Raw genomic sequence first — 72,089 nt, forward strand, 5'->3', positions numbered from 1 at the left:
AAGTCCTACTACAGCGAAGGTTTGGCTCATGAATATTAATTACTTACGTGACGTTCGCCCAATAGTGATGGCCTCCTGAATATTAATTAGCCAACTTGACGCGACACTCAAAGAGGGTTACCCAAGCAACGTAAGTATGCTCTAATTAATATTCATAAGATGTATCTTCACCATAGTAGGTTTCGTAATCTCGTCGATTTGATTTTAGGTGTGTATGAAGGATGTAAACGTCTTGCCCATTAGCCCCCGCAGAGCCAATCAGGTGTGATCTAAGGATTGTCGAGCCAATGGGTGGTCAGTAAGGGGCGGGACTTACTCTCTTGCCCTCACACAGTAGGAAATGAAGGGTTTAACTCAGCCTGTAGTTTGCGACATGTGCGTGTTACAAAGTTACACAACAGTTTATAAGGTATATGTCTCGGACTGATTGCAGGTTATGTGTGGGGTACCAGTGTCCGGCTAAACTGCAGGGAGGACAGCGATCGATATGGAGCCGATACAGAAAGAGGCGAAGAGCAACCCGTCCGCAACGGCTAATCTCTTCTCACAGATATTTTTCTGGTAAGTAAGTTTTATGCCTCTGTACAGGAGAAAGAGAGAGGGGTAACAGTTATATGACCAGCTTATCGGCTATTTGGTGTGTTTCCCCTCTGAAATTGTTAGACTTTGTCAAAAAAATTAAGCTTTGCGGTTTTTGTTTCCTTCTGTGTACATTGACAAGTACGTTATCAGTTCAAACTTATTTATTTAGAGGTTTTTATGTGGCTTTCCATCAGTTGTGTCTGATCCAGTGCTTTGTTACACGGGAAAAGCTGGTCCTGTTCACCACCCACTTCTTTTCCTTCCGAAAAGTTACTACAGAAAATATTACACTGGAGATTTACAGTAATTTTTCTCGGTATTTACTCTAATAGCTTTCATGTGCTGGCATTGCCATGTGGGTTGATGACAAAAGAGGGTCTGGCATGACCGTTATTCTCTTTGTGCTGATTTTATACAAAAGATTTTTTTTTTTTTTTACAAAAAAGAATTGCTCTTTATGTAATCATATTTTAATTTAATATTTATTTAAATTATTTATTGACACTTTTTAAAAGAATTAAGCTTAATCGTTATTTGTAATACATTTTTAAGGCTATTTTTAAGTCAAGCCTTTCAAAGGAAGGATTTTTTAGGGGATTACTTAAAGTAAAAATCTCTGATATATATTTTGAAAATTTAATTACATTATTTTTTGTCACAGAACAGAAATTACCTTTTGGTTACAACTCACTGACTTGACACACACAAAATAAATAAATAAATATAACAAAAAATTGTCCCTGATTTATATGCTAAACAAGCTTCTTTCCCAGGAATTTCTTTTTTCTACAGTTACATCACATACGGTAGGCATTTTTGACATTAATCAGAAAATATTCAAAATTGGTTTTAATTCAGAAAAAAAAACGTTTAACACAGAATTAATTTTATTATCTGTCACATATGAATTTTTTTCTATTATTTTATGATGGTATTCCATATTATTTTATATTATTAGTTCAGATTATAGACCTATATGCAAATCCAGCCATTTGGCCTTAATGTCAGAGGAAATTTTTTTTCCATTTTTTATTTTTTACATTTTTTTTTGTTGTTGTTGTTATTGTCATTTTGTTGTCATAATTTAAATTAATATTAAGTTTAATTATTTGTTGACATTTTTTCTAGTTAGTTTAAGTTTTCATAAAGAGAAATTATCTGACTTTTTTGAAAAATTGAATGACATTATTTTCTTGTCGCAAAACAAAAATGACCCTTTTGCTTTTTGGTTACACCACACTGACTTTGATTTGATGGGTAAAAACTGTAGAAAATTATATAAATTATATATTAATATTAATAAATATGGTTAAACAATAAATATTTTAATAATAAAATATTACAAAATAAAAAAAAATGTCCCTGTTTTCTATACCAAACAAGCACTTTTTCCAGGAATTTCTGTCCTTTAATGGGATTTTTTTTCTTACAATCCCTGAACCGTAATTCTTGACATTAATCAGAGAACTGGTTTAAATTTAGAAATTAAAAAAGCATGTTTAACACAATTTATTTTATTATCCTTCACATATTAATGTCTTTCTTATTATTTATTATTTATTATTATGTTATTCCATATTATTTTATATGTAGTGCTGGGCAACGATTAATTACAAAAAGTTTTTGTTTATATAATATATGTGTGTACTGTGTATATTTATTATGCATATATATGTAAATGCACATACATACAGTATATATTTATGTTTATATAATTTATATATATATAAATATTAAATATATAAACATAACATTTTTCAATTTTTTTTTGTACATAAAACTTTTTATCATGATTAATTGTCGTTGCTCAGCACTAATTATTAGTTCATATTATAGACCCATATGCAAATCCAGCCATTTAGCTTTAATGTCAAAACGGTTTTTAGCTTTTGTTTTCCAACTCTTGACTCTAAGGACCACTCTGTGCATCTTTGATAGAGGAGAGCATCTGTTACTGTCATTTTAAAGAGATTGCCTACCTATGTATGGATGTTTGTTTGTTTAGTTTAATTACTGCTTTAACTGTCATGAAGCCTGTGGTTTGTACGCTTTAGGTGGCTGTCATCGCACATCAATAATTCAGCATCCTTTGGCACCCACAATTAAAGCGTTCTATTGACCAAATCCTCTTTTCTCTTCTCGTTTGACATCAGCTGGCTGAATCCTCTTTTTCGTATCGGATCCAAGAGGAGACTTGAAGAAGATGACATGTATAATGTGCTTCCGGAGGATCGGTCCAAGAGACTCGGAGAGGAGCTGCAGAGGTGAGTGAGCCGCTGGGAATAAGCCGACTAAACAACAGGGTCTTCTCAAACAAACCCTCAGGGTGTTTATTGTGAAATATGAGAATGCAGGCCAGTGCAGTTCCCAGTAGATGATGGGAAGGTGACGGTTCACACCAGTTCGTGCTGCATTATGCAATGTTGAGTGAGTGTAATTAGGCTGGTTAAAGCAGGTTTAGTATCCCTAGAGAGAGTTGTGGTTGGACACATGGGACCCGAGACCGTTGATCCTGGTGGTGTGGATTAAAATCAGCCCCGGTAACCCAGGAAACTATGTTTAAAATCCACAAGGGGTGTCTCATGAGCTGCCACAGCTTTGCCTTACAACAGATTCACACAGAAAGACTGTCCTTGTGGGAAAAATATACTGTAAATTGGCTCAGATTACTTAGAAAAGCAGTAGAACATCTGTTCTTCAGTCATGTGAACTGATAATCATCCATGTTTGTAGCACAAAAGGTGTGGGACAAGTAAGTAGGGATGCACCAAATGTTTGGCAACCAAAATGTTTCGGCCGAAAATAGCAAAAAAAAAAAAGCTCTTTTGGTTTTCGGAGGAATAAGCAAGAAGGCCGAACAATGACATGACGCGATCAAATAGAGGCGAGCATTAATGCAGCAAACATGTCTTCAGTGTGGATGCATTTAAAACTGTCTGAGAAAGATCATTACAAGCACAGACAACGAGAGACTGTTTAGTATCGCATCGCATGTCTTCCATGAGAAGAGAAAGAGCTGGTTGTTGCTGGTTACTGTATGATGACTGAAATCACCAAATGGCCTTAAACCATTAGTCAATAAACTACAGAGCGTTATGTTGTCTAATACACACACATTTATTCTGAAAGCTCTGCTCTGTAGCCAGGGTTCAAAGTCCAAAGCATGAGGAAAATCTGCCTGATGAGAATCATTCACAAATCTGCTGCTGTCAGCAAAAAGTAGTACTGAGTACCAAATTAAATGTCAACATTCATAAATGTTAGTATCATGATTTTACTGTTGTTCTGTAAAATAAAATAAAAAAGAAACACAAACATAATAACAATCATTGTAACAGCTATATTAATACATTTATTACAACATTCTCCTTTGCTCAGCAAGGCTGCATTTATTTGTACAATAAAAACACATGCCTGATTCAAGAAGGGGGTAAAAATGGCCAAAGAATATTATTTTACTAACTTATTAATTTGTTGGTAGGCTATAATGTCTACTAGAATGTAAAAAATGTTCAGTGTTAAATAAATATTTAAAAAAAATTGTTTTGTAATTGATTTTTCTTTCTTTGAAAAGCAAGACAAAACTGTAAAAAGCAAATATTGGCTATTTAATTTATGCAATGGTGAAAAAAATTAGCAAGATACACGGGGGGGAAAAACATAAAAAAAAAAAAAAACCTGTTTGGTAATCGGTTTAATTTTGTTCAGCTTCGCCCAAGAATTTTCATTTCAGTGCATCTCTACAAGTTAGAAATCAAAATTTGATATTTAGGGTTTGGGTAATCTGTGGAGTCAGAACAAAAGGGCAGATAATTTGGAAGCTTGTGCTGTTGCTATTACAGGAGCAAAAGTTTTGGCAGAGGGTACAGACAGCAGGGCGTGAGGGAGTGTGAGGTTAACGGTCCGTCTGGTTTTCCTGCTCACTTTCATTTTGTAGTGTACAGGAAGCTACCCTGATCCTAAAGCAATGGACTAAGCATTATGTAAAGAAACTCTATTGAAGTTAAACTAAAAAGTAGTTACAAGCAGCTAATTTAAAGTAATATACTCTGTGTGTATCTGGCACAAAAACTAAGAAATGCAAAACTAGAAACCACCATGTATACTACCAGTCAAAAGTTTTTGAACAGTACGCTTTTTAATGTTTTTTAAAGAAATTTCTTCTGCTCACCAAGCCTGCATTATTTGGTCCAAAGTAAAGCAAAAACATTACAATTTTGAAATATGTTTACCATTTAAAATAACTGTTTTCTATTTGAATATATTTTAAAATGTCATTTATTCCTGTGATCAAAGCAAATTATTTTGCATCATTACTCCAGTCTTCAGTGTCACATGATCTTTCAAAAATCATTCTCATATGCTGATTTGCTGTTCAAGAAACATTTATTATTATTAATCATATTTAAAACAGTTGAGTCATTTTTTTCACGATTCTTTGATGAATAGAAAGATCCAAAGATCATAATTTATCTAAAATAAAAAGCTTTTGTAACATTACACACTATTTCATTCAAAAGCTTGGAGACTTTTTTTTTTTTTGGGGGGGGGGGGGAAAGAAATTAATACTTTTATTTAGCAAGGATGCTTTAGATTGATCAAAAGTGATTGTAAAGACATTTGTATTATTGTTACAAAAGATTTCTGTTTCAGATAAATGCTGTTCTTCTGAATGTTCTATTCATCAAAGAAACCCAGAAAAAAATTTTACTCAGCTGTTTAATATGTAGTGATAATAATAAAAACCAACTGAGCAGAAAATCAGACTATTAAAATGATTTCTGAAGGATCATGTGACTAGAGTAATGATGCTAAAAATTCAGTTTTGAAATCACAGGAATAAACTACTTTTTAAAATCTATTCAAAAAGAAAACAGCTATTTAAATAGTAAAAATGTTAAATATTTGTACTATTTTTGTTGTACTTTGGTTTGGATCAAATAAATGCAGGCTTGGTGAGCAGAGGAGACTTCTTTAAAAAACATTAAAAAGTGCACTGTTCAAAAACGGTACGGTACGAACTGGTAGTATATATATGTGTTTATATATATATATATATATATATATATATATATGTGTGTGTGTGTGTGTGTATGTATGTCCGATGTAAAAATAATAATGTCCAACAGCATTTGACTAAATATTATATTATTTTTTTTAAATAATTTATATTATTTATTCTATACATTTTATTTTAATTTATATATTACTGCAAAAAGGTGAAATGGCCCTAAGTTAACTAAGTTAAAAATTTTTTAGCTATATTTGTCTATAGCTGCAATTTTCTAAAAAGCCTTTCTAAAAACTTGCCAATTATTTAAATTTATTTATTGTTAATAAATTATTATTTATTTATTTACCCCACTAGGTATTATGTAATAAAGCATTAAATAAACAAAGAAAAGCCTCCACAAAAGGGTCATTTCCTCACATTTCCACACTTTGTTAAGCAACTTGCACTGCGTTCATTGTGTACATTTTTATCAGTCCATGTATTCCCTGGGAATCAAACCCATTGAATTGTCCTTTTTTGCAATCCAGTAAATTCCCAATTACTTCACAAGTGTCCAGTTTTATCTTATCAACTCTTTTTCTAATTGAATATCCTATTCCGCTCATTTTTCTAAAATATAATAGGTTGCGTAAAATGGGAATACTTTAGTTTTCATGAATATTTGTTACTATGTAATCCAAGATTTTATAGTTGTTATTTGTTCTTATAGTCTTGATTTATTTTTTTTTATTTATTTTTTTATTTTTTTTGTAAATAAAGCACATTGTAACAAATTTTCCAAGATTAGCTTATCATGTTAGGATAGGCTTTTTTCTTCTTCACCTTGAGGTTTTATTACATAGGAACAGATAAGCAGATAAATCATTCCCTGACCCCTCGCACACCGGAGAAAACCAATGATAATCAGCAGTCTCCTACAAAGTTTTTATCTACAGCCATGAAAGCATGAAAGTGAGCAACACTGAGCACAATCCTGTCATTCATTAAAAAGCACCTCCACACAGCGTTTCTCCAGCCTCTAATCATGCACTTTAAAATGGATCAGTGCTGGTTCATTTAGCACAGAGCTCTGGGATATGACACTAATTAGTGAAGCTTTTATTGCGATCAGCAGCATGGAGCGCAGTGGGGCCGAGGCGTAAACACAAATGTTCCGCCTTGAAGTAAACTGTTATTTGCAGATGTAGAATTTACTGCCGGACGTAACTGCTGGAAAACGTCAACTGAAGAGGCTCAGCAGCTGTTTTGTAGGAGCGCTTTAGTAGTTATCCTCATTTAGCTAAAATGCTTTCGCTTCTGCTCAGGATTGTGCCTTGAATGCTTTTCATGTGGCCTCTATGGTCTACATACATATGTGACCCTGGACCACAAATTCAGTCATAAAGGTCATGATTTATACATCTAAAAGCTGAATAAATAAGCTTTCCATTGATGTATGGTTTGTTAGGATAGGACAATATTTGGTCGAGATACAACTATTAGTAAATTTACAAAGTGTCTTCATGGAACATGATCTTTACTATATCCTAATGATTTTTGGCATAAAAGAAAAATTGAGCATTTTGACCCATACAATGTATTTTTGGCTACTGCTACAAATATACCCGTGCTACTTAAAGGAGTAGTTTACTTTCAGAACAAATATTAACAGATAATGTACTCACCCCCTTGTCATCTAAAATGTTCATGTCTTTCTTTCTTCAGTTGTAAAAAAATTGTTTTTTGATGCAAACATTTCAGGATTTTTCTTCATATAACAGACTTATATGCGAGTTTGAATTTCCAAAATGCAGTTTAAATGCAGCTTCAAAGGACCCATCGAAGGAAGAAGCGTCTTATCTAGCGAAACGATGGTTATTGTCCAAAAACATTTACAATTTATATACTTTTTAATCTCTAAATAGAATACAGACAGAGCTAGACAAGACGAGCATTTGAGGTTAAAAAGTATATAAATTGTAAAAAAAAAATTAGAAAATAACCAATTGTTTTTCTAGATAAGACCCTTCATTCCTCGGTTGTTATCGTTTAGAGCCATTTGAAGCTGCATTTTGGAAGTTCAAACTCGCGGGCACCATAGAAGTTCATTATATGGAGAGAAATCCTGAAATGTTTTCCTCAAAAAACATGATTTCCTTACGACTTATGATCTCGGATTATCTGTTAATTTTTGTTCTGAAAGTGAACTACTCCTTTAAGACTGGTTTTATGGTCCAGGGTCACATACGTTCTTACCTATTCACCGGTTGGCCCTTGTCATCCAGGACTGGACTTAATTTGATCTGCATTTTTCATCCTATTAAGCTTAGTGATAAATAATGAAGCTCTATTCATCAAAAAAGACACAATGTCTTCACAGTGAAAGTTTTTGTAGACTAAGGGTTAACAAGTTTGTCTGTCTATTGAAGTCATCATACCATTATGTTTTTAAGTGAGATGACACAATGTGGGTAATAAAGGAGAATTATAATTGCTTTATGATATCCTGTTTCTCTCTATGTCAGCATTCCCAATTTATTAAACCTTACTCATCTTTTTCTGTTTCCCACACTCTTAGCCACTGGAACCATGAAGTGGAAAAAGCAACCAAAGAACTCAGGACACCCAAACTTACCAAAGCCATTATCAGGTGCTACTGGAGATCATATGCAGTACTAGGAGTATTCACACTTATAGAGGTACGTTCTCTATGTTTTCGTACGTTCAGTATGTTTTGTATGTGGTACACAAAGTGAAGTCAGTGGAACTCCTTTCTAGTTAACAGTCTAGTGTGAATTCACACTTTGTTTAGTTTAAACTTTAGACTGAAACCACTAGCAGCTGAATGACTAAGCACATTTTGTACATTTTGTTGATGATTCACAGCCTTAATGTGAATCATCTGAAGTGTTGGCTAAACAAAAGCATCACACAGCACTCAGTTTTAAGTGTGCTTATTAAAGATTTAATAAGGATTTAGTTAAAATACATCCAACAAAATCCAAGAGAACGAGTGGTCAGATATCCGCTGTCGCAGGGGTCTAGAAGCCAATTAGAAGCTTGTGTGAAAACTAATAGTTCACCTAAATATAAAAAAAATCCCATCATAACCTGTTATCCTCCTTTATTTTCATTAGATTGTCTGATGGAAAAGGGCTGCCAGGACATTCTGCAAAATGTCTTCTTTTGTGTTTTACAGAATTTTGTTTTATTAAGCAATGCACATGGGCATGTGTTATGCACTGGTGGATGTATATGGTTCACCTGACCTTACAGGGTACTTACACACGAAAGCACCAAGTAATATAAAGTAACTACTTGAACTTAATGTGGGTTAACGTTAGGTTTATGGTTAGGTTTATAGTTAAATTCAGGGTTAGTGCCTAGTTATTTTAGAAAGTCCATACTGTTGGAAAACAGGAGACAGTATTTCATCATTTTAGTTGATAAAACTATTCTCAGATACACGGTTAAACTCAAAGGTTTGACTTCACAACAACCAGCCAAAATAAATGCTTGGATTAGCCTGAATATTTTATGACAATTATGTCACTATTTTACAGTAGAATGCACTTCTCAAAGTAATAATAATAGTAATACAGTTTATTAAAACATTATTCTCGCTACCAGTCAAAAGTTTTTGAACAGTAAGATTTTAATGTTTTTAAAGAAGTCTCTTCTGCTCACCAAGCCTGCATTTATTTGATCCAAAGTACAGAAAAAAACATTAAACAAATGTGATTTTTTTTTTTTACTATTTAAAATAACTGTTTTCTATTTGAATGTTTAAAAATGTAATTTATTCCTTTGATTTCAAAGCTTTACTCCAGTCACATGGTCCTTCAGAAATCACTCTAATATTCTGATTTGCTGCTCAAAAAAACAGCTGAGTATAATTTAATTTTTTTTCAGGTTTCTATGATGAATAGACAGTTCAGAAGAACAGCATTTATCTGAAATAGAAATATTTCATAGCATTATAAATGTCATCACTTTTAATCAATTTAAAGCATCCTTGCTAAATAAAAGTATTAACTTGTATGTACTCAACTTTTTTAAATTTTGATAATAATAATAATAATAATAATAATAATAATAGTAAATGTTACTTGAACAGCAAGTCAGCATATTAGAATGATTTCGGAAGGATCCTGTGACACTGAAGACTGGAGTAATGATGCTGAAAATGTAGTTCTGATCACAGGAATGAAATACATTTTACAATATATTCAAACAGAAAGCAGTTATTTTAAAAAGTAAAACTATTTCACAATATTACTGCATTTGCCATATTTTGGATCAAATAGCCTAAATGCAGGCTTGGTGAGCAGAAGCTATTTTAAAAACTTTTTTAAAATCTTTTGAATAGTATAGAATTTCACACAATGTTTGATCAATTCAACACTTTGTTTGCCAAAAAAGAAAAGGAATTCTTCACATTTCAAATATTCGAATAGGATTTTAGGGTTTAATAAGCATTTCATTAAGATTTTATGCATTAATTTAATAGCCATAATTTTTAGTAATTAACAAATTATATTAAAGACAGTTTACCCAAAAATGAAAATTCAGTCAGCAATTCTCACCCTCCACTTCCCAAACTATGAGTTTCTTTCTTCTCTTGAGCACAAAAGAAGACATTTTCAAAATGTAATCAAACAATTTGTTGGTAGCCATTGACTTTCATAGTATTTTTTTCCATAATAAAGGGATAGTTCACCCAAAAATGAAAATGTGATGTTTATCTGCTTACCCCCAGGGCATCCAAGATGTAGGTGACTTTGGCCATGTCCACACTAAATACGTTTTCGTTTGAAAACGCATCTTTTTCTCTCCGTTTTGGCCTTCCGTCCACACTGAGACAGGAAAACGTAGCTTTTTGAAAACGCTCTCCAAAGTGGATAAATTTGAAAATGCTGTTTTCGCGTTGTAGTTTGGACTGTGAAAACGGAGGCTTTTGAAAACGATGGTACATATTTAGTCATGTGACGCATATTGTCCCAATAGATATCTATATTTACACCAGTAATTGTGCCTGTGCTATTCACTGTCACACTGCTGCTAAAGAGATTTACCTTGTACACTCTTCAAATTACAGTCCTAAAATTATGACAGAAAATTTACTCAAAACCTGCAAAACCTGACCTGCAAAACATGACGACAGCTACTTTTCCGATAAAATATGAATGTGCGCAACATAGACGCGTCAGTGAATGATGAGATATTTCCGTAAATGATCCCGCCAGAAGAAATGTGTGAAAGCTTATTACGTCTGTATAATTTTGGAGGCTTTACGCATGCGCAGTAAGGCGAATTTGACTTTTTCCTACATTTCAGTGTGGATGAGAAACTTTTGGAAAACACTTGGAAATGCTAGTGTGGACAGAGAGCGTTTTAAAGGAACACTCCACTTTTTTTGGAAATAGGCTCATTCTCCAACTCCCCCCGAATTAATAAGTTGAGTTTTACCGTTTTGAAATCCATTCAGCCGTTCTCCTGTTCTGGCGATATCACTTTTAGCATAGCTTAGCATAGATCATTGAATCCTATTAGACCAATAGCATCACGTTCAAAAATGACCAACGAGTTTCGATATTTGTCCTATTTAAAACTTGACTCTTCTGTAGTTATATCGTGTACTAAGACCGGTGGAAATGCAAAGCTTCAATTTTCTAGGCTGTTAAGATTAGGAACTACACTCCCATTCCGGCGTAATAGTCAAGGAAGTTTGCTGCCGTAATAAGGCTGAAGCAGGAGCAGTAATACCACGCAGCACATGTGCAAATGCTAAACTAGCTGGGAACTCATTTCTGATAATACTCCGCCTGCTTCGGCCATATTACAACAGCAAACTTCCTTGACTATTACGCCGGAATGGAAGTGTAGTTCCTAATCTTATCAGCCTAGAAACTCGCAGCTTTGCATTTTCACCGGTCTTAGTACGATATAACTACAGAAGAGTCAAGTTTTAAATACAACAAATATGGAAACTCGTTGGTCATTTTTGAACACGATGCTATTGGTCTAATAGGATTCAATGATCTATGCTAAGCTATGCTAAAAGTGATATCGCCAGAACAGGAGAACGGCTGAATGGATTTCAAAACGGTAAAACTCAACTTATTAACTCGGGGGGAGTTGGAGAATGAGCCTATTTCCAAAAAAAGTGGAGTGTTCCTTTAAAACGAAAACTCCGTTTTCAAATGTATCCGGATTAATGTAGACGTAGCCCTTGTTTCAGCAGAACACAAACAAAGATTTTTAACTCAAACCATTGCAGTCCGTCAATCAAATATTGGCCGTCAATGGGACCCGCGGCTTTGAGAATCAAAAAACATACACAGACAAAACCAAATGAAACCCAGTGGCTCGTGACGATACATTGGGGTCTTAACACGAAATGGTCTGTGCAAGGAACTGAACAGTGTTTAACTCATTTTTTTTACTTCTGATCCACCACAATGTCCAACTGTCCTGAGCGCGTTCACAACTGCAGGCGTGTGACGAAGAGCAAGCAACTCAGAAGTTGTCGGTGAAAAGTCAACACTGCCAGATGAGTTTGCACAAACAAACTTAATATTTTAGTTTTTAATCGGTTGCAACAATCAGGATAAGCACAAGTAATTACCACTTTGAGTAGCTGTCGTACCCACGATCTCTGTGTAAACAATGAGTGACATATGTTCACTATGCCAGAGCATGTAGACGTGTCACGCGCTGGCTGTTGTGAACACGCTAAGGACAGTTGGACATTGCGATACATTGAGATACAAAATTATATAAATACTGTTCAGCTTCTTGCACAGACCCATTGTTTGGTGTCTTAAAACCTCAATGTATCCGTCACGAGTCGCCGGGTTTAATTTGGTTTTGCCTGTGTATGTTTTTTTGACTCTCAAAGCCGTGGGTCCCATTGACTGCCATTATATGATGACAGACTGCAACTTGTTTGTGTTCTGAAGAAAGAAAGTCACCTACATCTTGAATGTCCTGGGGGTAAGCAGATAAACATCACATTTTCATTTTAGGGTGAACTGTCCCTTTAATATGTTAATAAATTACTACATTATTTATGTTATCAATTCAATTGGTTAGACATCATTTTTGGTGATCATAGTTTAATTATTGTTAATTAAATTTTTGTTAGAAAACAAAAATAAAACTGAATCTGGTGTTCTTCTTACTTGCATGTAGAACAGGATTGTAAAAAAATGTTACCACAATGTCCTCATATAATAAAGACAAGGATGTGGATGTTGTTAGGAATGTGAACATCTAATCCATGCAGCCACATATTATTCTTACATGCACAAATGATCAATAATTCAACATGGTTGTTATCTGATGTTTCTTTTTCCCCATTATAGGAAGTGATAAAGGTGATTCAACCAGTGTTTTTGGGAAAACTCATTCAGTATTTCGAGAGCTATGATCCTGATAACTCAGCGTTGTACGAAGCTTATGGATATGCAGCAGGAGTCTCTTTCTCAACACTGGGTCTGGCGTTACTCCACCACCTCTACTTTTACCACGTCCAAAGATCTGGAATGAAAATCCGCATTGCAATGTGTCACATGATCTACAGGAAGGTTAGATCTTCTTAAAAAACAAATAAACCTGCATTTCCAGAAAGGAAAAAGTTCTGAGGGGGTTCTGAGTTACAGTTGTTTTAAATAACAAAATTGCTATATTTGTATAACATGATGTGTACATGGAAATAAAAGTATGATCCAGTGATCAAGTGTACTACAGCTTTCCTGTTTCTGTAGATAAATGGGCCGAGGGTAATTCCTTATCACCGTATCTCCCACAAACCGTTTGATTTGTTTCATCTTTTAGGCGCTGTGCCTTAGTGCCTCAGCTATGGGCCAGACTACCACCGGGCAGATTGTAAACCTTTTGTCGAATGACGTCAACAAGTTCGATGAGGTAGGAAATTTCCATAACTTCTTTGTCTTCCTCTTAAGTGTTATAGTCACCGGTTGTCCATTTCCTGTTTTTGAAGCAGGTTACTCACAGGTTTTTTTGGGGGGGGGAATTAAACATGGCACTCGTTTGGTCAGGGAATTGTTTTATATAATTCATTTTCCAGTTAAAACAGCCAAAGGCAGCACGAGTGATTTACCGTAAAGGGCTTGTGTTACTGGGTAACAGATTGGCCAGTGTTCAGAGTACCAGGAGAGGTCGCAGCCTTTGCGGTCTGATTTCGGGTTATTGAGAAATCAAAATGATTAGTTAAACATTTTAAACTGTTTTTATGTGATGTGGTGTTGTGGCTTCTGACATACAATATAACTTGCCCATTAATCAGCCCAGTGGAGTTTCCAGCAGTTGAGTTATCATAAATTAAGTTATGGCTAGTTATGTAAAGTGTTGGCTTTGTGCCTTCAAACATCACTTTACAGATTTAAAGCAGCTCAGAAAACACGAGACATACTTTTAAACTATGTTGAACAGTCTGAGCAGTTATTCTCTGAATTTGTGGGAAGAATGTCATTGTTCTGCATCTATCCTTTGAGGCGTTTCTCCTGCATTTACCAGCAGACATCAGAGGGGTTTCCTGAAGAATTACAGGAAGTTCAGTTTTTTTTCAGAGTTATCTGAAATTAGAACTTTTAGAAGTTTAAGCTCCTTTCTTGTACATTCTAAAAATAATCTCTTGGGTTGTTTGTAATATAATACTACAAAAGCAGTACACCGTGTCCTAAGTACTACAGTAAATTAATGTCTCAGGAACTACAACATGCTGCGTCATGGTTTTGTTCTGCTATGTAAGGGCTTATTAAATGAATGCTGATATTGCAAATATTGATTTTATGTAAAACTGTGAATTTTATATAATCAGAATTTCAAAGCTCATACTATATACACTACCAGTCAAAAGTTTTTTTGTTTTGTTTTTTAAATAAATCTCTTCTGCTCACCAGGCCTGCATTTATTTAATCAGCAAAAATTTAATCAAGTACAGCAAAAACAGTAAAATTGTGAAATATTTTTACTGTTTAAAATAACTGTGTTCTATTTGAAAATATTTTAAAATGTAATTTATTCCTGTGATTTCAAAGCTGAATTTTTGGCATTATTACTCCAGTCACATGATCCTTCAGAAATTATTCTAATATCTTGATTTGCTGCTCAAAAAACACTTTTTTTCCCAGCATTTTTTTAGGTTACTTTGATGATTAGAAAGTTTAGAAGAATAGCATTTATCTGAAATAGAAATCTTTTGTAACATTATAAATGTCTTTGTCATCATTTTTGATCAATTTAAAGCACCCTTGCTAAATAAAAGTTTTTAGAAAGTATTAAAAGCTTTCCAAAAGCTTTTTTATTTCAGATAAATGCTGATCTTTAGATCTTTCTATTAATCAAATCATCCTGAAAAAAAAAAACTTAACCGTTTTAAATATTGATAATAATAAAAAATGTTTCTTGAACAGTAAATCAGCATATGATAATGATTTCTGAAGGATCATGTGACATGTCTGTTGTTTTGTTCATATCTCTTTTCCCAGGTCACAATTTTTCTGCACTTCCTGTGGGTGGGGCCTCTGCAAGCCGCTGCTGTGATTGGTCTTCTTTGGCAAGAAATCGGACCATCATGCCTTGCGGGAATGGCCGTTTTAGTCTTTCTTATGCCACTTCAGACCATGTTTGGAAAACTGTTTTCAAAGTACAGGTAAATCTCAGGATTACTCTGACAGGGAATATTTCAAATTGGATCAGGGAATCATGAGAAGGTGAAAAGCTTAATCACAGTCACAAGATGCTCTTCATGTCATGGTGAATATTGTCAAATAGACTTAAAACAGCTTAGAAAACATCTGTGAAATTATCATCTCTTAAAAACCCTTTTGCTCGTTATATTTTAATGAGCTGTGATCATTTTAATTAGTTGTTTTTAAATAAATTGCACATACACCGATTTACGTAATGTAGAATTTATTTATTATAGCTGAAGAGAACAGTTCAAGAGCATGTTCAAGTTTGCATGCTGAAGATGGTGTATTTTTTCTTTTATAGTAGTTACTCTGTCCATAATGAGATGTTAATAATCTCCAAACAAGTACTTTATAAGAATTTCTCGTGGTGATCATCAGTCTTACCATAGTGCTCACAATAAAACACAATAAATCATAGTCACATGTTTAATCTCATGCTCTTTCCATCTGGCTTTATGCACTCTTTCTGTGCAAAGTCTGAGATCAGGTTTCAGCGGAGGTTCACAGCAAACCTAATTATGATTTATCAATTGTCACATGATTTTGTCAAATGATTTTTAAAAATGCATACAAAAAAGCCATGCTACTTTTTTAAAGGAAAAATAATATATGCATTTTAAATTCAAATACCTGAGTCACAGAAGGTGAAATAACATTCTACAATTTCTTCATTTTTGGGCTGACTTTAAAACAGAAATGTTAAAAGGAGGTCAATTTATTTAGCATATTTCCTTAAAATTAGTGCAATTTTGTGTACAACTTGTTTTTGTTTTTTCTTAACAAAGAATACAACATCCCTAGTCCTGCTGTAATTGCCATTACATCGAGCATTTATACAATGCTTTTTTTTCTCCATGAAATGTTTTTTTTTTCCAAAAAAATGTTTATTTAATTGAATTGAAAAATTACAGTGTTAACAGAACAGACAAGTGACAGTTTGCTGATATAATTTGAGAGCTTTATTAGTCATTGTCTAATAATTTAATTCAGAATTTCTAATTATAATAATTTATAAGTTAAGTGTCTACTAAATAAATTGTGTTAGCAAGTCTAAAGCTTCTCCAACTTTTTATGTATGTATGCATTTGTTTATTTTAAGGAAGAGAATGTTAATACCAAGACATGTTACAGTATATTTTGCAGGATGGCTTTAATGTTTTATAATACAGCTCAAAAATGTTCTCTCTCTCTGTGTTTTCTCACAGGAGTAAGACCGCAGCTTTCACTGACAGTAGGATACGCACTATGAATGAGGTGGTGTCTGGTATACGTATAATTAAGATGTATGCCTGGGAGAAGCCATTTGCAGCGCTGGTTAATGATGTACGAAGGTAAATGATATAGACTCATTTAGTTTACACTGATGTAGCTCTGACATAGGTCAGCAGAAATCTTTAATGAAGCTAGCATATTGCCAATGGTTTTATGGCCATTGCCCATTTCTTTTAACCTTAATTCTTGAGTTGATTTAATTTTTGAGATCTGTAAATGTAAGTCAATAAAGAGAGTGATAGAACTGTCACTCCCTATTTTGAACATAGACATGAAAATGCACTATCCAAAGTGAATTTTTTATAATTCATGAACAAAAACATTTTATGTGATTTTCATGTACAATTTCCATGGTAATGCAATGTCTGATTTTAAAATGGCTTTCAAAAGATGAATTTTGCAATTTTAAGTTTTCAATTGATGTATAATTTCTTATGATTTCTAAAGCATGATAGGGCAACAAAGAAAGTCTTTTTGTGAAAAAGATATAAACCCCTGTTATGATGTAGATTTTTGTTGAGGTGCACTCTTGTCTTAATTAATCTATTACTTTTCCTACATAATTTGTAACACAAAACAGTGGTAAAACATCTATTTAGGAGTCTTAGACCTTCCCAACAATATATAGTTTGTCATGATTAGATTAGGATTTATTTGTAATACAGCGAAGTAAACTTAGGTGTCCCGTATACTGGACGGTCACAGTTAAAACTGTACGTGTTATTACTCATCTGTAAATGTTTTAAATGGTTTAACTAATTGCTCACAGTGTTGTTTTTGACAACCATCTTAGATTTAGTCTTAGTCTTAGTCTTTTGGACTAAAATGCTTCTTAGTTTTAGTCAAATTTTAGTCACTTCTATATGTGATAGTTTTAGTCGACGAAAAGTCAAAAAGGTTTTAGTCTAGTTTTAGTCAAAAAAAGGGGGAAAAAGTAGTCTTTTAACAAATTAATGTAGGTCAGTAAGTATTTTGCTGTTGGGTAGTGTCACTTATAAGTTCTGAAAATAGCAGATCTATAGTTCAACACAATGTGAGCTTCCGGATCGACTATTTTCACCAATAATTACAATAATGAAGGAATGTTTTAGAACATAAAAGACAAACAAGGATGGAATGCTAAAACGGCTTGCCATACTAGTATAGCAAAGAGTATTTAATGCTAAAACGGCTTGCCATAGCGTCAGATACTTTTTAAGTTTTAATTGGCATGCACAATAAGCAGAAATGTCATGCATTTTAAACGTCTGACGGACCACCCACTAACATTTTCGTCTATTCTCGTCTCGTCAACGAAAGCTCACACACGTCTCGTCATGTTTTAGTCATCAACGAGCCATTTTTGTCTCGTTATCGTCATGAAAAAAAGTGGCGTCAACGAAATGATTTCGTCATCGTTGACGAAAACAACACTGATTGCTCAGTGAGAGTTTTCCAAAACTGCAGGACTGGAAGAAAACATTCCAGGATTTTCTCCATATAGTGGGCTTCAGTGGTGGCCAATGGGTTGAATGTCACAATTGCAGTTTCAATGCAGCTTCAAAGGGCTCTACACGATTCCAGCCAAGGAATAAGGGTCATATCTAGCAAAATCTGTCATTTTCTTTAAAAAAAACAACACTAATGCTCATCTTGCACTAGCTCTGCGATGTATGTCAATGACTTGTACATCTACATTACATAATCATGCTGGAAAAGTCAAGCATGGTTAGTTCTTTGTCAGTGTACTCCGATTCAAAAAGGTAGGGCGAAAAGCTAATTTTCTCCTGAACTTCAAAATTGCCTGGTATCGCTGTTGTATCTTTGTTTAGGGCGATTAACTTTCTTTGCACGTTTGCTTTGTAAGCACTGGGTCGGTACTACCGCCTACATCACACGTGCATGATTACGTAATGCGTGAGGTCAAGCTAGTGCCAGATGGGCATTTGTGGTTAAAAAGTATATACATTTTTATTTTTATTAGAAAATGTCTAATGATTGTGCTAGATAAGACCCTTATTCCTAGGCTGGGATCATGTAGAGCCCTTTGAAACTGCAGTGGACCTTCAATCCGTTGGCTCCCTTTGAAGGCCACTATGGAGAAAAATCAAAAACCTTCATTTCTTTTCAGCTGAAGAAAGAAAGACATGAACATCTTGGATGACATTTTTATTCTGGAAGTGAACTAATCCTTTAAATTTGTTTAGCACAATTTGAAACCATGAAATCTCAGTTTTACCCTTGCTGTGCTACAAACAATGCCGCTTTTAATCTTATCTGTGGTTCCTCTTAATGTCTGTTTAACTGTGAAAAGACAGAATGAACTTTATTGTGAAAAGGAACCTTGTAAAGTACTATGCAAGGCCATTCATCTCTAAGACATAATAATCTTTATGATTCTTGGGCATAAATAGCTAATATCTCTTTTTGTTGTTGTTGTTGTTGTTGTTGTTGTTGTTGTTGTTGTTGTAGAAAGGAGATCTCAAAAATCATGAGCAGCTCTTACCTCCGTGGACTGAACATGGCCTCATTCTTTACAGCGAATAAAATCATCCTGTTTGTGACGTTCACTGTTTACGTTCTGGTGGGCAACAAAATCTCTGCCAGTCGTGTTTTTGTGACCGTGTCGCTGTACAGTGCCGTCCGCCTCACCGTTACTCTGTTCTTCCCTGCTGCTATCGAGAAAGTGTCTGAGGCTGCCATCAGCATTCGGAGGATCAAGGTACAACCGCCAACATTAGTCACGCTATATGTGACGATATCCGAATTTTTGGACAACCAGCTTAAGCTGGGTTTACATTATACACAACCCAAAGTAAACATACTGACCCAGAAAACTTAGGCTAAAAAGGAAGTAAAAATTGTACAGTTTGCAATGATTGTTGATCAAATGTTAAAGGAGTAGTTCACTTTCAGAACAAAAATGTACAGATAATGTGCTCACCCGTTTGTCATCCAAGATGTTCATGTCTTTCTTTCTTCAGTCTTTAAGAAATGGTGTTTTTTTTTTTTTTTTTTTTTTTTGAGTACAACATTTCAGGATTTCTCTCCATATAATGGACTTCTATGGTGCCCCCGAGTTTGAACTTTCAAAATGCAGCTTCAAAGGGCTCTAAATGATCACAGCCGAGGTAAAAAGGGTCTTATCTAGCAAAATGATCGGTTATTTTCTAAAAACATTTACAGCTTATATTTTTAATCTCAAATGCTCGTCTTGCCAAGCTAGACAAGACGAGCGTTTGAGGTTAAAAAGTATATAAATTGTAATTTTTTTTTTTAGAGAATTACCCCATCATTTTGCTAGATAAAACCCTTCTTTCCTTGGCTGTGATCGTTTAGAGCCCTTTGAAGCTGCATTTTGAAAGTTCAAACTCGGGGGCACCATAGAAGTCCATTATAAGGAGAGAAATCCTGAAATGTTGTACTCAAAAAACAATTTCCTTACGACTGAAGAAAGAAAGACATGAACATCTTGGATGACAAGGGGGTGAGTACATTATCTGTACATTTTTGTTCTGAAAGTGAACTACTCCTTTAATACAAGCATTTGCTTGCTCAAAGTCTCAAAAGACATTCAATTTCAGCTTGACTCCACTGGGTTGAGCCATCATTGCTTTTTCAATTGAAATACCTTGCTGTTCAAAAGTTTCCGATCAGTAGGATTTTTATAAAAAGTTTTTAAAAAAAGTATTTTCTACTCATCAAGGCTGTGTTTATTTGATTAAAAAAAATACAGGAAAAAAATTAATATTGTGAAATATTATTTTAATTTACAATAGTGGTTTTCGATTTATTCCTGTGATGCAAAGTTTAATTTTCAGCGTCAGTACTCCAGCATTCAATCACAGTTTATTATCAATGATGGAACAGTTTATTATTTAAATTTGCTTAATATTTTTTTTTAAAAATGGAACCTGTGATATATATTTTTTTAGGATTATTTGATGATAGAATGTTAAAAAGAATAAACAGCATTTATTTAAAATAGAAATCTTCTGTAACAATATACACTAATGTTTAAAGTTTGGGTTCAGTTATTTTTTTCTTTCTTTTTTTGTTTGAAAGAAATTAACACTTTTATTCAGCAAGGGTGTGTTAAATTGATAAAAAAGTTATAGTAAAGATTAAATTTGTTAGAAAAGATTTCTATTTTGAATAAATGCTGTTTTTTTGTTTTACTTTTTATTCATCATCATTCATCAAGAATCCTGAAAAAAGTATCACAGGTTTCAAAAAAATATTAGCCAGCACAACTTTTGCCAACCTTGATAATAAATCTGCATATTAGAATGATTTCTGAAGGATCATGTGACACATCAGTAATGGCTGATGAAAATTCAGCTTTCCATCACAGACATAAATTATATTTTAAAGTATATTCGAATAGAAAAAATATTACTTTAAATTGCAATAATATTTCAAATTATTACTTTTTTCTTTATTTTTGATTTAATAAGTGGAATTTAAATAAGTGGAACAATAAGTGATGATCATAAGAGACTTCTTTAAAAGAACATTACCGATCCTAAACTTTTGATCGGCAGTGTATGATTCTTATTGACAGGGAATATGTCCAATTTTCTTAAATGGCAGACACAAATGCATGTATATGATTCATATCAGATTTATTTCCACATAGGAATGAGGTCTAAACCAAACTGAGAATCCATGGACTTTTTTTCTGTTTACTCGTTCATGGGTCATATCCGATCTGTGCCACATGGGAGGAAAAAAATAGGAATTGGGTCACTTGAACTGTAATATGAATGCTGCTGTAAAAACTGGCTTGAAATCAATCTTTGTGAAGTTAAATTGTTACCACATATTGGAAAACCTGAAGTTGTCATATCCAGGTCTGGGAAAGTCACAGAAATTATTCAAGTCTTGAGAAAAATAACTAGTGCATACTGCATGGAATACAATATCCCATGAGGCAATGTGGTTAACATTTATTTTATGATATGATATATTATTTGATCAGACTGCCAGAATATAAACAATTTTTACATACAATTTCCAAAATACAGCAAATATTGTGAAACTATTTAAAATAACTGTTTTCTATTTGAGTATATTTTAAAATGTAATTTATTCCTGTGATGCAAAGCTGAATTTCAGTTTTCAACACTATAAAAATAATAAATATTTTTTGAGCAGCAAATCAGAATATTAGAATGATTTCTGAAGGATCATGTGACTGGAGTAATGATGCTAAAAATTCAGCTTTGAAATCACAGGAATAAATTACATTTTAAAATATATTCAAATAGAAAGCAGTTATTTCAAATAGTAAAAATATTTCACAATATTACTGCTTTTGCTGTACTTTAGATCAAATAAAGGCAGGCTTGGTGAGCAGAACAGACTTCTTTAAAAACAATAAATATATTACTGTTTGTTTACATTTATAATATTTATTTATTTATTCCAAAATGCATAATTGTGCAACAAATAAGGCGAAAGAAGAAAAAGAAGACAGAAAAATGTATGTCATATAAAATAAATGTATTAAATAAAACTTCCATACAAATAAACAAAATGAAAGCTGACTTGCCAAGACTAATATCTTCTAAATCTCTGGCTCTTCTGGTTGTGCTTGAGTGTTGCAGGTGTCATTTTCAGGGTTAATTTTAGATCTTCTCAAAGTTCCCACTGACACAGCTAATGTTACACAAGTCATGAACCTGCAGATTTTGTAATCATGGAGTGTCTGTCTAGAGGAGGGAGCCTTTATATACAAAGCAGATGATAAATGTTTCCAATTTGACCTCACACTGAACCCACTTCTTATTTGTGTTAACCAAAGAAACTCCAAAATAGTGCGACTACACCGTCAGAGTGTTATTACAGCAGCTTTATGTGCGTGATGGTCTTGTGTTCATGCATCATAAGTGTCTGTGGTCTTTCTCTCGTGCAGAAGTTCCTCTTGCTCGATGAGCTTGTGAAATCCCACGTTCCACTTACTCAGGAGGATAAGAAAGAGGCGTCTGTGGAGATACAGGATCTCATATGCTACTGGGACAAGGTGAGTTCAATGTGAAAATGCCCTTGAAAATACACACTCCTTCCCCTGAGTTATAATTTCGAAAATGCAGAACTACAAGCTGCTATAGGGCCCATCAAGCAGCGGAAGTTCTTGAAATTCTCTTAGTGAAACAGGGAAGTGTAGTCTGGATGTCCGGTTTCCATCCCAAAAGCATGTTAGCTCAGGCATAGTGTTTTTTTTTTTTCATCTACTTATTTTGGTGTTTACCTCAGTATAACTAGATAAAAAAAAAAGTTTGTCAAGATAAACTTTGAAGTTGGCTTGAGAAAGCTTTGAAAAAGTTTTTAAAGTTTTGAAAAGTTTAAACCGTTTAAAAAAAGTTTACGAAGTTTAAAAACTTTTAAGTTTGAGGGTTTTCAATCTGAAATAGAAGTTTAAAGTAGTTTTAAAAGCTTAATGTTTGATAGATAGATAGATAGATAGATAGTTGGCTACGGCCAACAAGGCGGGTTATTTGCACTTAGTGTAAATAGACACTCTTTTTTTTTCATGTTGAGATTATTATATATTCTCTCCTCTCTACAGATTCTAGATGCGCCAACATTACAAAATGTGTCTTTCACTGTGAAGCCGGGTCAACTTCTAGCTGTTATTGGTCCAGTGGGGGCTGGAAAGGTCAGTCACAATATTTCCATTCTCTGATTTCAGTTTTTCCAGGTTTGCTTTTTTCAAATAGATGTGATCATGGCAGCCATGAGTGTTATTATGTACTAATCTTCTCCTCTGTCCTGCAGTCTTCTCTCCTCAGCACTGTTCTGGGAGAGCTTCCAGCAGAAAAGGGTGTGGTAAAGGTCAAAGGTGAGCTGACATATGCCTCACAGCAGCCTTGGGTTTTTCCAGGGACCATTCGGAGCAACATACTGTTCGGAAAAGAGCTGCAGCCCCAGCGATATGAGAGCGTCCTCAGAGCCTGTGCTCTCAAAAGGGTGAGAAGCATATTAGTTAAAAGGATAGTTCACCCAACAATGAAAATTCTATCATTAATTGCTCACCTTCATGTTGTTACAAATACTTAAGACCTTCATTCATCCTCTGAACACAAATTATTTTTAATGAAATCCAAGAGCTGCTTAGACAGCAATGCAACTGACAAATTCAAGACCAAATTCAAGATTGTTAAATTAGTCCATTTGACATCAGTGGTTCAACCATAATGTTATGGAGTAAAATAAGTAAAGTAAAAAATAAAATGAGTAAATAATGGCAGAATTTTTATTGTTGGGCAAACTAACCCTTTAATTCATCCATCAAACTCCTGACTTTCTAAACATTTCCATCTACTTGTAAAGCAGATTTTTTTTTTTTTTTTTTTTGTAATTAGGTTGTCAAATTAATTAATTACATGCTCTGATTACTTAATTTAAATAATAACAAATTAAGTTCATACTTTTACACTATTGCTTAGAGTAACAGTAAACAGTAATATTACAATTTAAAATTGTAAAATATTTTAAGATGTAATTTATTCCTGGGGTGACAAAGCTGAATTTTCGGCATCATTACTCCAGTCTTCAGCAGTGTTGGGGGTAACGCATTACAAGTAACACAAGTTACGTAATAATATTACTTTTTCCAAGTAACTAGTAAAGTAACGCATTACTTTTTAATTGACAAGAAAATATCTGAGTTACTTTTTTCCCCCATTTATTGATTAAAAGCTCTCCTGTCCCCATGTTGAGAGGCATTGTGAGTAATATGTTACTTTAGTTCTAGAATAAATGTGAACATGCAAAAAATTATCTTACTAACTAAAAAATCATACAGTGTTCCTAAAAATGAATAAAAACTATGAAATTCAACGTAAAACTGCCATAATTAAATATGTTAAATAATACAAATATCCTTTATGTATTTAATCAATTTTTATTAACCGATGTCTTTGCTGCCGACCTTCGATGATCCAACTAATAAGCAAAAATTACTCAAGATAATCTAATATTAGTTTTTCTTTTTTTATTGCTGAAAAGTTGACATTTTTCTTCTGCGGTCTACTGTACAGACGTGAATTTACTTTTCTCTAAGCCTGAGGCTTTTGGTGTGAAAAGGCTTTTACATTTGCCAAAAATATAACTTTTTATATTATAAACAAACAAGCAAAAGTAACGTAACATATTACTTTCCATAAAAAGTAACTAAGTAATGTAATTAGTTACTTTTTAGGAAATAACTCAATATTGTAATGCATTACTTTTAAAAGTAACTTTCCCCAACACTGGTCTTCAGTGTCACATGATCCTTCAGAAATCATTCTAGTATGCTGATTTGGTGCTTAATAAACGTTTTTTGCTTATAAATCTCTTATCACTAGTGCTGCTTAGTACTTTTGTGGAAACTGTGATCTTTTTCAACATTCTTTGATAAATATAAAGTAAAAAAAACGGCATTTATTAGAAAAACAAATCTTTTGTAACATAATAAATGCTTTTACTGTCACTTTTGATCAAATTAGTATTTGGTTTTTGCTTTACTGGACATTATAAATCTTTAAAAGCTATAATACATTAACTGGACATCTTCACCATCATCGAGGTCAAGTTATTGTAAGCTGCAGTATACTAATACAGTAATTCTTTCTGTGTTGTATAGGACATGGAGCTGCTTCCTGACGGGGATTTGACTGTGATTGGAGACAGAGGAGCAACTCTCAGTGGAGGACAGAAAGCTAGAGTCAACCTGGCCAGGTATCCCAAACTGTTAACTATGGATGCACAGAATATTCGGCAACCAAAATTTTTTGGTTGAAAATAGCAAAAAAAGCTCTTTAGGTGTTCGCGAAAAGTAAAAGGCCAAATTAATTATACCGAACAATGACGTTACACGATCCAATAGAGGCGTGCACTAATGCAGCAAACATGTCGGCAGTGTGGAAGCATTTAAAACTGTCCGAGAAAGACGCAAAAATCATTACAAGCACCGCCAGCACGAGACAGTTTAGTATCGCATCGCATGTCTTCCATGAGAAGAGAAAGGGCTGGTTGTTGCTGGTTACTGTATGATGACTGAAATCACGAAATGGCCTTAAACCATTAGTCAGTAAACTACAGAATGTTATGTTGTCTAATACACAAATTGTATTTGTTCTGACAGCTCTGCACAAACTCCTTAGCCAGGGTTCAAAGTTCAAAGCGTGAGGAAAATCTGCGCTGAAAAAAGCGTAATGAGAATCATTCATAAATCTGCTGCTGTCAGCATTAAGTAGTGCTGAGGTCTTCTTGCGGGTTTCCGCCAAAATAAGTCAGCATGCATAAATGTTAGTATTGTTATTTTACTGTTGTTCTGTAAAATAAAATAAAAAAGTAAGAGAAAAATAATGATAACAATCATTACAACAGCTCTATTAATACATTTATTATAACATTCTCCCTTGCTCAGCAAGGCTGTATTTATTTGTACATTAAAAACACATTCCTGATTCAAGAAGTGGGTCTTAAAAATGCACAAACAATATTATTTTACTAACTTATTAATTTTAAGTTAAATTATGCTTTGTTGGTAGGTTATAATTTCTACTAGAATGTTAAAAATGTTCAGTGTTAAGTAAATATTTTAAAATCGTTGTTTTGTAATTGATTTTTTTTTTTTTTTTTTTTTTGAAAATCAAAACAAAAATGCAAAAAGCATGAATTAAAGGCTATTTAATTCATGCAATGGTACAAAAAAATTGGCAAAATACAAAAACTGTGTTCGGTAATCTGCCTTTGGCCCAGTGTTTCATTTTATTCGGTCAAGAATTTTTTTTCACCTTTATCATACAAATTCGGAAATGTAATAAAACCCTTTTTCATATTTTAACGGATACATTATTCTAAACAAAAAAGAGATCTATATAATGTATTTAAAGCATAATATGTGACCCTGGACCTCAAAACCAGTTCTAAGTAACACGGGTATATTTGTTGCAATAGCCAAAAATACATTGTATGGGTCAAAATGATCAATTTTTCTTTTATGCCCAAAAGATTATGTTACATGAAGACATTTTGTAAATTTCCTACCGTAAATATATCACAGCGTAATTTTTGATTAGTAATATGCATTGCGAAGAACTTCACTTGGACAACTTTAAAGGCGATTTTCTCAATATTTTGATTTTTTTTTTTTTTTTTTGCACCCTCAGATTCCAGATTTTTAAATAGTTATATCTCGGCCAAATATCGTCCTATTCTAACAAATCATACATCAATGGAACGCTTTTATTTCAGATATCAGATGATGTATAAATCTCAGTTTCAAAAAACTCTTTTGTGGTCCAGGGTCAAATATATCAAAAGGAAAAACAGACTATTTCTTAAAGTTAACTAGCATATATTTGCATTATGTAAGAGCTATTTTGCTATTTTATGTGTTTTAGGGCTGTATATCAGGATGCTGATATTTATCTGTTGGATGATCCATTGAGTGCAGTGGATGCAGAAGTGAGCAGACACCTGTTTGAACAGTAAGTTCTTCAACATTCCTGCTAGGCTTTACTTTTGCTCTTCATGATGTTCTTTTCATTCACTGAATGCTTTTAGCTTTCAGAGACCCATCTCCAAAATGAATAGAATAAATCATGAATACAAATTTATTTAGCAATGAAGCATTAAAAAGTGCCATTTAATTTTCAAAAGATTTCTGTTTGAAATAAATGCACACCTTTTTTAACATTAGTAATAAGCAATTTTTCTTGTGCATCAAATCAGCATATAAGAATGATTTCTAAATGATCATGTGACACTGAAGACTGGAGTAGTGATGCTGAAATTTCAGATTTGATCACAGGAATAAATTAATTTTAAATTCTATTCAAATAGAAACCAGTTATTTGATATTGTAAAAATATTTAACAATATTACTGTTTTTGCTGCGTGATTTTTGAGCAAATAAATGCAGACTTCTTTCAAAAACATTAAAAAATCTTCTCAGCCCCAAACTTTTGAACCAAGAGCGTAGTTGTTTTCACTGGTTCTTTTCAGTAAGTATTAACAGCACTGGTTGTCCTTGCAGGTGTATTTGTGGGATTCTGAAGGACAAACCCAGGATCTTGGTTACGCACCAGCTGCAGTACCTGAAGGCCGCAAATCAGATCCTTGTTTTGAAGGAGGTAAGCTGTAACAGCACACACCAGTCAGTCTGCATTCCACCTGTGAATAAATGAGCCAAAATTAACTCATGTTGGCTCTCTCAGGGGCACATGGTGGCACGTGGCACATTCTCGGAGCTGATGCGATCTGGAGTGGATTTCACCTCTCTGCTGAAGAAGGATGAGGAAGAGGAGGGTGAAAAAGGAGAGGCTCCTCGCTCCCCACGCAGCCGTACCCTCTCCCAGAACTCTGTCCGTTCTCATTCTTCATCTGTTCTGTCTGTTAAAGACGACTCAGATCAGCTGCCGGTAGGTGTGATGTTGAATTCTGCACCGCATGACAGTATTGTAAGGAACAGTATAAAGTTACTTGGCCTCTTGTGAACTTTTCAGAGTTTAGATAGGTCAGTAGCTCCATCTAGTGGATGGGTGGGACGACAAAGACATTAGTGGAAGAATCAAACCGTTTTTTCCTCATTGGTAGGTGGAGCATGTGCATACCATGGCCGAAGAGACGCGTTTAGAAGGAACCATTGGCTTTCGCATGTACTGGAAATATTTTAAAGCTGGAGCCAACGTCCTTATGCTGATTTTTCTTGTTCTCCTCAACTTGCTGGCACAGGTATAAGACAAATCAGTGTTAGACACTAAAAGACCTCTTTCTAGCAGTCAGAGATTTATGCTAATGTTGTTTTCTGCTCTACAGACTTTTTATATTCTTCAGGACTGGTGGCTCTCGTACTGGTGAGTTATTTATAGTATTAATATCTATGCAGCTATGCTTTTATTTTTAAGTACATTGAATGACAGTAATACAGTTTGGGGTCAGGAAGATTTTGTTTAAATGAAATTAATACATGGATGCATTAAATTGATCAAAAGTGACAGTGAAGACTTATTTATTTTTTTACTTTCTATTCATTAAATATATTGTAAATCAATTGTTTCTAATGTTTCTTGAGCAGCATGTTAGAATGATTTTTGAAGGATCATGTGACACTGAAAACGTGGGTTCATAATGCAAAAAATTCAGCTTTGCATCACAGGAATAAATTACATTTTAAAATATATATTCAAATTGAAAATAGTTATTTTTAATTTAGAATAATATTTCAGAATGTTACTATTTTTACTGAATTTGTGATTAAATAAATGAAATAAATGGTGAGCATAAACATACATTTTAATATATATGTTATTTATTGTTATGTTATTTTATTTTATTTTTTTTATTTTTTTTAAACAAAGTGTAATATACACTACCAGTTAAAAGTTTTTGAACAGTAAGATTTTTAATGTTTTTAAAGAGGTCTCTTCTGCTCACCAAGTCTGCATTTATTTGATCCAAAATACAGCAAAAGCAGTAATATTTCAGTATTATTTGTACTATCTAAAATAACTGTTTTCTATTTGAATATATTTTAAAATGTAATTTATTCCTGTGATCAAAGCTGAATTTTCAGCATCATTACTCCAGTCTTCAGTGTAACATGATCCTTCAAATCTTTCTAATATTCTGATTTTTTTATTATTATTAACAGTATTTAAAACAGTTCAGTACAGTTTTTTCAGGATTCTTCGATGGATAGAAGGATCCAAAGATCAGCATTTATCTAAAATATAAAGCTTTCGTAACATTATACACTATAACATTCAAAGGCTTGGAGTCATTTATAGAAATTAATACTTTTATTTAGCAAGGATGCTTTAAATTGATCAAAAGTAATGATAAAGACATTTATAATATATAATAATAATATAATACAAATAATAAATGTTTTTTGAGCAGCAAATCTGAATATTAGAATGAAGGATCACGTGGAGTAATGATGCTAAAAATTAAGCTTTGAAATCACAGAAATAAATTGCTTTTTAAAATATATTAAATTATTTTATTTTTTTTTTTAATTTAAATTATTAGTTATTTTAAATAGTAAACCTATTTTAAAATTGTAAGGTTTTTGCTGTACTTTGGGTCAAATAAATGCAGGCTTGGTGAACAGAAGAGACTTCTTTAAAAACGTAAAAAATCTTACTGTTCAGAAACTAGTAGTGTAAATTATTCATTCAATTATATATATTTTTCTTTGCACAGTGTTTCACATTAAAAGTCACTCTGAAAAATGCTTAAATATAGCCATAAATTTAAATGGAATTATTTAAAACAATTGAAGTAAAAAAAAAAAAAAATCAATTACACTCAGTAGTATAGTGCATGAAGTACATTAAGTGCGTCTTATTTGATCAACCTAAATAGTGTCTTAGATAAACAGTACAGAATGTACATGGTTCTGGTGTTTACCAGCTACCATAATGTAATTATATCTTGATTGACAGGGCCACAGAGCAGGAGAAGCTGGACCTTTCTTCCTCTAACATCAATTCCACAATCGACACAAATGCCACTATCAACACTAACACGACTCAAGAGCTCAACCTGGATTTCTATCTTGGCATCTATGCAGGTATGCTTTTAATCAAAGTCAGCAAAAGTACAAATGTTGACATGTTGCATGTGTGTTCTCCTATGATAATGGTGATATGTTCATCCTATGCTCATCAGGCTTAACAGGAGCAACCATCATCTTCGGCTTCATGCGCTGTCTGATTATGTTTAACGTTCTGGTGAGCTCAGCGGAGAGGTTACACAACCGCATGTTCAACAGCATCCTGAGAACCCAAGTCCGCTTCTTTGACACCAACCCCATTGGTGAGTACAAAAACAGTCATAAGAGTCCATTTTTTAAATTAAGATTTATACATCAACTGAAAGCTGAATAAATAAGCATTGATGTATGGTTTGTTAGGATAGGACAATATTTGGCCGAGATGCAACTATTTGAAAATCTGGAATGTAAGTGTGCAAAAAAATTCTGAGAAAATCGCTTTAAACTTTAAAGTTGTCCAAATGAAGTTCTTAGCAATGCATATTGCTAATCAAAAATTACGTTTTGATATATTTCATTATCATTACTTAATTTCCTAATGATTTTTGGCATGAAAGGAAAAATCATCATTTTCACCCATACAATGTATTTTTGGCAAATATACGTTGCTGCTCAAAAGTTTGGGATCAGTTAAAGGAACACTCCACTTTTTTTGGAAATAGGCTCATTCTCCAACTCCCCCCGAGTTAATAAGTTGATTTTTACCGTTTTGAAATCCATTCAGCCGTTCTCGTGTTCTGGCGATATCACTTTTAGCATAGCTTAGCATAGATCATTGAATCCTATTAGACCAATAGCATCGCATTCAAAAATGACCAACGAGTTTCCATATTTGTCCTATTTAAAACTTGACTCCTCTGTAGTTATATCGTGTACTAAGACCGGTGGAAATGCAAAGCTGCGAGTTTCTAGGCTGATAAGATTAGGAACTACACTTCCATTCCGGCGTAATAGTCAAGGAAGTTTGCTGTCGTAATATGGCCGAAGCAGGCGGAGTATTATAAGAAATGAGTTCCCAGCTAGTTTAGCATTTGCACATGTGCTGCGTGGTATTACTGCTCCTGCTTCGGCAGGGCCTATTGAATGAGCCTATTTCCAAAAAAAGTGGAGTGTTCCTTTAAGACTTGTAATGTTTTTTTTTTTTTAAAGAAGTCTCTTATACTCATCAAGGCTGCATTTATTTGATCAAAAATATAGAAAAAAAAACAGTAATATTGCTAAATGTTATTACAATATGAAATAATGTTTTTTATTTTAATATACTTTAAAATATAATTTATTCCTGTGATGAAAAGCTGAATTTTCATCAGCTGTTACTCCAGTCTTCGGTGTCACATGATCCTTCAGAAATCATTCTAATATGCTGATTTATTATTAGAATTATCAATATTGGAAAAGGTTGTGCTGCCAAATATTTTTTAACCTGTAATTATTTTTAGGATTCTTTGATGAATAACAAGTTACAAGCAGCATTTATTCAAAATATAAATATTTTCTAACAATGTAAATATATGCCATGACGTTTTATTAATTTAACACATCCTTGGTTAATAAAAGTATTAATTCCTTTCAATAAAAGAAATAATTAAAAAAATTATAAATTAAATTAAATAAATGCTGTTCTTTTTAACCCTTTCTTGATCAAAGAATCCTGAAAAAACTGCATAACTGTTTCCAACATTGATAATAAATCAGCATATTAGAATGATTTCTAAAGAATCATGTGACACTAAAGACTGGAGTAATGATGCTGAAAATTTAGCTTTGTATCTCAGGAATAAATTACATTTTAAAATATATTCACATATTTTAAATAGAAATAATATTTTACAATATTACATTTTTTTCTGTATTTTTGATCAAATAAATGCAGCCTTGATGAGCATAAGAAAAGTCTTTAAAAACCTTACTGATCTCAAAACTTTGAGTGGCAATGTACCTGTGCTACTTAAGAATGGTTTTGTGGTCCAGGGTCACAAGTGACTATTTCTGTTAGCTTATCAAAATAGTGTTGAAAGCGACCAACAGAGGGCAGCACATCCTTTGAAATGTCTTTTGGTCAGTTTATCTATCCTGTAAAACCTCAGCTGTTATACAGTTACTGCCAGAGGAGAGAAACAGAATCCCTCATACACAAACTCTTTAAAGTGTGTCTGTCAATATTGAGCGATGGTAGAGTCATGGTAGGGCCATATATATATATATACACTAAATAGAGATTCATTGTTAATGGATGATCAATTAATTGTTATTAAGTAATTAAGGCGCATTGTTTGTCATTTAATAGTCAGCTTGTAAAAATGAAGTGGACTTGACGTAATCGGTGTCAGAGCATTTGTATTGCGTATAATTATTGCTGCGTGTTGTAATCTACACTAATGTTCAAAAGTTTGGGCCTCTATTTTTTTTTTATATGTAGTAATAATAGTACATATATATATATATATATATATATATAATTACAATTAAAATTTTTAAATAACTGCTTTATATTTCAGTATATTTTTACAATCTAATTTATTCCCCTGATCAAATAAATTTTCTTAGCATCATTACTCCAGTCACATGATTCTTCTGAAATCATTCTAATATGCTGATTTGTTTCTCAAAAAAACTTTTTTGTTGAAAACAGATATGCTGCTTAATACGGTGATTCAGAAGTACAGCATTTATTGGAAATCTTCTGTAACATAAATGTCTTTACTGTCACTTATGATTTAATGCTGAATTTTTTTACCGACCCCAAGCTTTTGAACAGTAGTATATGACTTAAATTTAAAGTTAACACATTTCACCATACAAAAAGTGAAGTTTTCATGCCATCGTATCTGTATTTTCAATTTTGCATAACTCAATTTATACAAAACATCTTTGGTATCATGTTCGACAACCCTGAAAGTACCATGGTACATGTTTAAACAAAACATGTGATTTCTGTTGTACATTTTGCTTCTTATTTGTCAGTCTCACTACCTTTGTAAAGATTTCCGTTATTAAATATTACTGAACTTTTATGTCCACTGTCCGACTATTTCCTTAATTTAGTGCTTATGAGTAACTGTTCTCACTGGATAACGTCAGCTTTGGCTGTTTCTGTTTTAAAGTGATTTCCAGAAGTCCTCATTGGAAGAGCTCATAGAAAGGGAAAGTGGACTGGTGTGTTTTCAATGATGTTTACACTAGATTTCAGTGTTTACTCTGGAGTGTTGAGTAAACGGCAGCGTTTGAGGCCTTTGCTCATGCAGGGATGTATATTGGCTGTATTGAGCGTGAAGTGTTTGGATTGAAGTGCAGGTGTGTGTGTGAAGTCAAAGGCTGTTTCTCTTGTGTTTTATCTCTGGAAAATTATGCTCTAGTCTAGATTGATAAATCATGGAGTATTATTAGGACAAATAGCCTTTTATAATGTGTGTGTGTTGTTGTTTTTTTTTTGGTTATTGCACCTTATTTGCAGTAACATTTGACCTATATACATTACATCAAAACTTTAAACACGTAGTTTGTTTGTTTTTGTTTACTTATTTTCCAGTGGAACAAGTACAAACATTTGATGGTATCTTCAAAGTGTGTATATAAAAAGAAAATTAAAAAAATATTTATTTATTTATTTATTTAGAGATTTATTTATTATTTTATGTAAACTAAAAAAGAAAAATAAATGATTTAAGATTTGATTATATAATTATTAAAAAAAATATTATTTGGAAATACCATCAAAACTTTGGACTCACCTTTTATTTTATTTTATTTTTTATTTATTTTTTTTTTTTTGTTCATTTCCCCACTGGAGAAAATTCAGAGTTTTGGTGGTGTCTTCAAAAAATGTCTCCAAATAGTAATAATAATGAATAATTATATTCATATGAATAGATATAAAATAAAAAATATGTATTTATTTGGAGATGCCATCAAAAACAATTATATTATATTATATTATATTATATTATATTATATTATATTATATTATATTATATTATATTATATTAATTATATTATATTATATTATATTATATTATATTATATTATATTATATACCCCCAGTGGAAAACATCCAGAGGTTTGGTGGTATCAAATAATGTCTCCAAATAATAATAATTTAATAATTATAATTATATTTATATATATTTAAATAGATGTAATATAAAAATATGAATTTTGAGTTTTATCATGTAATTTAATGAAAAGTTTATTATTTAGAGATGCCATCAAAATGTTTATTGTTTTGTTTTGTTTTTGTTTTGTTTTGTTTTGCTTTATTTTCCCTCGGAAAAGAAAGTCCCATTTTGGTGGTATCTTTAAATAATGTCTCCAAATAATAATAATAATAATAATAATAATAATTAGTATTATTTTTATATAAATTAATATGAAATAAAAAATAAAAATATGAATTTTTCAATTTAAAAAAAATATAATAATATCATATGACAATTAATGGAAAGGTTATTATTTGGAGATACAGTCAAATTGTATTTTATTTATTTAAATTTTTTTAATTATTATTAGAAAAAGAGAAAGTTCAGAGTATCTTCAAATAATGTCTCCAAATAATATAATAATTAAATAATTATATTTATATATAGGTAAATAGATATAAAATAAAAATATGTATTTTCCAAAGTTTTAATATGTAATCAAAGAAAAGGTTATTATTTGGAGATTTATTTTTATTTTTTTTATTTTTTTTTCCCCAGTGGAGAAAGTCCAGAGTTTTGGTATCTTCAGATAATGCCTCCAAATAATGATAATAATTTAATAGGTATATTTATATATATTTCAATAGATATAAAACAAAAACTAAAAATATTAAGTTTTATGATGTAATTAATAAAACAGGTTATTATTTGGAGATACCATCACAATGTATGTAATATTTTATTATATTATATTATTTTATATTATAGGGCTGATAATGGTGGTCATTATTTGAACGTGCAGGACAAAGTCAGCTGATATGACCAGTATAATAGTTTCTTCTCACCTCCTAAAGAACAAACACAGAGCTGGGTTTTGTGTCACTGAGGGCTGCTTATCGGGGTGTTACTATTGATAACATGAGCAAAAGAGCATTTACAAGTCTCAAAAGTCTAATAGATAGTTTTATGGCTGCTGAAGAGTCAGTTGGAGCCCTTTTTCACGATACTGTTATCAGCAGCGCACACACAAGACACAATTACAGCAGGAGGCACTCATACAAATCACATACTTTGTGGAAACTTTTATGGCTTAAATAAGCTTGTGATGTAGATTAGTTGACAAGACTACTGTATCCTGTGTCTCAGCGCTTTGGCCTTTTTCATTGGTAATCTATGGTCTCTAGCAATAAAGTATGCTTAACAATAGTGGGTGTTTATAATAGCTGCCAGTTTTTTGGGACGCATGATTAGCCATAAACATTTCTGATAAATGACAAGCATGATGCCGTCGTTGATTGAGTTCTCCTTTATTTGCATTATTTGTGTTTAATCTGCCATTTATTGTCCTCCTAGTCACTCAAATAATAGGTTAAAGGCCTTTGTGGCTAGAATTTATCATAACCTGTTAGATAAGAAGTAAATGGTAAAATGGGGTTGTTTTTGATAAAATAATGCAACAGAAAATTTTGCATATCATGTCACTGTCAGCGTTTCAGTTTGTTTTTTAATTAGTGATGCTTTCGTCACTATTACTTAATAAAAGTGTCCAAGGTAAAGAAAAGGAGAGATGTCAAAACTCATTTGGTATCTAGTTAAAATGTATTATTTCATATAGTAAAAGTGCAGTAAATATTGTTTGTTTTTATTGCATTTTTTTGTAAATATCATGATTAAAAGTGTCAGTTTATTTTTCAAATGTCAGTTATTTTTTTGCACGTTGGTTGCTACGCATGGGTTATATTTTATTTTTTAAGTATATATATAAAATTACAAATAAAATATTAATTATCCAAAGCTGTATTATATAATTAATGAAAAGCTTGTCATTTATTAAATATTATTATTAATAGGGTCATTTTAATTTTCATAGAATTGTTGTTGGCTTTTATTTATTTACTTATATTTATGTATTTATTTATTTATTTTTTATTCAAATAATAATTATTTTTAAAAAACAGTTAAAAGTCCAGGTAAAAAGTTTCTTCTTTTTTTATTGTTTTCTTTCTTTTTCTTTTTTTTTCTTTTCTTTTTCTTTTTTTTTTTTTTTTTTATACAGTATATAGCATTAGTTTTTCATGATTAAAAAAGTCATTTTCAGGGACTTGATGCCATTTATTTATTTAGTTTTTATGTATTTTTTCATTTTACTTTTATTTATTTAGTTAGTTATTTTATGCATCTTGGTCGCTCCACTTTTTTTTTTTATCCCTCAGTAGAGCAAGTCCAGAGTTTTGGTGCTATCTTTAAATAATATCTCCTAATAAGAAGAAGAAGAAGAATTTAATGTATTTATGTAAGTGTGTGTATATATATATATATATATATATATATATATATATATATATATATATATATATATATATATATGTGTGTGTGTGTGTGTGTGTGTGTGTGTGTGTGTGTGTGTGTGTGTGTGTGTAAAATATGTAAAACAAAAAATATATGAATTATCCAAAGTTGTATTAATTAATCATTTTGTTAAATATCATGATTAAAAATGCCATTTTATTTTTCAGAGACTTGTTGGCTTTTATTTGTTTAGTATTTACTTATATTTATGTATTATTTATGTATTATATTTATTTACTTTTATTAGTGTAATAATTATTTTCAAAAACAATTAAAAGTGAAGGTTACTTTTTTTTTAAATAGATAGCTTGTATTATTAGTTTGGTATATATCAAGTTTTTTAATGCATTTTATTAAATATAATGATTAAAAAGGTCAGTTTATTTTTCAGACTTGTGAACTTCACTATTTATTTATTTATTTATTTATTAAGTTATTTTTCAGATGTTGGTCACTCCATATGACTTTGACTTTTATTTTATTTTATTTTATTATTTTTCCATCTTTTGCAAAGATGTTTTGGTGGTATCTTCAAATATCTATCTCTAAGTAATAATAATAATAATAATAATAATAATAATAATAATTTAATAATTATATTTATATAAATATATATCAAATTAAAAATAAAAATATAAATTGTCCAAATATCGTGTTTAAAAAGGTTAACTTGTTGGTTTTTGTTTATTGATTTATTTTCTGTTTTATTTACTTAATTATGCAGTATTTTTTTTTTTTTATGTATTTATTGGTTTATTTTCCATGTTGGTTGCACCACATGACTTTTGATTTTACAAAGGCTATTTAAATATTAACATCAGTGAAGCAGTTTTTCGCCATTTTCCTCACACTGTTCTGTCTAGTTCAATCTAGTTAAATTGTTTAGTAATTTTGGTCTCAGAATGGCTCTTCCCCTGTCATTTCAGGAAGAATCCTCAACCGTTTCTCCAAAGACATCGGCCAGCTTGATTCCTTACTTCCGTGGACATTTGTGGATTTCATCCAGGTACGTTTTGTGGTGTGGTGTCTGTTAAACACCACGTAATATGCACATGCTGACGTGGCTGTATTAGAACACCCATCACTTGTGGCCATATGCATTATTCGCTCCGGTAAACCAAGTGTTGAAGTCCAACAACATATTGTGGCTTCTTCCCTGGCAAATGACAATGTGGTCAATACGTGGGTGACAGGCGTCACTTTATGTGCTCAGAGCACTATTGTCTGAAACTTGACAGACTGAGTGGAAGTACAATAGTCTTTCATTTAAGGAGCTTTTCGTTGTGCGGGCCAGCAGAATCCTCCTTGTTCTCTCTTAGGATGAGAAAACACTGCAGTCACTTTGCCTTTCCCACAGTCCAGTCTCACTATCGGTTCCCTTTAGTGTGACAGCAAAGTCAGCATGCATTGTTCAGTACTTCCTAAACAATGGCAGACTCTACTATACTGCTTGTACTATTTCTACAGTATTAGTGCCGTATTTAAAAGATGAGCGCAAATATGTAATTTGTGACCCTGGACCACAAAACCAGTCTTAAGTAGCATTGGTATATTTGTAGCAATAGCCAAAAATACATTGTTTGGGTCAAAATTATAGTTTTTTTCTTTTATGCCAAAAATCATTTGGATATTAAGTAAAGATCATGTTCCATTAAGATATCTTGTAAATTTCCTACTACAAATATATCAAAGTTTAATCTTTGATTAGTAATATGCATTGCTAAAAACTTCATTTGGAAAATTTCAAAGGTGTTTTTTTTTTTTTTTTTTTTTTTTAACTTGTGTTTGTGTGTTTAGTGAAAGTTGAGATGCTGGAAACATGTTAATTTTTATTTAGAGTAAAATCACTTAAACACACATCATGTCACATTGTAATTACAGCTTCTGAACCTGGAAGTATTGCAGAAAATATATATTGTTTGCAGAAATTTGACTTGCTACCTGTACATTTGCTCAGTGTGCAGTTTATGTCAGTAGCTCTTGAATTTTTTTGACTTGATGTAGGTGAATAAGTTTCCTTTGGTACATCTGATGTAATGAAAATTTTATACAATTTTTTTGACATTTTAATCTATGGACATTCCTATTTTTTGTATATTTTACTGTTCAAGACTCTAGACATTTCTCACTCTTTTTAAGTAATAAATTTGAAATACTTAGATCATGTTTACTGGATAAGTATTACTGCAAGGAACGTTTATACTCACAATTTCTAGCCAATAATATATTTTAGAGCTTTAAAAGCGACAGTTTACCCAAAAATGAAAATTACCACATCATTTACTCACCCTCAAGACAAGGTGTATATGACTTTCTTCTTTCAGATGAACACAATCTGAGTTACATTAAAAAATGTCCTGACTCTTCCAAGCTTTATAATGGCAGTGAATGGGTTCAAAAGTCCAATAAAGTGCATCTATCCATCATAAAAAGTACTCCACACAGCCCCAGGGGGTTAATAAAGGCCTTCTGAAGCAAATTGATGCATTTGTGCAAGAAAAATATTCATATTTAAAACTTTAAATTAGATTAGATTTAGAAAAATGTCAGAGGATTTCGATATAGGCCAAGAGGAGACTGGTTTTCCTTTGCTGTAAGCAAAACTTGGTTCTCACAAGACTAAAATATAGCGCTATGTCAACTTTATATATGTCATCCACTGGAACGCCACTCTCTCTTGAATGTGCATACGACAGTTAGCAGAAGCTAGACATTATGGTTTATAAAGATTTATATATGGATGTTTTTCTTACGCAAACACACTTCAGAAGGCCTTTATTAACGCCCTAGAGCCGTGTGGAGTACTTTTTATGATGAATGGATGCACTTTATTGGACTTTAAAATCTCAACACACATTCACTGCCATTATAAAGCTTGGAAGAGCCAGGACATTTTTTAATAGAACTCCAATTGCATTCATCTGAAAGAAGAAAGTCATATACATTAAGGATGGTTTGATTGGTTGGTGAGTAAATCGTGGGGTAATTTTCCTTTTTGAATGATATATCCCTTTAAATCGCTTGAAAATGTGTACATTCATTATAAAAAAAGATTTTAAGATTTTATATTACTTTTAAAAATGAAGCTACTATATCCAGATTTTTCAAGACAACTTAAAATAAGAAATATCTTGCTTTTTTATATATAATTTTAAGTCATCATTAGAAGTCTGCTGAGGCTGCCTAGTGAGCATTGACCTCTGAAGTGAAACCCACTGGTATTCCTGTAGTACATATGTGACCCTGGTCCACAAAACCAGTCTTGAGTAGCATGGGTATATTTGTAACAATAGCCAGAAAAAATACATTATTTGGGTCAAAATTATTGATTTTTCTTTTATGCCAAAAATCATTAGGATATTAAGTAAAGATCCATATGTAAACATTCCATAAAGATATTTTGTAAATTTTAGACTGTACATATGTGACCCTGGACCACAAAACCAGTCATAAGGTTAAATTTGACAAAACTGAGATTTATACATCATATGAAAGCTCAATAAATAAGCTTTCTATTGATATATGGTTTTAGGATCGGACAATATTTGGCTGAGATACATCTATTTGAAATCAGAAATCTGAGGATGCAAAAAAATCAAAAAGACTGAGAAAATCACCTTTAAAGTTGTCCAAATTAGGTTCTTAACAATGCATATTACAAATCAAAAATTACATTTTGATATGTTTACAGTAGGAATTTTACAAAAAATCTTCATGGAACATGAACTTTACTTAATTTCTTAATGATTTTTGGCATAAAAGAAAAATCAAAAATTTTGACCCATGCAATGTATTTTTGGCTCTTGCTACAAATATACCCCAGCGACTTAAGACTGGTTTTGTGGTTCAGGGTCACATATATCAAAACATAATTTTTGATGAGTAATATGCATTGCTAAGAACTTCATTTGGACTTTAAATGTGATTTTCCCAGTATTTAGATTTTTGTGCACCCTCAGATTCCAGATTTTCAAATAGTTGTATCTCAGCCAAATATTCGGTCACACTTTATATTAGGTGGCCTTAACTATTATGTACTTGCATCAAAAAATAAGTACAATGTACTTAATGTGCTCATATTGCATTGCAAAACACTATTGTTTCTATTAAGGTGGGATATGGGTAAGGTTAGGGACAGGTTTGGTGGTTTGGATAGGTTTAAGGGTGGGTTAGGGTGTAAGGGTTGGTTCAACAGTGGTAATTGCAGAAATGAATTACAAATGTAATTACATATAGGTTTTTAAAAATATATAAATACAATGTAAAACATGTATGTACACAATAAGTACATTGTACCAAATGATTAATTTAAATGTAAGTACATAGTAGTTAAGGCCACCTAATATTCATATCCCAACAAATCATACAACAATAGAAAGCTTATTTATTCAGCTTTCAAATGGTGTATATATGATTACTGGATGTCACTATGAATTAAAAATGTAAGACATGTAAGATGAACGTTACCACACTGATGAAGTGACCAAAGCGGTTTCTTTGAAAAGAAGTTTTCAGGAAAGACATTATTGAATTTCTTCTACATATCGATTCCCAGAATCCCAAGCATAGTAATGGTTTTGTCAGTTTCTGGTTTCTGTTCCACCGTAGTCTGTGGTCATTCCAACACTAAACTTAAGTTGTTAACACGGTTAAGGATAAGAGTAGGAGATTATGGGTAATTTAAAAGAGGTCTTGCGCAGAAAGTGTCGAGTCATGCTGTCATTGCAGCCTGGCTGTTTGTCTTCTGTTTTCTTTGATAAATGTTTGTGGTTAAAAATGAGCAACCAAAACCACAAAGTACTGTAATGACCTAGTATTCAACCATCGTGACGCAGTGTTACTACATCTCACTTCTCACCTAAAACGCTATTTATTTATTTTAATAAATGCATTTATTTTTACATAAAATTTAGATTGTCTACCCCTTTTTCATGCTTTCGTTCTTTCATTCACTTACAGGTGTTTCTGCAAATCATCGGAGTCATTGCTGTGGCTTCCTCTGTCATCCCTTGGATTCTGATTCCTGTGCTCCCTCTGTTGATCAGCTTCTTGTTTCTACGCCGCTACTTCCTGCGGACATCACGAGATGTCAAGCGCATTGAATCCACTAGTAAGTGTCTCCAATGTTCTCCTGTCAAATCTGAGAATAATAGTATCTGCAACAATGGTTCTTCAGAGCATCTTTGCTGTGTTGCTAACAGTGTGTTTGCATTCTTACAGCTCGAAGTCCTGTATTCTCCCATCTGTCGTCTTCACTGCAAGGCCTCTGGACCATTCGTGCCTTTAAAGCTGAGGAAAGATTTCAGCAAACATTTGATGCCCATCAGGATCTGCACTCAGGTTGGTAAAAGACTTAGATTAGCTGTTGGCTTTAATCATGTGTTGTTTAAAATATTATCTGTGCTTCTACAGAGGCCTGGTTCCTGTTCTTGACCACTTCACGCTGGTTCGCTGTACGATTGGATGGAATGTGTTCCATCTTTGTGACCATCACAGCCTTCGGATGTCTTCTTCTTAAAGACAGTAAGATATCCAGCTCACGCTACTTAGCAAAACACAATGCTTAAGGATAGTTTATAGTGACAGTGTGCTGAATACTGAGCGCTGGGACAACACAGGCTGCACAACTATTGTAAATATTATACATTTCTCAATATCTGATAAATAAGCTGTTAAAATGATCATTCAAAAATGCATGTGTACACCGCCATTCAAAAGACTTGTAATGTTTTTTAAAAGAAGTCTATATTCTCATCAAGGCTGCATTTTTTTTTTTTTTTTCAAAAATACAGAAAAAAGACTAATATTGTGAAATATAAAATAATGGTTTCTATTTTAATATACTTTAAAATATGATTTAATCCTGTGATGCAAAGCTGAATTTTCATCAGCCATTACTCCAGTCTTAAGTGTCATGATTCTTCAGAAATCATTATAATATGGCGATTTATTTTTAGAAATATCTATGTTGGCAACAGCTATTTTTTTTGGAACCTGTGATACTTTTTTTTAGAATTCTTTGATGAATAAAATGTTAAAAAGAACAGCATTTATTAAAAAAATACATATTTTCTGACAATATAAGTCTTTGCTATCACTTTTTATCAGTATAAAACATCCTTGCTGAAAAGATTTTTAAATAAATGCTTTTCTCTTGTCAATAAACTCTTTTCTCTTGTCAATAAACTCTATAAAAAGTATCAGGTTCCCAAAAAATATTAAGCAGTACAAATGTTTTCAACATTAATAATAAATCAGCATATTAGAATGATTTCTGAAGGATCATGTGACACTGAAGACTGGAGTAATGATGCTGAAAATTTAGCTTAGATCACAGGAATAAATTAGATTTTAATCTATATTAAAATAGAAAAACATTATTTTAATTTGTAATAATATTGCACAATATTACTTTTTTTCTGTATTTTGATCAAATAAACACAGCCTTAGTGAGCATAAGAAACATCTTTTAAAAAACATTAAAACTCTTACTAATCCCACACTTTTGAATGGCAATGTATAACACATTAAAGACACATTAAATTGATCTGAAAAGACATGTTGAAATGTTACAAAAGATTTCTGTTTCAAATAAATCCCTTCTTTTCATTTTTCTATTCATCTCAAAATCCTGAAAAAGTTATCACAATTTCTGAAAACTATTAAGCAGCACAATTGTCTTCAACATTATTATTATTAATAATAATAATAAGTGTTTCATGAGCACCAAATCTAGAATTATTTCTGACTGATCTTGTGACACTAAATATTAAGTTGCAGAAAATTCAGGAATAAATTAAATTTCAAAACATAGAAGCAGCTATTTAGTTGGTATAATATTTCATAATATTACTTGTACATATGATCAAATAAATGGCTAAAGGTACACTGTCCTTGAATTTTTAAACTGTAGTGTGTGTATAGGTTCATATGTTGTTTTATTTTTCTACATGAAGCATGAACTGATAATGTCATACTTCTGAAACAATTTAAAAAGTCCACTGGGATCAGTGGGAAATGTCCTTATAGGAGTTTTAGATCTTTGTTTCAAATCCATATTTTCATGCCAGTGAAGTCTCCTTTTTTGAGAACACTGATCATGTCTGGTTCTCACAGGTATGAAGGCGGGGGATGTGGGATTGGCCTTGTCGTATGCAGTCACTCTAATGGGAATGTTCCAGTGGGGCGTTAGACAGAGTGCTGAGGTGGAGAACATGGTAAGAACCTATTACTCTGTCAGCTATAAAGTTCCTTTCAGGCTGATGCACATAGTATGGATTACTGCCTTTGAAGATAGATGTCTGCACTTCCAATCAAAAGTTTTTTTATATTTTAGTCTCTTCTGCTCACCAAGCCTGCATTTATTTGATCCAAAGTACAGCAAAAACAGTACAATTTTGAAATGTTTACTATTTTAAAAAATTGCTGTTTACTATTTGAAAATATTCTGAAATGTAATGTATTCCAGTTATTTCAAAGCTGCATTTTTAGCATCATTACTCCATTCTTCAGTGTCACATGATCCTTCAGAAATCATTTTAATATTCTGTTTTGCTGTTTAAAACACATTATTATTATTATTATGATAATGATGATGTTAAAAACAGAACTGAATTTATTTCAAATCTTTTGTACATTATAAATGTCTTCATCGTCACATTTGATTAATTTGATTACTTTAAAGCAACCTTGTTAAGTCCTTTCTTTCCCCCAGAAAAAAGTAATTATACTGATTCCAAGCTTTTGAATGGTATGGTGTATAATGTTACAACAGCTTTTTATTTTAGATAAATGATGACCTTTGGATCTCTCTATTCATCAAAAAAATCTGAAAAAATGTACTCAAGTGTTTTAAATATTGATAATGAACAGCAAATCAGAATATTAGAATGATTTCTGAAGGATCATGTGACACTAAAGACTTAGCTTTGAACACAGGAATAAATTATATTTTTAAATATATTCAAATAGAAAACAGCTATTTTAATTAGTAAATATATTTAAAAATTGTACTGTTATTGCTGTACCTTGGAATCAAATAAATATAGGCTTGGCGAGCAGAAGAGACTTCTTTAAAATACATAAAAAAATTAAAAATAAAAACCTTTGACTGTTGTGTTTATAAAAACAAAGCTAAACTGATTCATATTTTAAATCTACAAGTTAAACCCCTCAACAATTCATAAACTGATTTGCTTTGTCCTTCTAGATGACGTCAGTGGAGAGAGTTGTTGAATACACAGAGCTCGAAAGCGAAGCACCTTGGGAAACTGATAAACGCCCCCCTCCCGAATGGCCAAATCGGGGCCTGGTAACCTTCGACAAGGTCAACTTCTCCTACAGTTCTGATGGACCCGTTGTCCTCAAGAACATCTCGGCCATGTTCAGACCCAGAGAGAAGGTAAGTCCAGCACCGCAGCTCCAAAGCATAATGTGGTGCGTCTGTCTGAACATGTGCAGTGATGTTTTCTGCTCTGCTTTGATTAGGTTGGGATTGTTGGAAGGACCGGTGCAGGGAAAAGCTCCCTGATTTCAGCGCTGTTCCGTCTAACGGAACCAGAGGGAAAAATCTTGGTGGATGGAGTGTTGACCTCAGAGATCGGCCTGCACGACCTCCGCCAGAAGATGTCGATCATCCCGCAGGATCCCGTGCTGTTCACTGGAACCATGAGGAAGAACCTGGACCCCTTCGGCCAGCACTCGGACCATGACTTATGGAACGCTCTGGAAGAGGTGAACACACACTTATACACTGTGATAGAGGGGCAAAAATCAGAAATTAGCATTTTACTATTGTCAGTTCCATCGTCCTGAAGTCAATGTGTTTTTGGTTTATATCTGAAATATGGTCTATGGTTAAAGGAGCAGTTCACTTCCAGAACAAAAATTTACAGATAATGTACTTGCCCCGTTGTCATCCAAGATGTTCAAATTTCTTTTCGTCAGTCATAAAGAAATTCGTTTTTTTGAGGAAAACCTTTTAGGAATTTTCTCCATATAGTGGACTTCAATAGTGCCCATGAGTTTGAACTTCCAAAATGCTGTTTCAGTGCAGCTTCAAAGGGCTCGAAACAATCACAGCCAAGAAATAAGAGTCTTATCTAGTGAAACCATCTGTTTCTAATAGGGATGCACCGGATGTTTGGCAACCGAACATGACGTGACGTGATCAAATAGAGGTGTGCATCATATTTATTCAATGGATAGCCTTTTAAGGTTTCATCGCAATTCTTGTATTTCAGTCCCCACATTTAAGACCACCTGAAATCATAATTAAGACTTTCTTAACCCCTAATAACACTGCAGTCATCGATGAAAATTAAGAGCTTAATTTCAAGAACTGACTTTCAAAAACAACCCTTACACAAAATAAGTTCCATTTTATTTTTTTCCCACCATGTTCGGGGCACAAGAAAAATATTAGGGGACTAAATTAATATCAGCGGATGAAGTATAATCGTCTCTCATTGTCTCTGAGAGAATGCAGGTCAGATGCTGAAAGCGCTGTCAGTTTTTACTTTCACTTTAACATATTGCGCAGTTTTTACGTTGCTTGTGTGATATCCATTGGCTCACCTCCATGGTTTAAAGCATAAATATTTATAAAAATGCAGTATATACAGAAAAGACATATCTTTAAAATATTGTGACGTAACACCAACGTAAAGCCATTGTTTTTCACTCACTGAAAGCTACATCTGTCTCGATCTCTGCTCTCATCACTGCGCGCACGACTGCAGACACACCCCCTCTTGAAATTTCGGCATTACAAATTTTGCAAATCGCTATCCGTGGGTCTTTCTCAGATATACTGAAATACGCCCACACCGCAGACGTGTTGCTTCAGACAAGCACGTGCAGGCCGCGGTTTCTGTTTGCGTCAACATGCTGTTTCGGCCGTGTTGTTTCGGTGATAAAAATCTTTGGGACGAAAACCGAAAATGCACTTTTGGGCCATTTTCGGCCAAAAATTTTCGGTGGCCGAATATTCGGTGCATCCCTACAAAAATTATTACAAGCACCGACAGAGAGAGACTGTTTAGTATCGCATCACATGTCTTCCATGAGAAGAGAAAGGGCTGGTTGTTGCTGGTTACTGTTTGATGACTGGAATCGCGAAAGTAGTAAATAAACTACAGAACGTTATGTTGGCTAATACACGCACTAATTAATTGCACTAATAAATCTGCTAGTACTGAGGTCGTCTTGCAGGTTTCCGTCAAAATAAAAGTCAACAATCATAAAAGTTAGTATTGTAATTTTACTGTTGTTCTGTAAAATAAAACAAAACAAAAAAATAATAATGATAACAATCATTACAACAGCTCTATTAATACAGTTATTATAACATTCTCCTTTGCTCAGCAAGGCTGCATTTATTTGTACATTAAAAAACACATGCCTGATTCAAAAAGGGGGTTTTAAAAATGGCCAAAGAATATTATTTTACTAACTTAATCATTTTAAGTTAAATTGTGCTTTGTTGGTAGGCTATAATGTCAAAATGTTAAAAATGTACAGTTTTAAATAAATATTTTTAAATTGTTGTTTTGTAATTGATTTTTTTTTCTTTGAAAAGCAAGACAAAACTGTAAAAAGCAAATATTGGCTATTTAATTTATACAATGGTGAAAAAAATTGGCAAAATACATGGAGGAAAAACAAGAAAAACCGTGTTCTGTAATCAGCCTTCGGCCCTTTTCATTTCGGTGCATCCCTAGTTTCTAAAATAAATAAATAAATAAATAAAAAATAAATAATATACTTTTTAACTTCAAATGCTCGTCTTTTCTAGCTCTGCGTGACAACATTTTTAACTCTGTGTATTCCGGTTTTATTTAGTTTACTTTTTTGTAAAGAGCGTTTGACCTTTTTTTGCAAGTTTACTTCGTAAACACTGGGTTGGTACTTCTGCAGCGAAGTAGGACGATTTTGGAGGAGAACACGAGATGGGAGTTTTTTGACATAACCTAACTGTATTGACCCGGATTACACAGAGTACGCATGCACATGGCAGAGCTAAACAAGATGAGCATTTGAGGTTAAAATGTATATACATTTTTATTTTTTTAAGAAAACGACCCTTATTCCTCAGCTGGGATCATTTAGAGCCCTTTTAAGCTGCATTTAAACTGCATTTTGGAAGTTCAAACTTGTGGGCACAATTGAAGTCCACTATATGGAGATCATTCCTGAAATGTTTTCCTCAAAAACATTACTACTGAAGAAAGAAATGCATGAACATCTTGGATGACAATGGGGTGAGTAGATTATCTGTACATTTTTGTTCTAGAAGTGACTTACACCTTTAACACATGCTCAATGCGTTTCAAGTTTTATTCTACATCAGAAAATACATTAGTAAATTCACAATTTTTTAAGCGTTTACTTGTCTTGGATGTTGCTAAGAAGTGTGTTAATGGGTCTACAGAGGTTTTCTGTGATTTTAAACGTCTTCACAAGATTTGTGACATTAAGATCTTGTTTAAATGGGTTCATGAATCTATTTTCTGATGTGACCTTTCCCCCAGTGAATTGATGTTATGATTATTGACGTAATACACTATTAAGTGATCTCAAAGTCCAGCTCATGGAATGAATCTGTGCTTTGTTTGCTCAAAGGTCCAGCTGAAGGCTGCTGTGGAGGAGTTGCCTGGTAAACTCGAGACAGAACTGGCTGAGTCTGGATCAAACTTCAGTGTGGGTCAGCGGCAGCTTGTCTGTTTAGCTAGGGCCATTCTGAGGAAGAACCGGGTTCTCATCATCGATGAGGCCACTGCAAATGTGGATCCTCGGTGAGTCCTTTACCTAGCTAACTTCGACCTGACTCTTAAGATTACCCATACAAATGAATATAGACACTATAAGAGCTATAACAGAAATGTGTGTGCTCTACAGGACGGACGGGCTGATCCAGAAAACCATCCGTGACAAGTTTAGGGAATGCACTGTCCTCACCATTGCACACAGACTCAACACCATCATAGACAGCGACCGCATCCTGGTGAGTGCAGAGATGGAGAGCTCTTTATCATTATGCATTCAGGTCCATTATGAGCTGGAAGAGATGTGCAAAACAATTTTAGGACAGGAACCAACATTTGCAAATGAGCCAAGACTATCAAAATTCACATTATTAACTTTTTTCTTTTTTTAAGAAAGAGACATATAACTATTCACAAAAAAACGCTGTTTGGGTCAATTTTAATAAACTCACAATTGCAAATTATAAAATCAGAATTGCATATTATAAAGTCACAATTGCAAGTTATGGAGTCAGAAATGTAAGATATAAACAATTCTAACTTTTTTCAGAATTGTGTGAAATAAACTCAAAATTGCGAGTTATAAAGTCAGAATTGTGTGATAGAAACTCACAACCGCGAATTATAAATTTAGAATTGCAAGATATATATATATATATATATATATAGTCATAATTGTGAGTTATAAAGTCATAAATGTAAGATATAAACAATTCGGACTTTATTTCAGAATTGCGTGATAGAAACTCAAAATTGCGAGTTACAAAGTCAATTGCGCAATTCTTTTTATCACAAATTCAAATTTGTATCTTGCAATTCTGGCTATTTCTTTCACAATTGTGAGTTTATATCACGCAATTATTGTTTTCTTAGAATTGTGAGATTGCAATTACAAGTTAAAAAGTCAAATTTTCAGTGTGGAAAAAAGGCCGATATGTTTTCAGAATAGCGAGTTTATATCTCACAATTCTGACTTTATAACTTGCAATTGCAAGTTTTTGTCACGCAATTCTGAGAAAAAAAGATTTTCACGCTTATATCGTGCAATTCTGACTTAATTTCTAAACATTGCAAGTTTATATAAAAATTCTGAGAAAAAAAATCAGAATTGCAAGATATAAACTCACAATTCTGACTTTTTCTCAGAATTGCGTTTCTCAGAGTGATAAATGTCAGAATTGCAAGATAAAAACTCGCAATTCTGACTTTTGTGAGTTTACATTGCGCAGTTTTTTTTCCTCGGAATTGTGAGATATAAACTTGCAATTGCAAAAGGGAAAAAAGACTGATATGTTCTCAGAATTGCAGGGTTATATCTCACAGTTCTGACTTTATAACTTGCAATTGAAAGTTTCTGTCACACAATTCTAAGATAAAGTCAGATTTGCAAGTTTGTGAAATACAAACTCACAATTCTGACTTTTTTATCAGAATTGCAAGGTAAAACCTCGGAATTCTGACTTTTTTCTCACAAATGCGAGTTTGTATCTTGCAATTCTGACTTTAATTCTGACTCTAATTCTTAATATATTGCACTTTTTTCTCAGGAAAAATATAAACTCGTAATTGTTAGAAAAAAAGTCAGAATTGCAAGATACAAACTTACAAATCTGACTTTTTTCTCAGAATTGCAAGATAAAAACTCAGAATTCAGACTTTTTTTCTCGCAAATGCGAGTTTGTATCTTGCAATTCTGACTTTTTTCTAACAATTGTGAGTTTATATTTTTCCTGGGAAAAAAGTGCAATATATAAACTCATAATTGCAAAGTATAAAGTCAGTATTGTGATATGAACTTGCAAATCTGACTTTTTTCTCTGAATTGCGTGACAACTTGCAATTGCATGTTCTCAATTCTGAAAACTCAATTCTGACTTTTTTCTCGCAGTTGTGAGTTTACATCTCACAATTCTTATTCCTCAGTATTTCGAGATATAAACTTGCAGTGGTGAATTATAAAGTCCAGTTTTGAGGGAGAAAAAGACTTCTATGTTCTCAGAATTGCAAGTTTATATCTCACAATTCTGACTTTATAACTTGCATTTGCAAGAATCTGTCACACAATTCTAAGATTAAAGGGATAGTTCACCCAAAAATGAAAATTTGATGTTTATCTGCTTACCCCTAGGGCATCCAAGATGTAGGCGACTTTGTTTCTTCAGAAGAACACAAACAAAGATTTTTAACGAAAACCGGTGCAATTTGCATGCCTAATAATGGAAGTGGATGGGCACCAGACCTTTAAAAGTAAAAAAAATGCACAGACAAATCCAAATTACACCCTGTGACTCGTAACGATACATTGATGTCCTAAGACATGAAACGATCAGTTTTTGCGAGAAACTGAACAGTATTTATTTCATTTTTTACCTTTGATTCACAGCCACGTCCATCTGTCATGAGCACAAGCTTGTCATCCGGCTCGTTATACGTGAACGCGTTCTGGCGTAGTATATGCAAACTCCGTAAGGGGAAATCGGTGAAAAGTCTCGGATGAGTTTGCGCAAGCAAACGTAATCTTTTAGCTTTAAATCGGTTTGAACAATCAGGATAAGCACAAGTAATTACCATTTTGAATAGCCGCTATACCCACAGTCTGTGTGCACTGTGTAAACAATGAGTGTCGTATACACGCGATAGATCACTTCGCTGTTTGCGTATTCTACGCCAGAGCGCGTTCACATGTCACGAGCCGGATGCTAAACTCGTGCTCATGACAGATGGACGTGGCTGTGTATCAAAGGTAAAAAATTATATAAATACTGTTCAGTTTCTCGCAAAAACAATCGTTTCGTGTAATGTCACAAGCCGCAGGGTGTAATTTGGATTTGTCTGTGCATGTTTTTGTTCACTTTTAAAGGCCTGGTGCCCATCCACTCCCATTATTTGGCTGGCAGACTGCACCGGTTTTCGTTAAAAATCTTCGTTTGTGTTCTGCTGAGGAAATAAAGTCACCTACATCTTGGATGCCCTGGGGGTAAGCAGATAAACATCAAATTCTCATTTTTGGGTGAACTATCCCTTTAAGTCAGATTTGCAAGTTTGTGAGACATAAACTCACAATTCTGGCTTTTTTTTATCAGAATTGCAAAATAAAAATTTTTTTTCTTTCAAATGCGAGTTTGTATCTTCCAATTCTGACTTTTTTCTAACAATTGTGAGTTTATATTTTTCCTGGGAAAAAAAGTACAATGTATAAACTCATAATTGCAAGGTATAAAGTCAGAATTGCAAGGTATAAACTTGCAAACTTGACTTTTTTCTCAGAATTGAGTGACAAAAACTTGCAATTGCAGGTTCTCAATTCTCAAAACTGAATTCTGATAATTGTGAGATATAAACCTTGTTATGGCGGGTGATGAAGTCCAGTTTTAAGGGGGGGAAAGACTGATATGTTCTCAGAATTGCGAGTTCTAAGAAAATTCTGAGGAAAAAGGAATTGTGAGATTGTATATTGCAGTTCTAACTTTCAATTGCAAGTTTGAAAAAGAACCAGATTTCAAAGCCTCAAAAACACGTTTGTTTTTCTCACAGGTTCTGGACGCAGGTCGTATCCACGAGTATGACGCCCCCCACATACTCTTACAGAACCACAGTGGGATCTTCTACAAGATGGTGCAGCAGACAGGAAAGGCAGAAGCGGCCTCTCTGCTGCAGACCGCCAAACAGGTGAGCACAGGAGCGCAGGTTAATATCGACGTGAAGTCTCCCGTCCGTGTCGCCCTGTCCGATCGCCAAATATGTGCCACATGTACCTGTGCCAGAAACCCACAATACAGTGTGTTTGAAAGAGCCCAGGCCTTTGTGCTGTCAGTCAGTATTAGATTCCCCCTCCTCAGCGGCATGTTGTTCTCCCTTCGGATCGGGTTCCTCTCCGCCTCCTTCAACCAGTGAGCTCATTCTCTGCGCCGGCCCCTCTGGAGCTGACCGCCGGGGCTTTCAAGCACACATCTACCTGATATTAGACCACTCCGCCATTGTGCCGTCTGAATGCCGGCTCAATTGAGAGTATATCTGATAGTGTGGCCAACTGTTTGTCGGCCATGCTTTGTGTTGTTGGGACTTTTTCTCCGTGTATCTGTGGGGGGTGGGGGTGGGGGACGAACACCAGGTGCTTTTTCTTCTTTTTGTCTTTACGCTCATTGTTAGCCATGGGTGCTTTTAAATACAATGAGAGGTTTTGATTACTGCATAATAATGATATTAAATAAGAGGGGATTTTTACGTCCATTCAGCCTGCTGTGTTCCATCCCCTGTGTTTAGAAAAGCATTGTCAGGGAAGGTTTGGGAACAGAGTGACGCCTTTTATCCGTTTCCAGGTCTCATTAAAGGGTCACATATGCTACTAGTCAAAACGTTTGGAATGATTACAATTTTTAATGTCTTTGTAAGACGTCTGTGTTTTTTGTTTTTTTTTTTGTTAAAAATCCATTAATATTATTACAGTTTAAATAAATCTTTTCTAATTGATTATATTTTAAAATGTAATTTATTTATGTGATGCAAAGCTGAATTTTTAGCATCATTACTCCAGTCTTCAGTTACTCTAATATGCTGATTAGCTGCTCAAGAAACATTTCTGATTATAATTGGTGTTCAAAACAATTGTTCTGCATAATATTTTTGTGGAAACTGTGATGCATCAGCATTCAAAAGATCTGAAAACAAGAAATTAAATTATTTACTTTCAGTTGATTGAAAGTGACAAAGTCATTTATAATGTTGCAAAAGAAAATCTGTTTTCAAAGAAATGCTGTTTTGAACGTTCTGTTAATCAAAGAATGCTGAAAAAAATATCTTTTCCAAAAAACTATTAAGCAGCAAAACAGTTTTCAACATTAATGATGATGATTTAGATGATTAACATTAATGATGATAAAAACAATGATTTCTGAAGGATCATGTGACACTGAAGGAGTATTGCTGCTGAAAATTCAGCTTTGCATCACACAAATAAATTACATTTTAAAATCTAATCAATTAGAAAACAATTATTTTTAATTGTAATATTATTTCATAATATTACAGTTTTTATTGTATTTCTAGTCAAATAAATGCAGCTTTAGTGAGCATTAGTGAGACTTGCACTACTGGTCAAAAGTTTTTGAACAGTAAGATTTTTAATGTTTTTTTAAAGAAATCTCTTCTGCTCACCAAGCCTGCATTTATTTGACCCAAAGTACAGCAAAAACAGTACAATTTTGAATTATTTGTACTATTTAAAATAACTGTTTTCTACTTGAATATATGTTAAAATATGTTTTATTTCTGTGATTTCAATGCTGAATGTTTAGCATCATTACTCCAGTCACATGATCCTTCAGAAATCATTCTAATGTTCTGATTTGCTGCTCAAAAATATTGTTTTATTATGTTGAAAATAGCTGAGTAGAATTTTTTCAGGTTTCTTTGATGACTAGAAATTTCAGAAGAGCAGCATTTATCTGAAATGGAAATCTTTTGTAATCTTTTTGTGTCTTTATCATCACTTTTGATCAATTTAAAGCATCCTTGCTAAATAAAAGCATTCATTTCTATAATATCTTTTCTCCAAAAAAAAAAATTGTACTATGAAAAATGTTATAATGTTACAAAAGCTTGTTATTTTGAATAAATGCTGATTTTTGGATCTTTCTGTTCATTAAAGAATCCTAAAAAAATTGTACCCAACTCTTTTAAATATTGATTAATAATGTTTCTTGAACAGTAAATACAAAAAAACAGCATATTAAAATGATTTCTGAAGAATGACTGGAGTACTGATGCTGAAAATTCAACTTTGAAATCATAGGAATAAATTACATTTTAAAATATAATCAAATAGAACGCTGTTATTTTAAATAGTAAAAATATTTCACAATGTTACAGCTTTTGTCATATTTTGGATCAAATAAAAGCAGGCTTGGTGAGCAAAATAGACTTTTAAAAAACATTAAAAATCCTACTATTCAAAAACTTTTGACTGGTAGTGTATATTAAAGAAATATTAAAAATCTGAATCCAAACTTTTCTCTTTCTTTTCATTCACAGGCGTACATGAACCGCAGTCCGGCCCACCAGCTCAACGGCTTTGCCACCACAGGAGATGGCAGCTTGGTTATCTTCGAGACTGCTTTATAACAGCCCATGAAGTGCCTGATGTACACAGCGCACAGCTACGGCCAGCATCCTCCTCCTGCGGAGGGCAGCGGGCACAAGTTCTGCCTCCTCGCCCAAAACACCAGGCTGAGCGGAGCCAGAGACGCGTGTATGCGCTCTCACTGAACGACTCCAGAGAGGACTTCATACACCAGCGCTCCGATGTCTCCAGTATGATAGGCTAAAGATTGTACACCACTGTATATTACGATTATTAATATGTGCCTTAATGTGTATGTGTAGAACCAGGACTGCTAGGGGCCAAAGAGATAGCTTGCCTTTGCTCAAATGAAGCACTATACTATGAGCTAGACTAATTTAGTTTTCCCGGTGCCTTTATACTACGTGAATCTTAATGGCTGCTGATTCTGACAGCAACAGTAAGGCCTTATGAGGACGACACTGTACCGAGAGGGCTTTAAAAAGTGGAACAGCATCTATTTTGTGTATTTATTATTATTTGTGATTCTGACACTCCTTATGCCTTAATAAAAAAAATCACTTTTCAGAACCAGCTTAAAGAAAAACATTTGCTGGAAACAATCATTCTGTGATGCTGAATTGATTCAGAGAAATCTTGTGCAAACGTTCTTGTGCAATACAAACTGTTATGTTTAATGTGCCCATTTAATGTAATGCTGTCCCTGATTTCCTTGAACTTAAAAAAAAAAAGTTTTATTTTTATAATTAGTTTTGTGAATCTGTAAGAATGAAAGGGATGTTAAGTGACTGCACAAAGCGCACAGACACCAGTTAAGCACTGCTGTTTCTTGTCTTGAATTTTTTTTTTAATGTTGTCTTTTTTATGGTTTCATTTTTGTTTTATGGAGAGGTAAAGAAAAAGAGAAAGTTGCAGTACCAGCCACTAAAGAGTTTTGTGAAATGCAGTTTAGCCCAACAGCTTTATTTAAATCAAATCAATGAATTCAGTGTTTTTTTTTAACTTCTTAGTTATTTGTTTGAGAATTAAGTTAAATGTTTGTTGTCATATCCCATCTGGGTTTGTGTTCTGTTTGAATTGACAGCATGGTTCCTGCTGGTTGGAAGAATCAGTGTTTGCTGTTCAAAAGTCAAAAGTACATGTTTGTATTCTTTGCATTTATGTTAAAATGTGCATTTGCCATTGTTCATGTCAGATTCTTGTATTTGGATTAAACCACTTGAAATCAGTCAAAACATCTCTTTTTTTTATGAAAACAGTTTAAGTCAAAAGTGTACATACACCTTGCAGAATCTGCAAAATATTAATTATTTACCAAAATCAGAGGATCATACAAAATGCATGTTCATTTTTTTAGTTAGGACTGACCTGAATAAGATATTTCACATAAAAGATATTTACATTTAGTCCACAAAAGAAAATAATACATACGCTTGATACTTAATTCTGTGTTGTTGCTGAATTATCCACTTTTTTTTGTTGTTGTTGTTGTTTAGTGATAGTTGTTCATGAGTCCCTTGTTTGTCCTGAACAGTTAAACTGCCCGCTGTTCTTCGGAAAAATCCTTCAGGTCCCACAAATTCTTTGGTTTTCACCATTTTTGTGTATTTGAACCCTTTCCAACAAATGACTGTATGATTTTGATATCCATCTTTTCACACTGAGGACAACTGAGAGGCTAATATGCAACTATTACAGAAGGTTTAAATGCTCACTGATGCTTCTAAAGGAAGAGCCAGGGCTGAAAACCTTTGAATAGAATGGAGATTTTTCTTATTTTGCCTAAATATCATGTTTTCTTTTTCATTTAGTACTGCCCTTCAGAAGTTACAGAAGACAATATAGGTCAAATTTACCTTGATCTACAAATTTTAAAAGTTTTCACCCCCAGCTCTTAATCCATCGTTTTTCTTCTGAAGCATCAATGAGCGCTTGAATCCTCTGTAATAGTTGCAAATGAGTCCATCCGTTGTCCTCAGTGTCAAAAATACCCCAAAAAGCAGAAATATCTAAGAATTTGTGTGACCGGAAGGATTTTTCTGAAGAACAGCAGGCAGTTTAACTGTCTAGGACAAACAAGGGATTCATGAAATATCACTGAACAACTGAAAAAACAGCTGTGGAGCACTCAGGTAACAACACAGTATTAAAAATCAAATTTATGTAAACTTTTTATAAATTCAACTATTATTTTCTCTTGTGGACTATATGTAAATGTCATGTATGTGAAATATTCAGGTCAGTAGCCTACTAAAAAAAAAAAAACATGCATTTTGTATGAGTTCAAAATAAAGTTCCTCTTATTCTGGTTAAATAATTAACATTTTGCAGATTCTGCAAAGTGTATGTAAACTTTTGATATAAATTGCACTTATTTACACTGTTATAAATCTGTAAAATAACAGACAAGGTACTGGCTCATTACACAAGACATCTTTTTATTCATTAACTCTAAGCTGAAGTGATAAAAAAAACGGTAAAACATCAGATTTTTGAACTTTTAATTTAATTTAAAAGTAGTCTAACTTTAAAACGCTTCTCTTATTTTCCAGTCATTTGAGTTCTGTTAAGTTGTTTATTTCAAGAATATGTGCAAAGTTAATCACAAGTAGCTTTTCCACAAGCTGCGGTAAATACGTATGTTTATCTTTGTCTGTGTACATTACTCCGGTTCAGAAAGGTAGGTTGAAAACCACGTCTAATTTTTTCCTCCAACTTCAAAATGGACAGACATCGTTGTTTTAACTATTTTATACAAATGCGTTTGACTATCTTTGCAAGTTCGCTTTAACACTGGGTCGGTACTTCCGCCTAACGTCCGTGACTACAATGCATGAAGTCGAGCTAGCGCAAGACAGCCATTTGTGATTAAAAATGTAGAAAATCGTTTTGTTTCGCTAGATAAGGCCCTTATTCTTCGGCTGGTAGTCCTTTGAAGCTACATTGAAAACCGTTGACTGTCCACTATATGGAGAAAAATCCCGGAATGTTTTCCTCAAAAACCTTAATTTCTCTTCGACTGAAGAAAGAAAGACATGAACATCCTGGATGACATGGGGGTAAGTAAATGATCAGGATTGTTTTCATTCTGTTAAACATCTGTCATAATTTGAGGAAATATTTGGTATGTGTTGCATGTACAGTAAAAAAAAAAAAAAAATCCAATAATCTTCACAGTGCATGTAAAGTAAAGTTACAATATCTGCTAACCAGCCAAAAATATGAAGAATTTATGAAAATGGCTTTTTTAGGAAATGTAAAGATCAAGTGAATACAGCATTACATTTTTTATGAATCGCACTAGATGAACATGTTAAATTGACTACACTAATCATGTCACAGGGCATAGTATGTTATCCTAACCTTCATTTCCATATGGGTTGATTACAGCTGGGAAACCCCCTGTATTCCAATAACCAGGAGAAGAAAAACGTTGTCACTTTACATCCCGCTCCATAATGGCTTTAAGATTTGGTGCCGGAGGTGACAGCAGGTATTTGTTTACAGTCTGTCATCCGTGTCCCATGGTGTTTTGAGACTATGTTATGTTAGGGCATAAAGGAATTAACCTGAAGGCAAAATCCTGGATTGACTGAGAACAAGAGGCAATGTGTTAGGCAAGCAGGCATCGAATCACAGCCTCTTGTCCTCAACATTTGTGGCTTTGTTTGTAATCGTAACCATCATCTCTGGAGTGTAAGCGATACTGTAGGCCTTTCTCCTCCTGGATGGACAAACAAAAGTGTGAGATCTTTGCAGTAGACGATCCTATTGTGTTCAGTTCAAAGGTGTGCACAAGAAGGAATGCTTGCCTTTACTTCTTCATTGAAAAGGCACTTTCAATACACTCTGGTAATGCGTAAAAATTGAGAGAAGATGTGAAAGGATAGCCAGATCCATTATTATGGAAGATATGTGGTATGCTTCCCTTACAGCGATGATCTCATGGCAAAGCTCAACACAAACACACTCTCTCAAGCATGTGAAGTAGGCCAGTTACTTTAATTCTGTGCATTCAACTCGTGATTTAAAAGCCTGTCCTTGCATTACAAGTGGAATTTGCAATATTTTATTAATATTGTTACAGTTGTTATGTAACCAGTATATAAAAGTATTTGGACTCTTTCAATGTCATTGCAGCATTTACAGTGCCTCATTTTTTTCATGTTTTGTTATGTTGCTGCCTTATGTTAAACTGTTTCAAATTACTTTTTTCCACATCAATCTACACTCTATGCACCATGATGACAAAGCAAAACAGAACTGTCACAACTTCATACATTTATAAAAAATAAAACAACTGAAATAAGTACCTTGCATAAGTATTCATACCCTTAACTCAGTACTTAGCTGAAGCACCTTTACAACCTGAAGTCTTTTTGGGTATGATACAACAAGCTTTGCACATCAGCATTTGGCAATTATCTGCCATTCTTCTCCTCACCTCTTCACCTCTCAAGCTCTGGCAGGTTGGATGGGTCTGGCAGATATTTTCAGGTTTCTCCAGAAATGTTTGATTGGGTGCAGGCTCTGTATTGGGCCACTCAAGGACACTCACAGAGTTGTCTATAAGCCACTCTTGCTGTGTGCTTAGGGTCATTGTGTTGTTGGAAGGTGAACCTTCCTCACAGGTTCTGAATGCTCTGGACTGGGTTTTCATTAAGGCTATCTCAATATTTTGGTGCATTGAGCTTTTCTTCTACTCTGATGAGTCCTTCAGTCCCTGCTGCTGAAAACAGCCCAACAGCATGAGGTTGCTACCAGCACACTTTACTTTTGGGATGGTACTCTGCAGGTGATGAGCAGTGTCTGGTTTCCTTCAAACATGATGCTTGGAATTGAGATTCATCAGACCAAATAATCTTGTTTCTCACAATCTGAGAATCCTTTAGATGCTGTTTTGCAAATTCCAAGTGTGTTTTCATGTGTCTTCACTGAGGAGAGGATTGAGTCTTGCCACACTGCTATTAAGACCTGATTGGTGGAATGTTGCAGTGATGTTTGGCTTTCTGCATGTTTCTCCCATCTGCATATATGATCATGGAGCTCAACTAGAGTGACCATCAGGTTCTTGGTCACCATTCTAACTAAAGCCCTTTTCCATCAGTTGCTAGGAGGACCTCTAGGAAGACTCCTGGTTGTTTCAAACTTCTTCCATTAAGTGTAACAGAGACTACATGCTTCTGTGAACCTTCAACGCAGCTGAGTTTTTCAGAACTCTTCCCCAGATGTGTGGCTTGATGCAATCCTGTCTCTGAGCTGTACAAGCAGGGTTTTTTTATTTACCTCAGGGCTTGGTTTTTGCTCTGATCTGCATTTTCATCAGTTATACCTTTTATTAAGACATGTTTGCCTTTCCAAATCATACACATTCAACTGAATTTGTTACAGGTAACTCCACTCGAAGAGTAGTATCATCTACAGTACAAGTAATATGAATGCTCCTGAGCTAAATTTCAACTAAAGTTCCAGGGTATGAATACTTATGCAATGGAATCGTTTAAGTTTTTTATTTTTAATACATTTGCAAAGATATTAAAAATCTGTTTTTTGCTTTGTCGTTATGGAGTGAAGATTGATGTGGAAAAAAAGTAATGTAAAGCAGTTTAGAATAAGGCAGCAACAAAACACTGTATCAGTTAATTAAAACAAGTGGCATGTTTTTTAACAAACAATAAGGACAGATACTGTTAATATTACTATTATCAACTAATACTTTATTTTACTTTTACTATTAATATTACAGTTACATGTTAATATGTTCAAACAAAGAAAACAGTTCAAAACAGGCTCTACTGATAGCATCTGTGATTTTCTGTTTTTATAACTAAAAATTAGACCCATTGATCCAGTTTTGTAGAATTGCATTTGTGCACTGATGCTAACCCACAGGAAATCTGCTTCCACCATAAATTAAGAGAGGTAATTGTGACTTTTAATCTCACGAATCTGACTTTTTTCCTCACAATTATGACATTTTCTCTCACAGTTGTAAAATATAAAGTCAGAATTGCAAGATATATACTAGCAATTGTGAGAAAAAGTGTGAGATAAAAGGTTGCGAACTTGCGATTATCTTTTTAAATATTTTTTTATTCTGTGAAAAATTATTGTGAGATAAACTCAGAGAAGGAAAAAAAATTCAGAATACTATAATAATATATACCATATATAAATAATTTATACAATGGCACCAAAAGTATTTGCACACTTAAGCCCCACATAAAAATGTGTTTGTGTTATTGCACTATAACGAACTATAATGAACATGTACATAGTTATGATAGTTAACGTGAAGTTCACCCAGATATGAACGTTCTGTCATTATGTTGTTCCAAACTTGTATGACTTTCTTCTGCAGAACACAAAAGATTTATTAAGAATGTTTGGGTTTAAACAACATTGGACCCCATTGATTCTTATTACATACACCTTCAAAATGCTGTTCTGTTCCACAGAAGAACAACATAGATTATGTTAAAATTGACAGAATTTAAATTTTTGTCTAAAGTATTTCTTAATTTTGAAGATCTACACCTGTGGTTACTCTGAGGAGTGATTTCATGCATCCATTAAAACATCACCTCAGCACCGGTTAAGTAAGTACATAAGCTCAGTAAAGTTTGTTTTTGCAGACAATGCTTGATTTTGGTATTTTGTATTCTAATGTGATGACATTCAGACACTGTTGGTGTTGCCTAAGTTCCCCAATAGTTATTTCAGGAGTCATGTCATTTTATATGTGCCATTTCCTTACGCTTTTCTGTCAGAGCACAACAAAAGAACGAAAGTTAAGTCTTCTTAACAAAACACCTTCTGACAGAAATTGCTTTTCTGCAGCAAATCGCTTAAAGGAACAGGGAGAGAAGCATTTGTCATGCTACCACCCCCATTCTCTGTTTTATGGCACGGTCTTAATATCAGTTGCAAAGCTGCACAATGTCCTGATGAAGGTGACCGTGCCTTTAGAAATCAGTGTGACATAGAAAGCAGCTGTTTGGTTCTCCTTTGGAGCGCTGCGGTCCTGATAACTGATTGCACGCTTTAAAAATTTTCCCAGTTCAAAACAAGCTTTACTGACAGCATCTGTGACTTTAGTTTAGTTTAGACTCATTCTTTAACTTGGTAAAACTGCATTTGTGGTAGTGCCAACCCTATGGACATCTGTTTCCACCATGGAATAAAAAAAGGTAATTGCAACTATTTATCTCACAATTCAGACTTTTCTCTCAGAATTGAGAGATGTAAAGTTAGAATTGCAACCTCAGAATTGTAAGATGGAAACTTGGAATTATGAAGAAAAAAGTCAGAACTCTAAGTCTAAGTTTTTGGAAGTTTTAAGTTATCTCTCACAATTGACCCTTTGCAAAGACCTGCCCCCTTACGTTACTGTTTCAATGTCTGTCAAGCCATGGCTCTCTCACGCCACACATCATGTTCTCACACAGTGAAAAATACATTGTGGAGCAAAGAGGACACTGACAACGTGCCAACAGACAAGACAGAACAGCTTACTTTGGGTATGAAACAAAGTCTCAGCTATCAAATTTAGTCATTTTTAAAAATATTAATTCAAACAATAAATACTGTTTTGTGGCTCTTTAAGTGACAGATCACTGTAGTGCCTTAGTTCAAGCCGCACATGAATCAATCATCTCCTCATTATTGCTAGTTATAGTGTGAAATAACCATAAATGAACATCTGAAGGCATCTTGTTTTTTAACCGCGGAAAGACATCAGTACACATTATTTTGCAAGTTCATGTGCAACTAATTAACTTGACGAACAAAAAATGGCAGATTCTGCTTTATGAATGGTCGAATTGACTGTCAATCAAACTCCCTGCGAACTGTCAATTCTGAGTTTATATCCGACACTTTTGAGAGAAAAAGAATTGTGAGGTCAGAGTAAATATCTCAAAATTCTCAGTTTTTTCCTCAGAATTCTAAGTTTTCATCTCTCAATTTTGATTTATTAATTCTGAATGGTCCGATTAAATATGACCCTTTTTAATAGTATTTTTTACATTTTAATTTAAAATGGCTTTTTTATTCTGTGGTAGAAACTATGGCTTCCATACCAACCCAATCAAACTGGAAAAAAGGACAATTTTTAGAAAAAAAGGTAAGCACAAAAATTTGTATGAATTAGCCACCAATTTGCCAAAACGTGAATTGCCTTTAGAGTATATCTTACAACAGACGTCAATAGAGCAGGGCATTGCAACAGTATAAACATTCAAATATGATATATGTTGCATGTGATAAGTGTGATATACTGTACAGGTAATTTAACTTTCATGATACCCACACATACAGTATCTCACAAAAGTGAGTACACCTCACATTTCAGCAACCATTTTAGTATATCTTCTCAAGGGACAATACTATAGAAATGAAACTTGGATATATTTGATAGTAGTCAATGTGCAGCTTGTATAGCAGTATAGATTTACTGTCCTCTGAAAATAACTCAACATGTTAGTTATGTTTTAGGACTAGGTGAAGCAATCCCATTTTTAAGACCTGAGGTATGAGTGGTGACAATGCATCCATCGGTGTAATTTCCTCACTGTGATGGTGAATGAGTGGAATGAGAATGGGGGTTTTAGCTTCATCGGGGTCATCAGGTGGGCACCCTCCTTCTCTGGTGTTTCAATGATAGGCCCACGACACCTCCAGAGGGCTCATCGGCAGCACCTGGCGTCCCAGGTGTAACCCCCTCTGCTTTCAACCCCTCAATGACTCAGGTAATATTAGGGGCCCAGTTGGAGTCTCCCCTTTTCACCCAGAGCCATCGACTTGCTTCTTCTGCTGCACCTGAGAGGGCTTTGATGGTTCGGCGTAGGGTTTGACCTTGCACTCCCAATTCCTTAAGCAGCCTGATGGTTGACTTGCCCACGAAGCCTCTGCAGCCGACTTCTACTATGCAGACCTTGGATTTCCATCCGCGTTGCTCAGCATCAGCTGCCAGCTCTGTGTACTTAAGGCTTTTGCGCTCAAATGCCTCCTCCACAGCAGCCTCCCAGGGAACGTTAAGCTCTATCTTGTACACAATGTGGAGTGAGGAGGACCAGAGCACAAGGTCTGGTCTGAGGTTTGTTGTGGCGATCTCAGAAGGGAAGTGAAGTCTTTGGTTCAGATCTACCACCAACTTCCAGTCTCGAGCCCTACCAAGCTGGCCGACGTCCGATATTATTTGGACTTATTGTCAAAATAACTGGCAACAAAAGTGAGTACACCCTAAGTGATAACAGCAGTATGTTGTTTTTCCATGCAACGCTACATGTCCTATTCATCATGTAAATGTTTTTGTCTGCTTGACAGGACCATACAAAGTTGTGTATCTTGTATTAGAGCAGTTCAAATTAGGTGCTTCAAGTACAATTCTCTCATACTGACCACTGGATGTTCAACATGGCAACTCATGGCAAAGAACACTCTGAGGATTTGAGAATTAGAATTGTTGCTCTCCACAAAGAAGGCCAAGGCTATTAGAGGTTTAGGAACACCCTGAAACCGAGTTACACTATAGTGGTCAGGGTCATACAGAGGTTTTCCAAGATGAGCTCCATTCGGAACAGGCCTTGCAAGGGTCGATCAACGAAGTTGAGCACTCGTTCTGTGCAGAACCTGGCTTCAAAAAACAGATGCATGAGTGCTGCCAGCATTGTTTAAAGGTTGCAGAAGTAGAAGGTCAGCTTGTCAGAGCTTAGACCATACGTCGTACACTGCAACAAGTCGGTTTGCATAGGCGTCGTCCCAGAAAAAAAGCCTCATCTGAAGCTGGCTCACAAGAAAGCCCGCAAACAGTTTGCTGAAGACAACCTGTCCAAGAGCATGAATTACTGCAACCATGTCCTGTGGCCTGATGAGACTATAAGATAAACTTGTTTGGCTCAGTTGGTGTCCAGTATGTTTGGCGATGCCCTGTTGAGGCATACCAAGAAAATGATGTCTTGCCTACAGTCAAGCATGGTGGTGGTAGCTGATTGCTGCTGGTACTGGGGAGCTGCAGTTCATTGAGGGAAACATGGATTCCATTATGTACTGTACATTCTAAAGCAGAACATGATGCCTTCCCTCCAGAAACTTGGCCGAACGGCGGTTTTCCAACATGATAACGATCCCAAACACACCACCAAGAGACAACGTCCTTGCTGAGGAAGCTGAAGGTGATGGGGTGGCCAAGTATGTCTCCAGACCTGAAACCTGAAGCACCTGTGGGTCATCCTCAAGCATAAAGTGGAGAAGCACCATGTGTCTAACGTTCAGCAGCTCTGTGAGGAGTGGAAGAGTATCCCAGCAACAACCTGTGCAGCTCTGGTTAATTTTATGCCCTGGATGATTAAGTCAGTGCCAGATAACAATGGTGCTAACACAATATTGACACTTTGAACAAGTTCACTTAGGCTGTACTTACTTTTGTTGCCAGGTATTGACAATAACGGCTGTATGTTGAATTATTTTCAGGGGACAATAAATCTAATACTGCTATACAAGCTGCACATTGACTACTCTAAAATATATCCAAGTTTCATTTCTATAGTGTTGTCCCTTGAGAAGATATACTAAAATGGTTGCTGAAATGTGGGGGGTGAACTCACTTTTGTGACATACTGTAAATATCAGTAATGTGTAAAGTGAAATTTACTTATCAAAAGCCGCTAAAATCCAATTTAGATGACTACAATGTCATTTTTGTACAATTAGTATTAAGAGCTTTAACAATAAAATTGAACTGTTCTGAAACCGTGCAGAAAGTGTTGTCCTCATAGTTTCCACTGTATAAGAAGTTATTTTTGATTATTTCAATTTAAATAGAGACGCTACCACAATTAAAACAAATTTTCTCTGACAACTATTTCTAAATTCTGAGTAAAATTTGTGTCTAAACCATTTTTTCCAGTGTGTTTACAAAGCAAATTATAAAACACTTAATCATCAGTTGTAAAACGTAACCTTCAAAAAACATTTCAAGGTTTCATAGTCACGTTAACAAAGAACTTCAACAACAATTCAAGCCGTTCTCATGCATGTGATGGTCGAGCATGTCTGATGACTTTTTGAGAGAATAAACGTTGGCTTTTCTCTCCAATCCTCTCCATTCATCCCGTGTTTTCTTTGGAACCCAAATCCCTGTCTTAAAGTCCGGCTGTCATGGTGATAGATGGGGATTCTTCCCCTTTCTGTCCTTTTGTCCATGGGCCCAAACTCTCAGCAGTTTCTCTTTCGAACAAAACCTTCAAATGACTCTGAGTGAATGTGATTAGGTTGAAGGACCTCAGACAAATTGAGTGGACAAAAACACTGGTCATTGTCCTGCCATTTGCTCCCATTGTTCCCATTCTCCTTAGTGAAAGCCTTCAGAACATTAGCCACACAGTGTGACCATCCTTCACTCTCACTGGAGCTGTCCTTTTATCTCCTTTCACATTCACTGGATTCATTACGGCCTACAAAGGACAGCCAACAAAACAGCTTGTGATGTCAGCTGGATTCTGGGTTCCTCATGGGAGGCCTGTGTGCCCGACGCTGCAGCGCGTGAAAAGACTCGGGACCCCTGTAATGGCGGGACGAAGGCACGTCGAGCGCTGGGTGGCCGTACGTTGTGGTAGATACTGCGTGTCGTCCATCTTGAAGGACACTGGATGTTTTAGACATTTTAAGTGGAATTCATGAGAATGACAGTTTTATTTCATGGGCAGTGGAATTCAACGCATTTTCACATTCAGATTTGAGAATTCCAATTCCAATGCATGACAGAATGCAGAATTGCTATTTAAATTTAAAGACATTTAAATAACTGTAATTTTTTAGTAGAAAAGATTTGTTTATATTAGCCTTTCTGGACAGTTTTGAAGATTTACAGGCCTTACAGGGCTCTACAGTGCGACCATTTCAGTTGCATTTGCATATTTGTGTTTGCGCTGAGGGGAGAAATGTTGGTATAATTAGAAATTTTACAAAGCTTAAAAAATATAATTTAATTTTTTTTTTACATACTTTTAATAATGTTGCCAAAATGCCATTACAGGTAAAAACAAAATTCCCTGTGAATCACTTTAAATTGTCAAAATTTTTATAAATATTTTTTATTACCGATTAGACGGTGCTCCTGAAATTTTGCACCCTTTGAGTGCTCTTAAATAGAAAAGTAAGAGTAGAGCATGAATGCATTACCTGTGTTCAATTTCTTCTTTACTAGTCAGTAAATTCCTCTTCTTGGCATAATATTTCAAATTAAAATTCAATTTCCTATGAATTGTGGACTATCAAGTTCAAACTATACACTTGAACTGAATTAATGAACACCACATATTTTTCTGGAAACATAAAGGAGTTTATCAATATTGTGACAATACTACTTTTTTCAGTCAGGTTTAATGTCTTTTCCATATGTTTCAGATATGCAAATTAAAAAGTAAAAAAAAAAGTAGTTATATGTATACATCTGTATATCTTTTATATAACTCCGATGCATCAGTCTTCATTAATCTTAATTTCCTGTTTTGACTTATCTTGTACTGTAGAGGTAGGTTTATACTAAGGTCTTATTAATCTAATTTTATATTTCCTTTTTTATTTTAATATTTTTGATATTATTCTCCCTATATTAGTTTTTATGTTTTCACTTACTTTAAGGTTATGTATAGAGATTTCTTGCATCAAGATTTAAGATTTTTTTTTTTTTTTTATATATATATAACAGATGTTTACATATAGTCCACAAGGCAAAATAATAACTGAATCTAAATAAATACCCTAAACACCCTAAAGTTTACAAACCTTTTGAACTGGTAGAATGGGGTATAAATTGTACTTATTTTGTCTTCTAAGAAATATATACATGTCTTATGTATCTTCTGAAGTGCAGTACTAAACGAAAAAAAACATGATCTTTAAAACAAAATAATAAAAATGTACACATCATCATTGTTCAAAAGTTTTCACCCCCAGTGCTTAAAGGGAAAGTTCACCCAAAATTCTGTCATCATTTGACTCTGGACCACAAAACCAGTGATAAGGCTCAATTTTGATGTATGGTTGGTTAGGATAGCACAATATTTGGCAGAGATACAACTGTTTGAAATATGAAATCTGAGCGTGAAAAACAATAAAATATTGGGGAAAAATAATCTTTAAATTTGTCCAAAAATTAAGTTTTGATATATTTATGATAGGAAAGTTACAAAATATCTTCATGGAACATGATCTTTATGTAATATCCCAATGAACGTTTTTTTGACCGATGCAATGTATTGTTGGCTATTGCCACAAATGTACCCGTGCTACTTGGTTTTGTGGTCCAGGGTCACATTTACTCACCTTTCATTAAGCAATAAGGTACGAGAGGCCGTGCTGTATCATGAATAAATCACGGCTGAAGCTTGCCTGCAACCCCTTCAGCCGTGATTTATTCATGATACAGCACGGCCTCAAGTACCTTATTGCTTTTATAAAACGGTTACCACACAATAAAAATATTAAAATCAAAAATATATATTAATTTATATATATTAAGTTGTACGTTTTCATAAAGTAAAATCATTAACTGCCTTCCGCTGTAAAAAGTAGTCCCTAACTGCTGCAGCTGTGTTTACGTTGCTAAGGGTGGTTGCTAAGGGGGTTCAATGATACACAAAACCGTTGAGTGAAGCGGTCATAGCAGTGCCGTATCATGAATACGACACAGCTGCTGACCAATCAGAATTGAGGAATGGAACTAACCGTTTTATAATTTGTTGTAAACCTGCATGAGTTCCCTTCAGCTGTTGAACAGTTGACGGTAGCCATTGACTTCCATAATATGTCAAAACATACTGTGGTCTTCAGTGGCTACCATTAAATGTTTGGTTACTAACATTCTTCAAAATGTCTTGAACAGAAGAAAGAAACTCATACAGGTTTGGGGGTGAACAAATGATAACAGAATTGTCAGTTTTGAGTAAATTATCACTTTAATGCATTATATTGTACTTTAATGCACTTCTTGTTTTCACCATGTTTATGAGTGCCTCAGTTGTTCTCAGAAGTTGGAAGAATGTGCAGGGCTGTATATAACTGATTCTTTCTACCCACACTTGCGCTTCAGAACACAACCGTTAAAAGCACTAAAAGCTTTGGTGGTTGTCAAAGCACAGTGGAGATAAAGTACTGAAGGCTGGGCAAAGCTGGACGTACAATGGCCCTTCTTCCAGCTGAAAATTAAAGGATTTCTCCTTTTAACGCATTGTTCTTTTCTTCCGCTCTCTCCAAAGGACTTTCTTTTCCTTTCTGCTAAATAAGCTTCTCTTTGAGAGATAACCGAGAGCACTCATGCAAATCCAAGATGCGTCCCGAGATGTTTTCAGGAGAAGAAAGGCAGGCTAAATACAGAGCCGGTTTTAAGAGTCATTTGTTCCTATAATTACTCTGGAGCATATTGTTCTGGTGTGGTCCTGACTCATGACTGACACCTCCTAGTTCTCAGGGTGTGACCGCTCCATATGAACAATTACAAAAGGATCTTATCACTTCCTGTTGATAAAAACATGCTTTTCTTCAATACTTGCAATTCTTCTTCATTTGTGTATGCAAAACACATTGGCTAGATTATTGCACTTAAGTGGGGAAAAAAAGACTGCATGGCTATGTTTGTAATGAATACTATAGAATACTACACTTGTGTCACATGACCTTAACATAGCATGTAAATGCCATGGGGGTAATAAAAACATGTATTATAGTATATATTTACTTCATTTTTTGTGTACACAATCTTGGCACAATAAAGTAATGATTTGAAAAAAGTAAAACAGTTAGCTAAACACACAAAAAATATCTGTTGAACATTTCCTTAATTAACAGTACATTTTCCATGTATACATTTCCGAAAACATAACACAATGCATTGCATAATTCAAAACACTAGTGATAAAGACAATATTGAATACTGTTCTGGCAGTGCCGTTGTAATTTGGGCTTGGTTATATTTTATATTACAAGGATGCAAGGAAGGAGTCTGATTGGCTAAAGCAGATATATTGTCTGCAAATATTACATCCATGGTTACAAAAAGATTATGAAGATTTACGTTTATACAAAGAGACACCATTAAAAGAAACAAAAGAGTGTAGAATTTCCACTAGCTTGTCTTAATAATAAGCACTTCCTTTCTTCAGCAACCCTCTAATATTGAAATCCATTCAAAAGATTGCATTATAATCACATAGAGACAGAGAAACACATATGAAGCAAGTTATGGACACAATGTTAACTGATCTTGTCAGGGTGTCTTTTAATGACACAGTATCTGTGGGTAAATGTAATGGAAGCAGCCTATTGGTTAAGCACCGAGTTACCAAAACAAAAGCGACAACTTCTTTTCTGTTGAGTATTTATTAAAAGTACTTATACTGTACTTCCGCAGTAAAGAGAAAGGTATTTGTTTTTAAACCTTTTTTATTAACCAAAACATTTGTTTTGCCTTATTATTATTCTACTGCATGTTATAAAAACTCAAAATCCAAACAAACTTTAAATTAAAACTTCAAATATACCTAATCTTTAAAGAAACCCTCTGCTCAATTCTAACTTTTTAAAATGTTATATAGATTTAAAGCTCCTGAATTCTTTACTTCAGACATTCTTTACAACTTCAGAGTAGCCTACTTTTTCTTAAATAAGTGAACCTGCCTTACAACAGGGACATACCAAAAGACCACTAAACCTCTCCCTTTGAACTTGACTGACTGAATAGCTACTGTTTGTATCCATTAAAAAAAATAATACACAAATTAAAAATACAGAAAATACATTCTAAATCTGTTGAAACACAGAAGTGTGAAGGTTCGACGAAGACGGGATCAGTGCTCTGTCAGTGTGCGCCTGATGCTCATTAACACCGAGCCTCACTCCTCTTCTATGGATGAGCATCCATTATAAAACACTCACAGGACAATAATTTGGACAACTAGGCAAATGTTTTGAAACTTGACGCAAAAATACGATAGGGATCAGAGCCCCGAGAGCGCGCATAGGTTGTGAATCAATAGCAGACTTACGCGTGTCTAATGTACGACTCTGATATACACGAGTATACATTAGGCACGCGCAAGTTCATTATTATTACACTAATCGTCTTTACCTTTACATTAACGCGACGTTTTGCTTCATGCATGCAGCCGAGAGACGTAACATTAGTTTGCGTACAGCGTTTGGAAGTTTTGAGCCGCCATTCAGTCTGTATTTAAGTACGATGAGGTTGCTGCGCCGAGTCTGAAGCAATCAATCACAGAACACGAGAGAGGCTGTGCTTTTATTATTTTCATTTAGCATATTAATAATGAAATTAAACAATTATAGGATAATATTTAAATTAATTTTAAGATATATCGCGGCTCCCCTGGAGGATGACTGAAGCCCCCTAGTGGGTCGCTCGCGACCCCCCGGTTGGGAACCGCTGATTTATCAGACACAGTTCAAGTCAAAAAATGTAAATACACCTTGCGGAATCTGCAAAATGTTTACTGTTGTTACCTGAATGATCCACAGCTGTGTGTTTGTATTGGGTGATGAGTCCCTTGTTTGACCCAAACAGTTAAACTGCCCACTGTTCTTCGGAAAAGTCCTTCGTGTCCTACAGATTCTTTGGTTTTTCAGCATTTTTGTGTATTTGAACCCTTTCCAACAATGACTGTATGATTTTGAGATCCATCTTTTCACACTGAGGACAAATGAGGGACTCATATGCAACTATTACAGAAGGTTCAAACACTCACTGATGCTCCAGAAAGAAACACAATGCATTAAGAGCCGGGAGGTGAAAACTTTTTGAATTTGAAGATCAGGGTAAATTTAACTTACTTTGTTTTCTGGGAAACATGCCAGTATTTACTGTAGCTTCTGATGGGCAGTAATACGTGAAAAAAACATGGTATTTAGGCAAAATAAGAAAAGTGTACACATCTTCAATTTGCTCAAAAGTTTTCACCCCCCAGCTCTTAATGCATTTTTTTCCTTCTGGAGCATCAGTGAGTGTTCCAACCTTCTGCAACAGTTGCATATGAGTCCCTCAGTTGTCCTCAGTGTGAAAAGGTGGATCTCAAAATCATACAGTCATTGTTGGAAAGGGTTCAAATACACAAAAAATGCTGAAAACCCAAAGAATTTGTGTAACCTAAAGGATTTAGCAGGCAGTTTAACCGTTCAGTACAAACAAGGGACTCATGAACAACTATCACTAAACAAAAAAACACAACTGTGGATCATTCAGGTATCAACACAGTATTAAGTATCAAGTGTATGTAAACTTTTGAACAGGGTCATTTTTAGAAATTCAACTAAAATGTTCTTATTGAAGTCTTATTGAGGTCAGTACTAAACAAAACATAACATGCAATTTGTATGAATGAATTTACTGATTAATTATCTGTTAAATATTTATTAATAATACTGTCATTGATGTGCTACCAGAATAATTTGTGTCCCACAGTGCTGCTGTGTTCCTAGATTTCTTAGGACACACCCACACTTACGTCATTAGTCTCAGGATGAATGGACACGCCCACTTCATTCAAAACTCCGCGCAGGCGGCACAAATCTAAGCATTGATGAGCATTTAAACCCAGATTACTTCAGAGACTCCCAAACACACCGTGCGTCCATGGATAACA

The 72,089-nt window shown here is 33.9% G+C and overlaps 2 protein-coding genes across 2 annotated transcripts in view; both read left to right on the plus strand.

The window, feature by feature from the left end:
- Positions 1–353: 353 nt before the first annotated feature.
- On the plus strand, positions 354–55,655 carry abcc4 (ATP binding cassette subfamily C member 4 (PEL blood group)). The gene is made up of 30 exons (XM_073851198.1): positions 354–561; positions 2,736–2,846; positions 8,154–8,274; positions 12,943–13,164; positions 13,415–13,504; positions 15,091–15,254; positions 16,503–16,628; positions 19,021–19,270; positions 22,466–22,573; positions 23,120–23,209; positions 23,329–23,520; positions 25,181–25,275; positions 26,946–27,032; positions 27,581–27,677; positions 27,762–27,965; positions 28,141–28,278; positions 28,363–28,400; positions 29,994–30,121; positions 30,220–30,366; positions 37,515–37,594; positions 41,548–41,698; positions 41,809–41,928; positions 42,001–42,111; positions 43,705–43,805; positions 44,798–44,989; positions 45,076–45,321; positions 48,211–48,383; positions 48,487–48,592; positions 51,888–52,022; positions 54,384–55,655. The coding sequence occupies exons 1-30, from the start codon at positions 488–490 to the stop codon at positions 54,471–54,473; spliced, it is 3,987 nt and encodes a 1,328-aa protein (XP_073707299.1). The 5' UTR covers positions 354–487; the 3' UTR covers positions 54,474–55,655.
- Positions 55,656–72,039: 16,384 nt separating this feature from the next.
- Positions 72,040–72,089, plus strand: part of sox21a (SRY-box transcription factor 21a) — a 1,079-nt gene continuing 1,029 nt past the window's right edge. Inside the window, exon 1 of the mRNA XM_073852183.1 lies at positions 72,040–72,089. This exon is cut by the window's right edge and continues 1,029 nt beyond it. The gene's annotated coding sequence lies outside the window, so the exon portion shown is untranslated.

Source organism: Garra rufa, chromosome 12 (assembly GCF_049309525.1).
Source record: "Garra rufa chromosome 12, GarRuf1.0, whole genome shotgun sequence".
Classification (NCBI taxonomy): Eukaryota; Metazoa; Chordata; class Actinopteri; order Cypriniformes; family Cyprinidae; genus Garra; species Garra rufa.

Bases quoted from the DNA above. Each gene is read 5' to 3' on its own strand.
- abcc4 (XM_073851198.1), top strand. From the start codon at position 488: ATGGAGCCGATACAGAAAGAGGCGAAGAGCAACCCGTCCGCAACGGCT. The intron at 30,367-37,514 runs GTGAGTACAAAA...CTGTCATTTCAG, and splicing joins CTTTGACACCAACCCCATTG to GAAGAATCCTCAACCGTTTC. The intron at 45,322-48,210 runs GTGAACACACAC...GTTTGCTCAAAG, and splicing joins TATGGAACGCTCTGGAAGAG to GTCCAGCTGAAGGCTGCTGT.